We start from the raw sequence: 72,089 nt of genomic DNA on the forward strand, positions 1-72,089 counted from the left end.
GTTGGAAAGAAAGCAGTCAACCTCTCTGTGCGCTGTAAGCATTAGCTAACTTTATAGGCCATAATGCATATGTATTAACGCTGAATTTAGAAAATTACTGCATTAGTTTCCTGAAAATATGAATTATGCAGGTTTTCATCCAAAGCTTTAAGAGAAATGTTCTGTTTCTATAGAAGTAGTTGAAGTGTGAACTTCTTAAGCGATGGTAGACAAAACAGTTATTCCGAAGACGTGTAGAAGTTTTCAAAAAATATTTCAGCAGACTGGATTCTTTTCTAGAATTAACTGCTAACATAGATTCATTTCCTGTGAGGAATGCTCCTTCCTCAGTGGAAACAGTTTCTTATGCAGTAATTACTTAGATAGGATTATTTCATGCTTTATTCCTTACACTTCACGTCCATCACTTCTCAGCATCATTTTGTTAGGCATCTTCCCTTTAATAACTGGGAGTCCCTTCCCTTGAAGCCTGCTTAAGTTTTCAAGGAGAAAAATACTGTTCTTTAGTTGTTATCTGAGTTATGATTTAATAATTTTGCAAGTCCTGAGTTCTAAATATTGGGGAATACATTTTTATTTTTTTAAATTTATTTTTAAAAGCAGAATCTTTAGATGGTTAAGCCTAGAATTTATAAAAAATGTTACTTCCTGGAGCTCGATGAATTTCCCATAAACTACCTACCTCTAATACTGAGGAATTGTATTTTTACTACTCCACAGAGCAACCAAGAATGCTTCTGTACAGAGCTTTCAGTACAAAGTCTGATGTTCCCTGTGATCAGTACTCTTTGGCTGGACACTGAGACCAAACCAAGGTCCCCTCTGCTGTTATTAAAGATTTTTCTTTGCCTCCCACCCACTGCCATCTGTACAGCTGCCTGGAACAGAAACATGTTCTAAAACACAGATAAACTGACAATGGGACATAAAAGTGTAAAAAGACCTGAATAAGCAAAGGTTGAAAGTGAAGGGAGGAAAACTTGATTAGCTCATCAAAGGGGTTCGTGGGAAAAAAAAAAAAGAAGAAAAAAGAACCACAGCATCCAATGCTCCAGCCTAGCCTACTCTGGAGTGATGCAAAGTGTACCAAATCAATTTTATGGGGGATCATCAACAACATGTTCTGTTTTCCAATGATAAATGGAAAGAAATTTCAGTCTTAAGTGTGACTCTGCACAGTGAAAGTCTATTATCTCAATTAAACAATGGTGGTGACTGAAAATTATCAGTAGAAAGGATCACCTGGGCTCCTTAAATCACTCTGTGTAACGAAGTATCTCAAAACTTACTGGTTGATTTTGCAGGAATGGATTAGAACAAGCTTTGATAATTCTGTGCCAGAAAAAGAAGAGGTAACAAGTACTTGGGCATTACAGTTTTCAAACGCACAGCCAAGATCAGAAGATCATCCACAGTCCACGCATTCCACTTCACAGTCCAACAGTGTTAACAGATGTAAAGTCTGCACAACTACACCTAATGCTCCCAGAAGGCTCTTTTGCAGATTTCCTTGAAACCAAACAAATTTAGTTTAATCATCCAGAATCATCCATGTTTTCTCCCAAGACACACTTTTCTGTTTAAATCTATACTAAGTCATTTTTAACAACTAATTCTTCCTGGAAGGAAGGAAAACAGCGGGCAGCATATCCTCAGGTTCCCAAAACAGCCACTGATGGACTAACTTTTAAAGACATACTTTTCTTAAGACATACTTAAGACTTTGTCCCCTACATTAGAACTACAAATATTCCATGTCTAAAACAGTAAATGGAGTTTAATTTGGTCAGAAATTCATCCACCCTAGCACATGATGCTATGAAAAGTATCTACGGGATGTATTTGTCAGAAGACAAAGTCGTAACAGCTCCTTTTGGTCCTATGATGTATGAGTCTGCACTGTGCAAGAGATTTAAATCAATATTTACTGGCACTACTAAAACACAAAACATTCAAGTAGTATATAACTGTAATGCAAGCCCTTGCATGGCAATCCAAATTTATTGAACTACTGATGCTAAGTCATACAAAATTGCACCACTTTAATTAAGGCTTTTAGTTTACATTTGGCCACCTCAAAGCAGTTGTAACATTAGGTTGGTCAATTTAAATACTGTGGCTCCCTGTTGGATATACACACAATCTTTACACCCAAACGTTAATGCATACAAAGCAACAAGGCATTGTTAAATAAATCAGCAAAAGTTAATTACTGCAACTTAGGCCCTGTGACCAATTACACATGATTAAAATTACTTCCCACATTCACATCCACAGTACTCTTCCACCATTTAACATCTCAACCAAAACGTTACACATGTAAAACAATCACTAACAGGCAAAAGTACTAAACCTGTATATTTGGTATTGCAAATACACTTATGCATGAGCAAGCAAGGGAATTCACAGTGAGAATCTACAGCTGCAGAAGCCCGAAAATGATTTACAAAAAATTGTTAAATCATTAAAAAATCGTTTTAAAATATACACTTCTTGTTGTAGACCCCCACTGTACACACAACTATAAACATTGTTCCCTATGTAAACAAGGAAAAGGAAACATACAATAAAAGGTTGAAAAGTCTGGACATTTCCTTCCCAACAGATATTAAAGGCCATGTCTTTAGTCAGACGTTATACTGAAAGGACTCTTAAAGACTAGATCACTGTCTCCACAGGTTTTTCCTAAAATTAAAAAACTATATAGCTGTTGTGTTAATCAAAGCGCTTTTGTACAATACAATGATGATGATCCTGTATTTCTTTAAAAAAGTTACAATAAGCTACAAATACCGATGAAGCAAAGTTATCTGGAGTAGTCTATATAGGAGCTCTTTGGACTTTCTTTTATTATGCTAAAATAGTGGTGCTTTTAGGATTTACATTATTGTACTCTCCAATAGAAAGTGGGGATTGTTGAAGTATACAGTACACAGTTTTCATACATGTACAACATTGGTGGATGAACAATGTCTCTTATCAGTAATACTGGATGTAGGCTCTGGTTTTACCAGTTGCATACACTTAGAATATTTATAAGTAAAAATCTCTCGTGACACTGGAAAGTGATTAGAATGTGCAAACTGATGTAGTAGCTTTCATCCATTTCTCAAAGGGTACCACCACAGGAAAGTCCATTTAAGATGTTGGTAGGTTTAATAAAGTTGGAATGCTGGCACTGTTGAATTGGGCAACAGTTCTTCAGACCTGTAACAACACAACAAGAAGTTAGTTATAACAACAACTATTCCTCATTGTTCTTTAGTTAATACCACTAGAGCAGGAACTAACCACGTTCTTAGTTAACAGGCTTAGAAAATAACCTAATCACTTCTCCTCTATTACTACTATCTCTAGTGAACAAATACAATGACAGATTATCTGGGTAAGTAAAACTGAGCTGGGATACATATGGCAATCCAAGCTGAACTGTGGAAGCAATATTTGATGAGCGGTAGTAATTTTGTTTACAGTAAGACAGTTCCAGTGGCTTTAAGAAACACATTTGGAGGATCAAAGCTCTTATTTTGAAAGCCCTCTTAAGGAAAGGCAGCAATCATTTCTGCCACCCTCAACTAATGCTTTTGGAACCCTCTCAGCTCTACTTTGAATTGATCCCAACTGTTCAATTTATTTATTTATTTATTTATTAGATCAATACCAAAGAGTTAAACATAGTACTACCTGAATTTTAAAACAAGCCTGCAAGGACACAGGCAGTGAAATTTCCTACCAGGATCCTCCAGTGCAGGAAATATGTCTGTTGGATGATAAAATAATGGATCGTTGCACTGAAGCAACTGAAAAATTCTAAAATTGAAGGGAATTGAGATGAACAGGTAACTTGTCTTTCTTGATTGACATTGCATCTGCCTGTACTAAAGCTTGGAGGGAGAAAAGGGGAAACAACCTGCCAAAGAACAAGTTGCAGAAAATAGATTCATGCCTGGTGGCTTAGCTTCTGAAAAATCTTGCTGAAGAGGCAGGCCAGAGCTTGCTTGAGCCTTCAACAGCATTCTTAAAGCATGGCTTTAGTCAGGCAGATCATTAGCCAACTGCTACAGGACAAGAAATTGATCTATTAACCAACAGCTCCAGGTCAAATATTTGGAGTGTTACAATAATCACCTACTAATCATAATAGTCTATAAAATATCCATATGGTCCAAAGAAAGCAAGATAAATTCCTATGACATCATGCAACTATGAGGCTGAGTTTGAAGCACAAAGTGACGTTTCAGTATGCAAACCACAGTATTTTAGTGTGTACTCCTGCATTTAAGCTCTTGCAGTATTTCTATCAGCCTTCAAAAAATTAAAACCCCATGCTTCCAAAAGCTGCATTTTGGAGGCATCAGGACAAAGATGATTAATATGAGCTTTACTGACACCTTAAAGGTTGGAAAAAAAATAGATACCAGTATGAACAGTGTATCTTGCACATATTTTGCAGTTTGACATTGGCAAAATAAAGATAACTTCTATATTAACATAAATCGTGAATTTTTAACACAGTTCTGCACTAGAAATCACCACTTTTTTTTTTTTTTTTAAAAGCTAAAACACACATTTAAAAGGTTTACCTGGCTCAGAGCTACAGTACAGCTATGCATTAAAGTAGCTGACATGATGACTTTTTGCGTGCTTTTCCAGGCACTGGAGTTTTTCTGTTAATTTGTCGCACAAGGTCATAAAAGATCTGTGAATATAAAAGTCGATTACTTGTTAGAATTCAGAAGCTTCTCTCATAACCTTAACCCTTCAGTCTTCACACAGTGTTTTCAGATACTCAAGAACCTTTTTTCACTCCAGAGGGTGGTGAGGCCCTGGCACAGGCTGCCCAGAGCAGCTGTGGCTGCCCCATCCCTGGAGGTGCTCAAGGCCAGGCTGGATGGGGCCTTGGGCAACCTGGTCTGGTGGGAGGTGTCCCTGCCATGGCAGGGGGCTGGAGCTGGGTGGGCTTTAAGGTCCCTTCCAACCCGAGCATTTCTATGACTCTATGAACCTCTGGGAATATTTATTTAACACAAAGATGGTAAGTGAAACTGTATACTTAATTAACACCTGTTTATTTTCTGTTTCTTAAGATAATTGTCTGCCAAGGGTTTTCCAGTTTCAATAAAGCGAACTGGAATGACAGCTGTAATCTGAACACATTTCAACTCTGGGCCAAATTTATCTGAAAATGCATGATATATGCCACCACGATCAACTAGTACATGCTATTTGGATTGTCACACTGATGTCAAGGAACAGGACATGGCTTTCCTTTAACTCAAATCTCGCTGTAAGGACACTCTTTTGAAGAAAGTTCTGGTAAGTTTTAACTACTACTTCAGTTCTAGTGCAAATGTGTAAAGTGTATATTCAGTAATACTCTCTAGTCTTTGAATAAGATCATGCTTTTCTGGATACTTTAAAAAGTATTAAAGTCAGGCAGTAGCCTCTATAGGACTACAGCATGACACAAACAAAATTTTTCCTAGAAAAATAAAGCATAAGACTCTCACACTTTGAGTCTCTTAGAATTTTAATTAGACTCTAGTTTTGCGGAAAGGCTAATTTAAAACACTTATAAGCCGTACAATTAAACAGCATCTGTTTTGTTCATAATTGACATTGTTCCAATTATTTCTGTGTCTTTTAAATTAGGTCCTCATACTAAAGCCATCCGAGCAGATTCCTAGAGCACTGGTTGCAAAGCAGCACACTTTCCAACAGAGGCTTTTAGTGTTTGATGGAAATAAGCTCCAATTTATTAACCATATGACTTCTATACAGTTAAGCAAATTAATTTTTAAGAAAAGCTGAGTAGTTTCCAGAAAAATCCCAACTAATTAAACAAACATTACCCATTTTTAAAATCATCTGTGCTTAAAAACACCATACTCATTTGATTACAAACAAGTCTTGCACAGAGGTCTTTTTAACTTGAATTGATACTGCCAACAATGTCTTCCAGAGGACACAATGAACTGCAGGGTTTATCATAAAATTCAAGCTGCTTCAGAAATGTAAATATTAACACAGCCTCTTTTTCTAAGCATTTTTTGCATCTGTTTCTTTATGCTTGCACTCCCAATGGATAGGAAGACATGAACTATGACAAGCCCTAAAAGTGCATGCATTTGATTATGGCACCTAGATCCTGCTAAATAAGTAAGCAACTAGATACTATAGAGGCTTTGCTTTCCTTTTTTCTTGCAGAGCACCTATTTAGGTCTCTTCTCCAACCAGCTGATAATTTTTATAAAACCCATGAGGTTTTGTCCCTACCATCTCAAACAGTTCAATAACAAGTTGCTTAAATCCAATAGTTTTAAAGACTTAGATCTTACAAATCTTTCTGAGAAATGGATAGCCAAGTCAATGGATGGGGCTTGTATCAACTAGGGCAGGTAGCATGAAAAGCCTGAACCTAACAGAAATATTTATACCAAATTCATATAATTTAAAGACTAATTATACTAAAATTAAACACAATTTGAACAAGTCTCAAGGCAAAGCTAGATACATCCCTAATATAAATATTTCACAGATTCTCACATTAACAGTGTACAGTCGTCCATTATAAAAACAGAATTATGAATATTTTTTTTTTCTTGACAAACACTTATCAAAACACCGTGTCCTGTTCTCATTTCCTTGCCACCCTCCTGTCCCATAGGTGTTGTGCCTTACCTCATTAACATTTATCTTTGATTTTGCAGAAGACTCTAAGAACGCACAATTATTCCATTGCCTTGCTAGGTTCTGACCTTGTTCCTTTCCCACAACTCTTTCATCTTCCAAGTCACACTTATTGCCAACCAGAATCATAGGCACCTAAAAGCAATTTAATACCAGCAAAAAACAAAAACAACAACAACAAAAAAACAACATTAAAATTTTGGAAAGGTACAACATGAAACACCTGCAACCCAACCTGACTCCTTAGAGGATCCTGACTCCCAGAATAATCAAGTTCTCGTATAACTGAAACTTAAGTTTAGACCTCTGAGAGGCTTCAAATGAAAAGTGTCTGCATTTTTTTTTTGCCTGCCATTTTGCAGGATGGAGAGGGGTGGAAGGAATAGTTGGAGGATTCAGTATACTGCCAATTGATTAGGTTTCACATGCTCTAAATGACCTAGAGAGGTTTCATTTTTACATGCATGGCCACCACCTGTGAGTTGAAGACATCAAGTAGTCAACTCACAAATTTACTACAGGATTCCTACATGTTCAGAAATCCTAGAAAAAGTGCACTGTACTGAAGAGCATGATGAAGGGGGTGATGCTAAAGCTCCTTCCACTATTCCTCTACTTCTAGTGTATCTGTACTCCTTCCAAGAGCAGTTTGCTCGAGCAGTATTTATTGGTAAGCTGATGCACATAGAGGAAAGAAACACGATAGTTTATCAAAATCACCAACTACAGAAAATGTTAAATTGACTTTACAGCAAGAAAAAAAAAAAAGTTAAAAAAAATTGTAAAGACATATGCAAGTTTCTCCCAAATTCACGTGTTACAAAAAAAGATTACAGTATTTTGATCTTTAATTTTCCCCCACTATGACAGCAAAATTTATGTAAATTTTGGTGAAGAGAACTGAAGTGGCACCTTGAAGCTCACTATTTTTCTCTTGATACTATGGAATAGCTTTCAAAACTGAGGGGTGCTTGTTATGAAAAAATACAATTCCAACAGACACAACTAAAGAAAGCTTATGCAAATCAGAATAAATGAAGCACGTAAATTACTGCTTCAAACATGCTCACAATTATCTTGTTTTTAGTTCAACTCAGTACAACATTAATTTGATACTAAAAAAAGACTAACTTGGTAGCTTCTGGATGGGAAAGGTACACGCAATTTAAATACTACCCTTTCAAGATACATTTGTAATAATGGGTCATAAATCATGTCTAGAAGAAATACACTGAACACAGACCACACGTGTAGATACTTATGCTTAACACAGCACAAGGTCCTTTATAAGAGTCATAGTGAACTTCACTGAAATTGAAAGATTTAATACATTTTGTGTCTGTTAAGAGCTAAAGCATATAAAGATACGTGAAGTGAGGAAGGATCAAAGTTTCCACGAGCACAGTTATGAATGAGATATGCTACGAGCACAGTTATGGATCACAATACGACGAGCATACTTAAAGCATTCATTGCTTTTTCCCCAACCCCAAGGAATTTTTTCTGTCTGGTGGCTACAGCCTGCAAAATGTCTGTTAAAAACAATTTTACTGATGTGAAACATCTGAAATTCTTACTTTCATTAATGATAAAAAGTAAGATATTCACTTCCTATAACCATAATTTATTTTTTTAAAATCCGTTCTAAACAAGAATGTTTTAGCCTCACTTATAACCTTAATAATGTTAAGGGTTAAATACTGAAATTGTGTGGAAACGGTATGACTGAACTTACTGGCAAGAACACACAAAATATAAAGACTGCACAACATGCAAATTTAAAGATTACAGTACAGTCTTCTGTAAGGACTTTGTGCTTTCAAAATACCACAAGCAGTATGCATATTATAACGAAAAATTGAATGTAAGTTTGAGACTTCATTGTATAATGACGGAGGTAAAAAAAAAAAAAAAAAGATGCTTTAGAAACATTTTCTGCAGTAGTACAGGATAAGGTTATATACAGCTTCAAGCAGAACATTTTAAAGGAAGAGATTAAATACACAATTCTCTTCAGATACCATATGTCAAGTTACAATTTTCCTCCTTTGCCTTAAGAGTTGCATTTCTGTTCTATGCATCTGCTGGTTGATTTGTCTCTTAATTTAAGGCTTGGAACCTATCTGATCAAAGTGTATACATTACAACATCCGCAAGGAGAACTCTAAATACAAGTCTTTAGCATTTATAGCAATGCTTACATCATCAGTGTCTTTGACTCGAAGAATCTGTTCTCTTAGATCCTGCAAATCATTAAACGTGGACTGTGCTGTGATGGAATATACTAATGCAAAACCTTGTCCGTTTTTCATGTATAGGTCTCTCATTGCTGTAAACTGTTCCTGTAATTAAAAAAGATAGAGATCTTGCATTCAATTTGCACTTTCCTTACACAAACTGATGTATACTTCAGGTCAGAAAGTATGATGCATTTGTATTCTCCCCCCTTTTTTAAACTGACTAATATTTTCATGTTTTATGGTAAGCATTAACATAAATTAAGATACTTTTAACTAAATCTCAAGCTTGGAACATTTTCTAGGGTAGCTAAATAAGCATCTGGACATTGCCAAGGCCTACAACCCTGGAAAAAGTCATCACAGAAACTGCAGTAATCTCAAAAGAGAGAACAGGAACAGAGCGTAGAGGGTACAGCATAGTCTGTAGATTACAGATGTTACATTCCTCCTGAATCCCTCCTTATATACCAACTCCTTCCTGTCTCCCGTTTATTCTTTAAAACACACTGCAAAGTAATCGCATCTGTTTCAGTCTCCATTTTGTAGTCTAGGCACTTCCTATGTCAAATTCTACTTTCATTTTCAAGGAGATTGAACAGAGGATGGAGATCCTCAACAGACCTGTCACATTCCCTAGACTTTGGTGACAACTATGAAGATTCACTGGTGCACCACACAGCAGCAGCATTAGGACTTGTTGCTGTTTGCAGGCTCTCACTACTATGACTGTGCTAGCATTTGCCTTTCTGGCATTGCTGGCTTTGCTGTCTTGTGACTGATCACTCACTCACCTGGCCTCGTCACTATTATATTACAGGAACTAGTTCATCAACTGAAAGTGCGTGACCTCAGACTAAAATTTCATTCCTCTTCAACTGTTCCAGGTCATGTAGCCCTTTCTAGTGGAGCGAAACTCAAGTATGATACAGGATTTATGAGGCTAAGTAACAGAATTGTTTAAAAGTTCTATCTGCTTGTATATATGGCCTCAGCTGTAAAATCCAGTTACTTTCTTCTTTTTATTTGTTTTATATATGTTAATTTTAAACACAATTCCCCATAAACTTATGGTTTCTTTTGCGAGGCCATCTCCTCTGTGGTTGCGTGCATTGAGCATGTTAATTTGACCTCATTATACCTCAGCTTTTGTGATTAGAGGCAAACTAATACAATGCAGTGCAAACGTTTTCAGAATGACATGAGACATTTCAATTCTGCAGCTGGAGTGGAAATTTTAGGTCAAGATTTATTCTGTACACTAAATATCCACATACAGATTTTGCATGTTTGTACCCAAAAGGTCTCTCTTTTCATATACAAGGTTTCTTCTACAGCTGTACCAAATACTGTATGTCAGATGAGAAGAAGAGTATACTCCAAGGGAGCAGCCACTTGATCTTTCTGTAGCTTAACACAACCTTACTCTAATGTGGAGTTTAAATAAATGATTATGGGACCAGATTGCTATTATAGTTCAGAAAACACATGCTATACTCCAAGAGTCTTGATTCACTGGAATCAATGAGGGAAATGACTGGTTCCAGTATATTTTGGAACTAAACAGGAAGAAAACCTGACCAGTAAAGCATATGGTTTATGCTGACCCTTTGCATGAGTCCACATAAGCTGACTAAAGTGATACTATTTTTATCCCGTGTAAGAGTCCATCTCACAGACAACAGAAAAAGGAGAGAACAAGAAAGCACTTTTTCTTCAGCAACAGAAATCAAAACCAAGTAACCATTGGGTCTAAATTTGCCTCCGGGCAATGTAAACTTAAAACAGCAGCAGAATCACTTTTAAAATGCTCAGTCTGATGTTTCCTTTATTACAGAACATTGGATCACAGGAAACTTGCAATTCATTTTCTGTTGCAATACTCAATTTTTGTTGAAAAACAACTTTTATTCAATGCACTGACCACAGTTACTCTTTAGCAAGTGAGGAAGGAAACTTGTCATCATTCACATCCCTACATTTTTTTGATAGCTTTAACACAGTACATCAGTATTTGGGAAAATTAGTTTTACATACCGTTCCTGCAGTATCTAAGATTTCAAGCATACACTGTTGTGCATCTACTTCAACTTGCTGTTAAGAGAAAGAGACAGAGTTAGACCGTTTCCTCTTGCAACTGCACTCCAAAACCACCACGAGTTGTGATTTTTATAAGCAAATCCATAATGCATAAAGCAGCATAATGGCTTAAGAAGTTTATAAGGATATACACTTTGAAAACAGCAGGAGAAAGGTTTTCAAAGAGCCCCTGTGACATTTTCAAAAGCAGCTTCAGCAGCCAAGTACCACTTCACAAAGTGATTAGGAATTTTTGATTATGAAAAATGAAGGTTGCTAAATTTGTAGTAACAGTTACCAGCAACTAACACAAGTCATTTCTACTTGTTCCAGGGATCATTCACAGAAAAGTCCAGGTGAAACCTACAAAACTGAATTGTCACGCTAATGCTCATTTAATAGTCATTAAAATCAGTAAGTGGTACACAACATACAATACACCTAGCAAGCCATTGAGACTGATTTCCCAAAATTAAGCCTTTAGTGACACTAATTAGGATACTGATTCAGCTTAAAAATAGAAAGTTTAAGAAACCAGATCCATTTCTGCATCTATTTCTGAGTTCGCCTGTCTAGTTTCTACACCTCCCTGCATCCCCTAATGTCTTTGAGGGCAACAAAGGACATGGAAGTGCCTTTAAGCTGTTTCAAGCAGGCTGACCACCTGTTTTTTTCTCTTTCAACCTATCAGTACACTTTCCTTAGCTGTACTTCATGTAAAATTATTAGATGGTAGATGAACACTCAAAAAGAACTGTGTTCCCCATTCCTGATACGCCCCTTATCACTAGTTTAACTTCAAGTTTTTCTTCTGTAACTAGATTAGAGCTTTGGGAGAAAAGAGTTACGTCCACTCCTCTCATACCTCCCTCATCCTTCCCAGGAAAGGAAATTCCTTTAATAGTCACTATTTTAGCATGTATTGCTGACAAAAGCATTCAAGCTAATTAAGCAGCACCCATTCCCTTGGGTTTGATGAGTAAATCAAGGCTAAGTTTCAAGACGCCCAATTATTTCACTCTGTTTTAAAATTTAGCTCCAGACAAACAATGTTTTTCAAGCCACATTCTCTGAACTTCACATACTTTAAAATTAGATTTAAAGTCCAGAATACAGAATTGCAACTGACAAACAAATACATTTTAAGGCCACCTGAGTCAAGAAGCAAGTTAGAATATCGCCTAGAGTGAAGAAAACAACAGCATAAAGCGTCATCCAGACATAAGCAAAAGATGTAGCCCAGCTGATTTGAAAAGAAGCATACAAAGAGATATTCCTAGCTGTTTTGCAACCAAAACTGAAACAAACATTTTAAGATCTCTGGTAAAAAAAAAAAAAAAAATCACTAGCAAAAGGCAAATTTATTGAGATGGCTTCACTTTTTCAGGCTCCATAGAACCATTCATTGGAAAAAATCATCCAACAAACATCAGAAATCTAATGTGACCTGAAGAATGCAAATATATAACAAGGGAAACATTTTACTTCAGAACAGGTTGTGAGTATTTCTGGAGTCATTTATTGCAGGGCTTTTGCTGTGTCAGACCCACTGACTATAACAGTTTAAAAATTCCTGCACCTCTAATATAACAAAAAAAGAAGTTGCTACATATTTTTTTCCTGCCATTGTGTCAGGAATAAGAGTTCTGGTCCTGTTTGAAAGCCCATATGGTCAAGTAAGACCAGGGTTTTTCCAGCATACAGATTTCTATGAGGTCAAAGAAAACAAATGTGAAATTGTTTTGCTTTAATTCCTCTTCTGTTCAGAAGAGCTCCTGGTAACTATAGCTGCAATGGCTGTTAATGAGCCTTTTCATTCCAGCAGGAATACCTTCCCACTGGTGAAAGAGGAGGTCCTGCAGTCTCAGCCCCATCCCTAGCTAGGTTTGTTCACCTTGCCTCCTCCATATAGAAAGTAATATTTCTGTGGTCCCCTGGTGACTTACATTGGAGTATCAGTGAGACTGGACAGTAATTCAGGTAACAAAATGAATAAGTTTGAGAAACTGACACTGATTTGCTTCACCAAATGGTTAACTCTTTTGGTAGTAGTCCAGATGTAAGCCTGGAATATTAATCATGGTCTCAGCTGAAACTGAAAAGTGAGCAATATGGAGATTTCAAGATAATGCAAGCAGAGTCAGGCCTTGCAGCCTGTCATGCTGAAGATGAGAAGAGAGGAACTAACAGGCCAGAGTGTTTGTTCATTTATGATAGGTTTGTGTCAACATATTAATAAAACAGCAGTCCATCTAATGGAAGCGTATCGAGCTATCAGTGAAATTGTTAGGAGTCCTGTATGTTTCCTCTTGTATTCCGAAGGTGAGCCTGAATTTGGTTTTAGTACATTCTCATAGGAGCAAAGACGCTTAGAGCCTCTGGAAATCTGCCTGCAGATACTAACTCAATATACAGCTGTATGTACCTACACGCATTTGTATACAAAACCATAAATACATTACTATATTTGTGTATATATATATATATATATATATATATACACATATACGTACAAAATAATATATATGCGTATATACTTATATAATAAAACTATTTGTGTTCATTTCTGACAAGTTTTTTTTTTTTTTTTTTAAACTGACAGGCCAGTAAAGTACTATGCCTAACTATTAAAATGCTAATCTTGCATTACTCCTTTCAGACAGACTTTTCAAGAACAACTTTACAGTTCAAACTTCAGTTACTAGATATGACACGACATTACCAGGCATACCCTTTTTGAAGCAAAAACCTCAAATATTTGACAACATCTACTGCACCTTGAAGCAAGTATTTAAGTTCCTGTGACACAAGGACATCTTTGCACCTACCTTTCTGTAGGAATCTTCTATCGTAGGATCGTATTTTTCAACGAATATTCCTTGAACAAACTGTACAGTCTGCAAGACAAGAGTTCTTGTAAGATCCTTCTTGAACACCGTACAAAATGTCACAAATTACTGTTCTAGGTGTATATTCACTTATCCTTCACAGTTTTGAAGGCAAACTAAGCGAGTGATGATTATAAATGAAGTGAAATTACAAGAAGTTAGAGGCATATGCCTATTTGACTATATATTGTTAGATAGAGTAATACTACACTTTCTTTTAGGCACTCTCACTTGGAACGTAAGAACTAAAGCATGCATTGATTTAAGGTTTGTCTAACTGTTGGAATCATTATTAGTTTTCAGTTGAATAGGATACAGTACAGCTGCATGGCTTTCACATTTGTATTTAGAAGCACTGCATCTTTTACTACTTACCTGCCAGCACAGGAATTAGTCACAAAATAACTGCCAGCACTTACTGCTCCTAACTAAACTCAGTAAAATATTCCTGTATACCTAGTGTGTAGGAGATTTTTAGCACAAGTGGAACTTTACTACTCAATGGCCAAGCCAGAGCAGACAGGTTCAAATCCAGACATGCTGCAGTAAGGTAAGAATGGAGGTGAAGGAGAAAGTTCTTTTATAACCTAAGATGATTTGTCACATGTCTTCCTTTAGGAATTGCTTTGTAAAAGAATAGCTTCTACCTGATAAAATGCGCCTCTAGATCTTAATTTGTGATAAGGTGCACAATTAAACTGAAAGATGTAAAGTTCTCAGTTGAGCTGAAAACTTCATATTCTGTGAACTTTTTTAGTGCTAGTCTGTCAGTCTGACTCTAACTTTTCTGGACCCATTTAGCTGAAACTCACAAGCTCTTTGGTGTACAGTCATCTACCTGCTGCAGTTATTCACCTACTTGCAGGCAAAGACATAGAAAACATGACAAACTTCACACAAATATGTAGAAGAAGTATTTGCATTTAAACAATTAGTGTTTTGGACACTAACAAACATTACGCAAACAGCACACTAGAGAACTTTCTAGAGACAGAAGTTACCATGGCCAGGCACATGCCTGGCACAGTTCATCATATTGGTTTCCCAAAGCAGCTTGACTTCCCACAAACCTACGCATGCCTGGGTTATCCAGTGAAGCCAGAGACCTTCACAATGCTTTTATGCATTTCACTGTGTGGGACTGGCAGAGATCTGACCAAGCTCCAGCAACCGACCGCATCCAAAAATACCAGCACACGAGAGTGCACCATTGGATGCGGAAAGTGCTGACAGATACACAGCAAAGGGTGTAGCTATTGTAGCCAGGAACCCTCAGCTGTCATTGCTTACATGTAATGTGCAAAAATAATGGGTTAGCAGAGGGTATTAGAGAAAAAGCAAGACACCAGGAATCTAAGAACAACTTCAGCTGCTTCACAGTACTTACCAGAGCAGACTTTCCAACACCTCCAGAACCAAGAACCACTAGCTTGTATTCACGCATGATGCAAGAGATAAGTCGCCCTCAATACCTAAAACACACAATAAATTTACCAGTTTTGTTCAACAGGATTACTATTTTAGCGTTACTACATTATTACTGTTAGCTTGCGTGTATAACAAGACAAAAACAGTTAAATACTGATATAAAATGATAAAGGCAGGACAGACACCATTATAAGCAGGCGTAACCTAAGCAGGATGTCACTTCAATTATTACACACCATGGCCACTTATTCAAGACAGTAATGGTGATCAATAATACTTTTCCACCTAGTGCAAGTAAAGTACCGACAAGTGCTTCGTTTGAACAGGATTTGAAGGCTTCAAGAAGAACTGTTATTCATGTGCTATTGTGTATAGTTTCATGCTCAAAATATTACAGACTTGGAAATGGTTTTCAAATGGAGATTTTTATATCCTAAGAAACAGTAATTTGGAGAAAAGGCAAAAACAGATTAAGACTCTTTGTAATGAAGAGCTCAGTATCATGATCTTGCCAAAATATCCCAGGTGTTTTGAAGGAAGAGTCAAAGTACCTGGCAGAGCTGCTCGTACCTACATGAATACAGCACTCCCTCAGAGGCCTCTGGATATAGAGGTATCCTTCACTTATAGCAAGGAGGAATTAGGCACAGAAATTAAATTTACTCCTATTCATAGGGAAATTACTTGTATCACAGCACACTGCTTATTGATCTGTGTTCACCACAAGAACTTATACAAGCTTTTCTAGACAGGAAAACAAGTCTTTAGCACCCCGCTGTGCCTATTTCAGGGAGCATTAAGGTGTTTCACAGGTTTCTCAATAACTTTTTCCCTCACAAGAAGTTCCTTGCACTGTGTGTCTTGCAACAGGAGACCAAAATCATTATCCCCAGGAGTCACTCAGATGCCTAAAGAGCTTGCAGTTTTACAGCAGCATTCCCAGTATTGAGTATACGTTTATCAGGTAAACAGCTGCTAATGCTCATCACCCATGGTACTGAGGTAGCAATTCTAAAAAGACTTAAGTTTCACAGCTACTACATCCTCTCCGCAGCCATCCCCCAAACTCGTTTCGTATCACACAAGTTTTTGCGATTTCATATATACATGCACATGTGTAAGGGATTTTGCTCATACAAGCTGGCTTGCATGAAGCGTCTCCAGTTTCCTCTGAAAACCTGCACCATGCCACTAAGAACATCAGCACTGACTAAAAAAAAAACACAAAACAACAGATAGGAAGCTTCTTTAGTGAACAGCATCTCTTCATTTGTGGCGTCGTTTATGTGGACTATCAGCCAGAGCTTCTATCTATTGGCTCCAAGTTTGATCTACACCCAGAAAGCACAACCTTGACACCGCAACCCAATTCTCTAAGCAGAGTTTGATAAAAAGGCTTCAGGATTTTTATGTTTTTAAATGCAGAATGGCCATTTTTCAAACCACCAACTCTTAATGAAGCTACAACAGCAAGCTACGAACAATCAGATAAATAGTATTTTCTCTCTCACACCACTGTTCTGCCATAAAAGAAATATTGAATAAACCCTACTGTAGTAAAGCTAACAGTTACTGTTAACAAGAAACAATTATCCGAGTGGAGATGGCATATATTTGCTCATTCTGAAGCACTTAAATGCCAAACGAGGAATCATTCACAGAGAGACTTGTATAAGAAAATTAAACCAGCCTCTTCCCACCGAACAACCATTTTTCAAAAAGAACAGCAGGATCACAGAAGTTAGTATTAAAAAAATAATAAAAAACCTGCTTAAATCTGAGGACTGATTAATGTTCTGCTAGATACCTAAATGTTGTTATAACGATTGTGGTTTTACAACTAACTTGAAGCAACCAAAATACTATTTTGAGACCCTTCTTCTCCGAGAAGCTGGGAGCTGTGTGCTAGCTGGTGTGCCTCCCCACAGCTGCCTGCTGGATCTGCCTGCGCCTCTTCACTGGAAGCCAACCTGGCAAAAACAAAAGCAGGGCTGCAGATGTTGGGGCAGGTCTTTGGGTTATACACACCAGAAAATGTACCTCTTACAGTCCTGCTAGCAACCAAGAACTGCTGCAGCTGTGACTCTACAGGAGGAAGGTCTCAGCTCCTCCCCTGCACTGATTCCAGCAGGTACCAGATGGAGTTATTTGTTTTTGTACGCCCTCCCCGCCTTCAAAAGACAAAATCATCCTCCCCCAGAAGAACTTCTCTGCAAAGAAGGGAAGCAGAAGCAAGGTAGGACATAGCCCTCTCATCAGCAGTAACCTCACAGCATCTCTGGGAGTCACGCCATCTGTTTAGCACGCACCACGAAGACGATTTACATAGAAATTAGAGCACCTCCATGTCAGTGCTCATCTACGCCATCAACAGTTAACCCCACATTATCTCAAGACTGAGAAATCAAGCAGCCAGGCCCTATTTTGTTTTCTTCTTGCAAACACGTTATGAGCAGTATTATTTACCTGAACTATTTCTTGCGCCTTAAGCAAGCAATGGGTGTGCAAGGAGAAAGCAGCGAGGAACTAACACTGACCTGATGCCCAGCAATGCAGGTCTCTCCACAGGCTTCAACAAACATCAGGACTCTCCAATTTCACACCTAACAGAACAACTTTTCATTCCTCCCTTTAAATAGTTTTCTTCCACCAGAGCCATGCACACCGCTTTACCTGCTTTGCACCCTCATAAATGTTCAGTTAGACCCACAAAGCCCTAAGTTGTCCAACCTTTCTGCCAACAAAAAGGCTCGTCTAACTGTTCTGAAATACACCTTTCAAGCTCATGACGAGTTAAGCCTGTAATTACCTCACCTGTCATTTCTTTAAAACAAACATTCAGTTATGTCTTTATTTTTGGAAAGGTGTCACTAGAATGACAAACTTAGTCAGAAGAGGGGAAATCCCAGTGCAGTCATCTGGGTGAACTGCAGCAATTTCACTGTCTTGTAAAGGATGGTTTCAGCAGAATTTTTCAGTATTTGGTCTGAAGTTAGCAACTAAATATGCAGATGTCAGTAATGAAGGCTGACAGTAATTTAGAAGTAATAGGACTTAGAATAGATATTCAATAGCTGCTGCTTACCCAGTGGTTTGAGTCATTTGTGACTTTCAGGAGAGTTTAACACAAGCCAAAGCTGCTTTTAGCATCCAGGTTTGGAAGGAAAGCCCTAAATATCCAGTGCTCTGGAGCTGGTTTCACTGCTTTTGGTCACAGTACGTAACTGAAGCACGTATACACTCTTACAGCTCGGTCAGCCAGCCTTCTTAATCTGTGAAATGCCTAAGCAAAAAGCTTTGCAATGAAACACAAAACCACCTGTTTTCCAAAACGCTTTTTTTCAAGCTAACTCTGGAATAGCACCTGCAGAAGTACCAGCTGCCATCTGCTCCCACCCCACAGGCTCCGGGTAGCAGCCCTGAAGTCACTTCACCTTCCTTGCACTGCTTTCTAACAGGAAAGAAACTCACTTCGTGGCTAGGAGAACTTTTCCTAAGGAAAGCAAAATGTCCTGGTTAGAGGTCTCTGTCTCTTTCTCAGCCAAGAAACCACCAGTCTGCAAAGCTAGGAGCATGGCAGAGCAGCAGCTATGTGGAGAAAAGCAAAGCTAGCACTTTTTCCACTGACCAGTATGTGCCTGTTGGCTATAAGCGTGCCCAGCCTGGGTTAGGACTCTGATCCTGCCTGAACTTGACTTTCCCGTGGTTCCTGACCAGCCTGACCTGGCCCTGCTCTAGCTCTGACCCATTCTTCTGCATCGTGTGGCGTACGGACTGCTTGCATCCCAAGCCTTGATCTTACTCTTCCTTTGCTTTTCGGGTTGACATAATGCTGGGTTCTGGAATTAATATTGCATTCAGCTCCATCCAGCGCCGACAATTTCTTGTTGACTCATTTATGACAAATGGTGGAAGCAGAGGAGAAGGATGGAAGACAAAGGATAAAAGGGGAGGTTTAAGCCATAAAGCACACAATATTTCAGTTACCGAATGGCATTTTAAACAACAGAAGCCATTAAGCTTCAAAGCAGGACACTGATGTAAAAAGTTCAAGTGTTGAAAGCTACGCGTGCTGTAAAACCTAAGATGGATGCACGCGTTTCTGGTGGATGGCCTTCTCTGCCTGAAAAATAAAACAACACACAAAAACAAACAAACAAAAAACTTCTCTAGCTATTCTAGAGCAGATACTGACCGTGTGCAATCTCTCCTTATAAAATCTGCCCCTTGCATTTCACACGTTCTCCTGCCCTTTTCTCTCCCACCGCCCCAATAGGAGGAAAAAAGTGACTGGAAGAACTTTGTAAGAGTGCACGGTTATGAAGCCACTTGTACGATCCAAACAAGAGCTCAAAGTGGCACCTTCAGAATAGCTTTCAGCAGTTGGCACTAACCAGACATTTCAATGATAGCCTTTAATTCAAAGCAATCAGAAAGCAATTGTATTACTTAACTGGAAAAATACAGGATCGTTAGATCCACTGCTCTAATGACAAGATCTCACTTATTCAGATCAGGAGACAGTCAGGATTGAGTGTTTCCTACCTAAAATTTAATGTGTTAAAGCCACAGCCATATCACAGCGTGGTCAGAGCATCCAGAGCAAGACAGGGTCAAGTCCAACAATGTTTGTCTGTACTCCCCAGATCACCCAGTCTCAGGAGGAATGAGAAATGGATATACTCAGAAGGGAGTAAGCAAAAGGAAAATAGCACAGTATCTGACTAATAGATAAGCAAAATCATTTATTGGACAGTAGTTTGTAAGAAGTATCCACAGAATTGCCCAGCAATTAGACACAAATAATTTCAAACTTATTCTGACCCAATAAACCAAGCAATTTGTTTGAATCCCTACCTTCCCTCTTCTTTTAGTGGAGTATTTTAACAGAGATTTATGCTAGTTGGAAGAGTGGCTGTCTTTAAGGTGACAGGCGTTCAAGGAATGAGAGCAATAATTCCTTTGCTTTTTCATTTTTCTGCTCCTCTAACTCAGAGAAAAACTCTGTCCACTGTGGTCTCTATGCAGGCACTAAAGAAGAGGAAGATAGGAAGCATGCAAAAACAGTGGCCTTCACCCCCCTTCACTGGAGCAGGGACTGTCTTTCACAACCGAGACAAGTGTTTATATGCACGGATATCAGCACAGCCAAATTCTGGAGGCATCCAAAGCAAGATTTAGCTAGAAAATAAGGGAACTTACTCTTCTCCAAAAATACAATTTTCACACAAACTGGACTCCAGCGCTGTCTGAAGTACACAATCTCCCAGAAGTAGTGAGCTCCCTTTGGCACTCACAGCTGATGGAGTTGAGGTGACTTCAGTAGCTGCCTTGCGTGCTTCCTGAGATGTAACAGCCCATAAAGCCTCCAAGACTGTGCAGCCTCTTATTCGTCAATATTACTTTTACTAATTAACGCATATATTAATGCATTAGTGCTACTACACCGCATTAATATACAGCATGTTAATGTAACTAATGTACCACATTAATACATACATTAATACATTAAAAAGAACAACGTTAATTTTTCTTACTCTTCTCTGCCATCTCTTACGTTGTCAGGGGAAGGGGATTACTCCTAGTCTCAGCCACTTATATTCATATATAGATATAATCCTTTTATTTTTATATTTATACATCCTTATATTCAAAAGGTTTATCACCTCTTGAATATAGCGCAGAGCAGAGATGACATTCTTGTTTTTTGGTCATCCCAGTTTTGAACAGAGTACTAAAAGGTGATAACTAACTCAGAGATGATAACGAACAAAGTACATGGTCGAGAGTAAACAAGGGACTTCTTTAGAGGAGAATTCTTCCCGAAGCAGGACAGCCTGCTTAATTCCACTTCTGACTGGCACGCTTCTTCAAAATCAAAGTAGTTGATACAGCTCTTGCTCCTCTAGTTTATGCAAATGACTGCAACTTCCATCCAGTGAACCACTGCTCGTTCTTCAAAGGGCATCTTTGAACGAACACCATTTGAACAGAAAGAGGAAAGCTTAAGCAAGACAAACCATTGGAAAGAAAGCACGTTAAAAGGTTCACAGCTTTCAAGACCCCTCTACACAGAGCTTGCTTTCCGCTTCTGCCCTGATCAGATAAAGTGTGAAGAAGTGCCTCTTGGACATTTTCTGGAAAGCTTTCTTGAAGCATGTCTCCAGACAAAGGTGAACCAAAGTGATGACCCTAAGGAAGTCAAGGAATAAAAAATGCTCTTCTAGTGATGACTGAAGATGCTGCATGCTTACTGCCTGTACAGCCTTCCTAAAAAGCAACCACACAATGAAAAACTCAGAATTCAGGCAAGTTCAAGTACCATTTCAGGCATCTGAAAGGATTTGGACTCAATATGACAGTTAGGAAGACAAGTTTTTTTTGGGGGGGGTTAGAATTTAGGTTTTTCTTTTTTTTTTTCTTCCAGCTCTTTCAGCCTCAAATTTTGGTTTCTGATTCAACTTTGGTACCTGTCTGAGGAATGGGAAAGCCAATCAATCAATCTTTCCAAGGGATATTAAACCAAATGAAGCTGGAACTAGAACTCACTTCCAGGCCAAAACAGGAACTAAACACATTCAGTCCTTGAAGATATCCCTGAGACTTGCTTATGCAAACTAGTTGTTAGTTGTTCAGGTATGGATTTAAGCAAATAGTCCTTCCCAGAAGCATTATTGTTCTCAGAACTCTGCAGACACCACTCTCATGTTCAGGTCTTGATGTACTGGTTGTATTGTTCAGTGCATTCACTGAAATTTTCATAACTCTTCTGCCTCTGCATATTTACCTCTTCAGAAGAGGTGTTTTATTAGAACCACCTTGGGAACAGTGCTCTCAAGCTCCTCTCAACTCTTTCCATAAGTAAAAAGTTTCCAACATCTGAATGACAGATCAAGCAAATCAACTGACTGGTTTACCTGCTTACCAGTTGAGAAATTCACCATGGAAGAGAAATCCTACTTCTCAGAGAGGGGATGTTAGCCCTGAGATGGAATGACAGGACAGCGGTCAGACATTTCGAAGAACAGCTCTAGCTCATTCACAGGACTAAGTCACTCTGACCAAGGCCAGGGGATTGTTTCATCCAAGGAAAGCTGCTTCCCAGCTCTGGTACTGGCCAAATCTAAATCTTGCTAATTGCCTGGGCTGTTCAGATTCCTCTAAGTTTTGAGTCTCTTGGTTTAGAGCCCCTTCTTTATTGGAACAAGTGGTTAGGGAGAACATGGGCTGTTCCTACCATTCCTCAAATATTTACACGAGGAGAAGTCCTAAATTCTTAGCTCTAAACACCAAAACAAGGAGGGTTTTCTCAGTCCATTCACTTCCACAAGCTTTTAGATGTTTTAGGAATTAAAGCAACTCACATAAACCTTGCTCAGTAGGGTGATCTCTCTTACAAGAGTCGAGTTAAAATACTCCAGAGTTGACTTTATCACACTTATCTACAGAAAACATTATTCCGAAATCAATTCGAGACAAGATGCAATGAAAAGATGATAGGGTCTAATTGAAGATGTTTATACTCAAGCCTCTGGGAAGAATAGCTAATCCATTACTAATGCAGACTTTCTGGAAGCAAATCAGCTGTTCAGTAAACAACGCCAGAACTTCTTGTTTCTACTTTTTACCTGATTTTGACACCTTTTTGTCAAGACAAGAAGCTATTTCTGAAAGAAAGTGATTTGTCAGTTAGCTAGCGAGTTCTTCTGGGCCCTAATGCAGCAGTTTTTCTTGGACAAAAAGATTTCTTCCATTATCTTCAAATATTTTAACTGATGCCAGAGTATCTTTGAAAACTTGCCTGGATGATTAAACTTATCCAGTGACAGGATACGTCATACTAACCACCTGAGAAAGAGGCAGAAGCACAAAAACAAGTTACTGCAGCACAAGCAGGGCACGAAGGTTTAAGTAACTACTCGAACATCCCATGGGGATGCTCATCCTACAGAGATAACCAAGTTTTCTTCCCACCATTGCAGAGAACTCCATGGAAGTCATAGCAAGGTAGAAGTTCTGCGAAGGATCTAGCACACTAAACGTCACATGCAAGCTTACCTCTGGGTAGTTCCGGGGTCTATAATTAGTGTAACTGAGTAATTTCTCCTCCTCCCAAAGTCAAAGTTACCTCCCAGCTAGATCTTAAATCTGAACACACACCTGATGCATGTTCTAAGGCTGAAAACCGCATACTTGAAGCCACAGACATCTCAGGATGAGGTTCCAAGCATGAGACTAATGCGCATGCACAATGTGCAGCAGCTTCATACCAAGAGTAAAAAGCCAGCTTGTTTCAAAACAAGTGATGCCGTGAACACTCTTAAGCTACTAAAAATAATGCAATGCTCCAATACTGAGCTGAAGTTTCAGTTTTACGCAAAAACTCTACTATGCCAGTTCAGGTTTTATAAGAGACGCTAAATTAAGTTGTATTAAGCCTATTTAAGCCTCAGTTGGACTTTGTAACTTCTATCAGTTCTGTTTTGGTAACTGTTTGCCATGGCACCCTTTTTTTCCAGTCTGAGTAAAGCAGCCACCATCCCCCAGAGAAGTTGTTTGTGCGTGCTCTACCAGCCTGACTTCCAGCTAAAACGATGATCTCAGAATTTCTGAAGAAACCGACTTGCAAATGGTTTTGATGCTTGCAAAGAAAAATCCAGGCAGACAGTGAGCAGAAAGACCACTCAGATTTTTAAAAATACTACAAACATATTAAATTCAGAGAAAGCATAATTATCACATTACAATATCTTGCCAGCCTAAGTATTCAACTATGCAGCAAATTTTGAGAACTGACGGCAATTTACAGCTGTAAGCTTGTCTCTGCTGTCATTAGAGTAGGACCAGTATTTAGCTCTAGAACTTATTAATTAATAGACTGCCTGAACTTATTAATTAATGGACACGGAGAACCTGCCAGGTTTGACCTGATGCACCTCCCAGTGTCTCCTCCTGATTAACAGCGGATTTGATCATTTGCTTCTCCTCATAACCATTCTAGTAAATTTTACCTTTCAAGTTACAGATAGAGATAAAAATAGCAGGACTACAAGCAAGGCGCCCAAGTTTTCAGAGTCAAGATACTCCCCTTGTAAAAACACACTTCTGCAGTTTGAAAGTTACGTCAAAAATTAAGCTTTCTGGTCGGTTTAAGGCACTCCTCTTAGGAAAAGAGGCAGCTTTACTCCTGCCACAGAAACAAGACCTACCCTCGAACTCCAGGCGCTATCTGCGTAACATCTGCCAACCTTAGCTCTCCTCTGCTTGTGCCGCTGGCTGCTGAACCCATCCAGCCTCGTGTCAGCTTTCCACCTTCAAATGTACGTCGATGCCGAGTCCAGCTGCAATTCCAGGATGTCCTGAATCTTTGTCCCTCCTGCCAGTTTGTCTCTATAATCCACGCATCGTGTACAGGCCTGGCAACACCAGAGCTTGCGTTCTTCCATGCCTACTTGCACCGTCTTCAATATTAAAAGTTAGATTTCAGTCCTATGCGTTGACATTACTTACACCTCCTCAAGGCACAGACATTTCCCTCATCACTACATCCCTTTTTGTTACTGGCCACTGAAGACTGGCTGGTGGAGCTCCTTGGCATGCAGCTCTTCAACCACCACCTGAAAATTTCCTATTTCCAGTTAGAAGCTAACAACATCATGAGATACAGAAAAAAAATCATCTTCCGAAGTGCAACTTATGCCAAAGTATCCTTCTGTAGTATGATTTACAGTCCCTCCGTTACAACTCAGGCTAGTAGCCCGAGATCTGTCTTAGCAATTCTCATGTGCCATTCTAATTAAGATTAGAAGTTTTATCTGTTGGAAGGACACTGATCCTATGCAAATTGAGAACAGTAGGTACTAGCAATCATTACGGCAACAAAATTAGCTCTTCTATGATAAATGAACCAGAACAGAAAAGTCACATAATTGTAACTCGGGTCTGTTTTGAGCTCTCAATCAACGCTTCCTTAATAGAAGCAGTTATTTGAATGTGAGCAAACATGACTTGAGTTATACATAATTCCATAAACAGTTCCTTTTTCAAACCTTAAGATTTCTGTCATGAGGTTAAGTTAGGCAGAAAAAAAAAAAGCACACACAAACCACCAGCAACAACTACCATCTCCTGCCACACGATTATTCTACTTCTGCAATAATGGAGGCGTGACTTAATCGCTTCTTTTTGTGTTTATTAGCTGAATCCACTGATGAAGGTGAGTTTTGTGTGAGATATGAAACACTTCATGGAAAATTTCTTTCCTGTGAGGGTGGCCAAACCCTGGAACAGGCTTCCTAGCGGGGTGGTTGATGCCCCGTGCCTGCCAGTGTTCGAGGGGCATTTGGACAGTGCCCCCAGTAATGTGCTTTGACTTACAGCTAGCCCTGAGGAGGTCAGGCAGTTGGGCTGGATGATCTCTGGTGGTTCCTTCCAACTCAGCTCTTCTGTCCTAGAGCATCCTGCTCTGCTTCTGGCAGCAAGGCAGAACACCATGAACCAGGGATGGCAGCTCCTCAGGCAGCGTGCGACTCCCAGACACACCTCAACTAGAAGACGACAGCTGCAGAAGTTAACCCCAAGCCCAAAGCCCTGCACAGAGGCACAGACAACCTGTTTGTCGTAGAGGCAACTGCTAAGTTGTTGCAGCTTCACAGCAGAGTGCTTAAAAAACACTAAAATAAATGCTAGCTTATCTTCGCATGCCAAGCTGCGATCTGCAGTAGTTCCTCTGCTTTGTGAGCCGCTGATGCATCTCAGACAGCTTCCCCCCCCCAAAAAAAATCTTATTAAATGGGTCAGAAATTTCCGAGAAGGAAAAATCTGACAGTTGCAAGCAGGAGCCCAAAGAGAAGCAATTCACGTTTGTAAGCCTAAGCTCACACACACCACGACACCCACACACAGAGCTAAGTAATTTTAACCAAATGAATTTGAATCACACTCAGCCCCACGCCGCTATTACACGGACTGGATCTTAAGTTACCAAATTAGTATGGGTTAAACTTGATTAAACAAGTCTCCACAAGAGTCTATTTCAATCTTCTTAAGACCAGCCTCGTTCTTGTTCAGACCACGCTTTTTGGTTCCTCTACATCTTCAAAGCTTGTCACTTACTGGAGAAACCTGTACTTCCTTCAGATTTGCTTTGCTGTTAACTTAAATCAAACGTGTACTTTCACAGGGCAGCAGAGGCTGTCCAAACCAAAATTTAAAGTCAGCTCCAGAGGTTTGGACAGGAAGACCTTTCTATGTACAGAGCAGCATGCCTGGTCATCTAAGAGTCATCTATTATTCAGACAATCACTGCACTATTTCAACAGGTATTACCACCACATCCTAAACGTTTTCCTGGACGAGTTTTACCTCCAGGAAACCAACGATGTGCATCTCTAAACAATCTGTATTTTGGGCAAAGCCTCGGTGGAAGAGCAACTTTTCAGTCCACCCCTCGTTCCAGTGAAACAAGTTTATCCTTCACAAAACCGCTCTTATTTCCACATCACTCAGGGAGTTCCCGGTACAGCCAGTGCATCCTCTTTTTGGGTTTTTGGCGTGTGGCTTCAACCGCCTGTAGATAAGGCTGTGAATGGTTCCTTACCTTCACGTCTACTGCCACAGCAGGTTCAGCATTCAACTTCCAAAAGAAGGTTTTGTCTTTCCTTTATGAAACGTCCAGCACAGAATTTCATTTTTAAAAAGCGCTCTGCATGCAGTTAACTAAGGAAGAATTACAGGATTTGAGACTACAAAGATTTTCAACTCGAGAAATTTGAAAGAAAATAGATATTCACAAACTGCATCTTAAGATCTTGCCTCTAGTTAGGAGCAGGATGTACTTCCAGTGAGCAAAGCTACATTTTTTGGCTGCTGTAGTTAAGTGAGTCCAAACTAACGTGCATGTAATGTTGCTTCTTCGTTAACATGCTGGCTGGGCAGGACCCAGATTCCTAGCAGAAAAGGAAAAGGCAGCTTCAGGACTTCTTGTATCTTTGTTTGTCAAGAAACAAACTGTACAACCTACTTGTTCTTTTCATTGATGGCTTCACACGTAGAACTCCATTTCCTCCCTCTAATTCCTGCTCACACAGACACAGCGTTTCTCTTCTGAGATTCTTTTAGGAATTTGATGAAAAGCAACACAGATCAGAAAGATGCCAAACACTCGCACATACAGTGGCCTAAAGCACTTTATTATAAAACTGCGCTTTCAGCTACTCTGTTTTTGCAAAACTTCAGCCACCACACTTTGGTTTTCTATGCAAGATCTCTGGCTGAACCTCAATATAGCTCAGGGCGTTTCCTGAAATAAAAGGTTGAGGGAGATGAGAAAAGGAAAGAGCATCATAAAAAAAAATAAAAAAAAGAAAGCAATGGGCACACTCAAACATAAAGTAAGGTGAAAAGGTAACAAACTAAAAGAGCACACAAGGAGCAAATGATTGTTATTCAGAAATGCTTGTTTCTCTCCAGTGTTCAGATATAAAAAGCAAGCATAAAAGTCTGCACCAGAAGTAAGAGCATGTGAAAATCAAGCATCCAGTTAGAAGGAAAGTTATGAGCACCTGGATTTATTGTGGGATCGCAAGCTTCCCCCTGCTGGTCTCCAAACTTATTCAAAGCCCAGAATGATGTATAATCAAGTAACAGGATGCCTCTTGTCTCTTCAGCGAGATATCTCCTAATCTGCTGCATAAATCAGATGAGATTTATGAGAAAGACGGAAGAGCGATTCTCTAGCATGACAGTCAGCTATTTTTGCCTTTCCAGTGTTCCTGCTCGATGCCACAGGACTACTACACAGCCTCCTATGCTCCACCAAGAGCTAAGATGACAATTTGGCACCAATTTCTAGAAGCACGGCATATTCTCAATTAACTAGTGTCAGCAAGACATTGGGTTTTAGCAAAGCATTTCACAGCACGTTAAGAACACAAGTCCAGGGCAACTCGACTTGTGTGCTTCTATTCAGGGAGTACTGATGATGTTAAATGACTTCAGAAATTCATCTGTGGACTGGTAATGGCATGGGCAGTAACTCTGAGGATGAATTTGTACTCGCAAAGAACTCACGTTTCTGATGCTGCTCATGGTGGAATCCGTGAAAACACCCAGCACTTCCCATACGCTTGGGCAACGTAACAGCATGCATAAATAACAGCACAACGTGGTCAAGAACACCACGATCACCGTCAATTCTCCATTTAAAACAAGTCAGGAGGGTGACAGAAAGCCAGCCTGATATACCCTTACACATACACACTAACTGTGTAACTGCAGGAGCACAAGGATCGAGGTTTTGCAGCCTGTAAATCCTCCAACAATGCTGTCTGCAACAACCACTGAGAAACTAGGCAGGGTATGTTTTATGGGTCATCTTTTTTAAGGACATCCAGCTTTTGGAACATTATCTTGTAAGCAGTTTCATAATGAAAGATGAGAGGAGGGTTACCGACTGTGTCTTACAATGTCTTAGCGATTCACCTTACCTACTTAAGGCCTGCAAGATTAATAAGCAAGAAGTTCCTGCCCTTGCACTTGACCACACAAGCTGGACACACAAGCACACAGCTCAGTCCCAAGTGTAAACATCACCTTATAAACAAATAAATCCAGTCCTAAATACTATGTCGTGGAGAAAGGTTCTTAAACAACTTCCATTTAACAGATTACTTCTCTGCTACAGTCCAGTTTGCTCCCCTCCACATTTAGAAAAAACAAACAAGATGTGCTTCAGCTTTCCACTCCTCTTCCAGAGAATCACTTTTGGGGAAGTATCAGACCAGGTGTTACAGAAGTTTAACTGCAAACAAGAACTGTGCAACTTGGCTATCAGTTTCATCCAGTCCAAAGGGTTTTCAGCATATTAACTTCATCTTAAATAAAAATCTGACTGCATGTGAAGCTAAGTTTTTAAAAAAGGAAGTAGCTGCTGTGGCCTGGCCCTACATCCCTTGAACACACTTTGATTTCGGTAATGCTGACGGAAGTCCCACAGCTAGCATCGTTCAGGTCCTCCTCCTGCTTCCTCTTCCTCCCCTCTCAAGCTCCACACAGGTAACTCACAGGTGTCTGCAGCTCGTCTTTAAGATGCGGTGGTTCCCTTTTTGCTTCTTCTCGATACATGAAGAATGCCTTAAAGAGTTTCCCTTCACTGAAGACATGAAAAAAAAGAAATCAAGATGCAACTGACTAGGTTGCAGAAGCAGACTGCGTGGGGAAAAAATATGAGAAGACTCCAAAAGCTACGATAATTAACACAGAGCGACAAAAAGGAACACTTGCAGGGACTGTTTGTATTTGGGAGTTATTTTGGATTAACTGAAGAGGAGGCTGGCCAACACGTGTGATTTGGGCAGCAGACAGCAAATTCATTTCAGAAACAGCTTTGACCAACTCATTTCATGAAGTTATGAAGTAGGCCGTGGTAAAGAAAATAACGTTGCTGAATTGAATCTTTACCTTTTACTTAACAAAACCAAGACTAATAAAACCTCATAGTTAAAGCAAGTAAGGTTAACAGTTAACATTTGCACCAACATCAATACATTTTGATGCAAAGAACACATTTTCTTCAGAGCTTCTCTGAGGAAAGCCAGGAATTACAGTTACAGATGCTTGCTTTAAGGCTTGTCTTCAGTTAAGGAAAATAAACTGTTCTCCTGTTCCACTTCTTCAACCCTGTCCAGAAATTTAATGATACAAAATTTCTCATGGCCCTAAGATTGGGGTTACATGGAGAATTATTTCGTGAATTAGGAACACCGCCACCCGGTATCCTTTTTGCAGAAGAACTGGTCAAATAATTAGGATTTCGACCACCTTCCTGTGCTGTAACAGCTGCAGGAACGATAGGTTGATCCGAGCAGCCAGGGGTTCCCTGAAGAGGAGCTCAGGCTGGGGGGAAACACGAGATGCTGCGGCTGTGCCGCAGGACGCACGCACTCGGCCACGGGAAGGGCCAGGCAGGCTCCCCCACTTCTGCACTCTGGTCTGGCCTTCCTCCCTTGGCCGAGGCCGAGCTAACCACGCTGACTGTAATTGGCAGTCTCCTCTCAGAGTTGCAGAGCAGGGATTTACTTCAAACAGCAGCAGCTCCTCAGATTAATAACTAGAAAGCTGAGCGGGACAATGCGCTCGGTGCTGCCAAACGCCTCCTCGCCTGCCTGCTTCAGCTCTGAGCAGCCCCTTCAGCTTTGCTTCCCTGTGGGGTCGTGCAGAGCCTTCACCCCTCTGCCCCACTGATGGACTGTGCTGGGAAAAACCCTGCCTGTGAGCAGAGAGCATCCTGAAGAGCTAGAGGGCCCGCGACTCATTGTGTATTTATTTCGAAAGTCACTCAGGAGGCAGATTGCCAAGCCCGTGCGTCCAGCCTTCCTCCCTCCCCTTGTCGCTAAAAGCCCACGGAGATAGTTGGGAGTTTGCTGCACAGAGATGTGCAGACAGTTTAAAAAAAATAAAAATAAATAGGAGGCCTTTTTAGCTGCCCAGTGTTTTGTTGGGCATCCTAAAGCACGGGAGACAAGGGCTGCAAGCCAGAACTCACCGCCACTTCCGAAGGTAGCCTGGCTGAGTTGCGCTATCAAGAAACGATCTGCACCACCAGACGAGGTCTCCGGCTGTCTCCAAACACTGCTTGCCTACTACAAGCAAAGCGTCACCGCCTCGTAATCAACTCACTTCCACTCTGCCTATCCCACTCAGCTCTCTCATGCTTGACAGGCCCCGAGACGGAAGCGATACACGAGATGTTTCCAGTGAGATGCTCCAGCTCTCCTGCAGTCGGCTGCTGAACAACTTTGAGAAGTGTCAAGCAATAAGCAGGTCCCCTGTTAAATGCCTTCAGACAACCAAAAAAACACCTTCCTCTTCCCTGCTTTGTGCGAGAAGAATACAACCTGACTATCTCAACCATATGTGTGCAGGAAAACAAAGTCTGCCTTCAAAAAGGAAGGTGTAGTTACTGCAGTCACTCCCTCCGTCTCTCCAAAGGAGGAGGCTGTCTAAAATATCCCTCTACCTGACCTAGATGCGACAGAACTCAGCAGAAGCCTGCCCCAGCTCAGCAGGGACTCAATAGGCTGACATTACACAGAGTACTTCAGTCTGCTCCTGTGTTTGTTCTGAGACAGAAGAGTGGCACTGCTTGCAACCACAAGCTAAATATAAGCTTCTGTTGCATAGGGCATACTTAGCCATCTATTTACTAAGAGTAATTCTGATTAAAACTCACAATAGCTTGGGAGAAATTGCAGAGCGTGCCCCGGAGAATTACAGAGCGCTCTCAGAAGTCAGCCAGGTATCTGAAAGTCATCTCAGCGTTGCCGGCCAAGGACCCAGCTATTGTCTCACCACCCACCCAAGGATAACAGCGCGCCCATTTTTAATCCCTACCCCTCGGAGCACCTCTCCAGCTCGGAGCAGGCAGCATGACACTACGGATGCCAGGACCGGCACTACAGCAGCACACACCGAGTACTCGAGTCCTTCTGTGACTCCTGCACTTCTCATATTCCAGACGATAGGTGGACACCTATTTATTTCAGTTCCCGTGCTTACTAAGTGCTAGATCACAAGCTAAGTCATCTTCAGCACGCTTCCTTCCTCAGCCATACAGTAATTTCTTTCTGCTTTTGTAGGCTCTCACCTAGATTCCCATCTGTTTGCTTCTGCTCCAGAAAGGCTCTCAAATTAAAGACAGTCAGCTTTGCCCTGCAAAACTGGCACAGCACAAAGAAAACTGTCATGGCTCGCTTCAGATTTATTTTTGATGACCTGTCCTGCAGCAGAGCTGGAGAACAGAACAGCAAAATTTTAATTGCACTCAGAAAACTTATCTGGTGCATGCATACAGTAATCGAAGCAGGACCTCCAGTTACAAACAGTACAAAAGGCTATTTTTTTTTTTTTTTCATATGACTTCTGTTTTTATGCTTATAGTCTCTCAGCTCTGTTTTGCGCTTTAATTCACCCCCAGGCAGCCAGGTGCCAAGTATGATCAGCTTTGCTAAAAAAATAAGGAAAAAAAAGAAAAGGATGCATGACATTTATAGCATATGGAGCAACTCAAACCTCAGCTATTTAGCTGCATAAAGCCTTACCCTCCAGTTGCAAGCTAAACTTCAAGTAGTCCATACAAGTGCATGAAACGACCCTGAAAACAGGCAGGCACCGAGGATCAGAACAGTGCACATGGTTATTCGGAAAGTTTATCTGCAAAGCCTTTGGTGCAAACGACCAAGGCAACCTTCACTATTCCCTCGGCTCATTTTTCGCTAGAATGAAGTCTCCGGGATGGACTTGGAACAAGAGTTTTTTAAAAAAGGAATGGATGAAGAAAGTGAAAACGCTTGGCTGTGCTAAACATTAAGCTCTGTTTTCCCAAAGCTGGAGATTTTAGCACTGAATTAAGCCACCCCAAAACAGAGAGTTGGGTTCGTTTTTCCAAGTTTTTTCCAACCTCTTTCCGAAGGGGAATGCGTTTATCCGAGTGGCGACTATATAAGACAACGTGATTGCTTCTTTATCTCTTAATTACAATCTATGGGAACAAGAAGAGCGTTTTACGGCTTCTTTTTCTGCAACACGCAGTTTACCATGAAAGAGTCCCTAGAAAACTCTTTGTCATTCCCTGTCTGCGCACCTCAATTTGGGATAAAACATGACTGTTAGATGGTGGAAACAGCAACTTATACCGCTCAAAGCACCCAAAGGCAGGAGGGCACACACAAACCACGCGATTTTCGAGCAGAAACACCTCAGGAACACCCCCTGTGCCGGCCCGTCCCCACCTCACGCCGTGGGGGGACTTCTCCTTCCCCCCCCCCTTTTTGTCACCCTCGCTCTGCCCCTTCAGCAACTTCGCCCAGCTGCTCCCACCTCCGCGCTGGGCCGGGAGGGGCCGGCATTGTGTCGCTGTGAGGGGAGGGGTGTGTGTGGGGGGGTATTTTCTTTTGTATTTTTTTAAATTTGGGGGTAAAAACAACAAAACCGGAGGGGAACAGCCCCTTCCACTCGCTGCCACAGCGCAGCCGGGCCCGGCCGCGTCCCTTCCGGCCTCGGCCCCGCCGCCACCGCCGGGGGCTGAGCAGCGGCGAGCGGGGCCCGGCCCCGGTTCCCCCCCCCCCCCTTCTTCCTCCTCCTCCTCCTCCTCCCGGAGCCCCGGGCGGGCGGAAGCGGCGCCGGACGAGGTGGGGCCGGGCTCGGACTTCCCGCAGCCGGCACCGCCACCACCGGGGCTGCGGCTGCGGCTGGGGCTGGGGCCCGGCCCTCCCCTCCCTCCCCTCGCCGCAACTTTCCGCCCCCGCTGCAACTTCGGCCGCGGGCAGCAGCAGCAGCAGCGGCGGCTGCGGGGCGAGGGCTGGGCACGGCCCCATCACCCTCCGCCCCCCCCCATTCCCCTGCTCCCCCCCAACTCAGCGCCCCGCAGCCTCGAGGCATCGGCGGCGGCTCCGCCATGTTCCTGCCGCTGCCCCCATCTCCCCTCCCCTCCCGTCTCTCCCCGCCGCCGCCGTCCTTACCCCGCCGGCCGAGCTCCCGCTGAGCTCCCGAGCTCCGCTCCGCCGCCGCCTCTGGGCTGCCTGTGCCGGGGCGCGGCTTGGGGCCGTCGCCGTGACGCCGCACGGCCAGCCTCGCTCTGGCGGCGGGGCGGGGACGGGAAGGGAAGGGAAGGGAAGGGACGGGAAGGGAAGGAGGGAGGGGAGGGGAAGGGAAGGGAAGGGCTGACCCTGCCTCCGCGCAGGCGCCCGGCCCCCTTCCCTTCACCCCCGGCCCCTTCCCTTCGCCCCCTTCCCCTTCCCTTCACCGCCTTCCCCTCAGCGCTGCCCGCCCTGAGGGGACGCAGCCCCCCCGGGTCTGTCCCGGCTTCACGGGGTCGTGGGCTCGTCCCCCCCCTCTCTCCGTGTAATGGTGGCCGCGGGTCAGCGCTGAGGAGAAATGGCAGGAATTGGGGCTCTTCCACCCTTCGGAGGATCTGTGGATGGAGGGTGTATCAAAACCGTGGTGTGTCACTGCCTTTACGCAGCTCCTTTCGCCTCTGGATGCCAGCTGGCGGCTGTTAGCCCTGCGCTACAAAGCAGGGTGCCCCTGACCTGCAATTAAATTCCTCATCCCTTCATCTCCCCATTAAACATCATTGCCTCCCCGCCACGCTTCTCCCTCATTTCCACACCAACATCACCCCCCCCCCCATCCCCATCCCCTCCCACCCATCGCTAATATTTTCCAGTCACAAATACTTCCGCTGATAAACGTTAAAAATAATCATTTATGATTCTGGGAGGGAAGAAAAAAAAAAAAAGGTAAGCAAATAGTTAACATGGTGTGCTGAGATAAAACTTTTGCTCAGAGGAAGTCCACGGCATGGTGTGTGAAACTGACAGGAAGTTGCAAGGAGGCTTCTGGCAAGGAGAGTGGGTGTGGAGGAAGCGCAGGCTCTCTGCTTGTAGCACAGAGATAGAAAAAGGAAAAAAAAATATTAAAAGATGATGTTTCCCCCCGTTGCACATTGCAAACATCCTCGCTATGGGTGTTTGGGGGCTGTACAGCTTGGAGTGGGTGCGTGGGAGATGCTGGAGGCCAGAGCAAACGCGGTCAAAGAGCGACCAGTGAATTATCTGCCCTTGGCTGGAGGAGCTTCATCGAGGCTCACGATGAAAGTGACACATTTAGAAAACATTTTTGAGTGTTGCTTCCAAATCCCAGACGTCACAAAATCTCCAAAGTCCAGGCAAATCTCTCGGTGTTTTACAGCTTAAAGCCTCGTGTAGTACTTTGATAATGAATCCCTGTAAATGACGGATAATGCCGGAGAGCTCGGGCGGTGAGAAACCGAGTAGGCAGAAACCAGTCCTTTCTCGGCAGGGCATCCTATGTGGGGCAGAAGTCATAAATCAGATGTCAAAACTGATAGCGTCTCCGGAGTAAAAAACATAAGAGCATCTCTTGCAACAATTAGCTTAATAGTATATTTACTCACCAAACAGAAAAAAAAGTTTTTTTTAGACTTTTTTTTTTTTTTTTTTTTGTAAGTAGATATTATTATCAGCTCCCAGAGACAATCATTATACAGGTTAAAAGAACAAACAGAAAGATGCACCCTCTGCCATCACAACTTTCATCGGTGACCTAGATTAAACCCAAATAGCAGGCAGTGTTCAGAGAACAGATGCGTGTCATTGCCATAATAATGTTTTACAGTGTGCCGTTAATTACCCCGTGTTTTATAGATGGTGGGGGCAAGTGTCGCTCTTTGCTACACAACAAGAAAACAGGAAGGGGCCTTTGGGAGTTTGAACGAGTCTCTGGCGAGCAGATCTTGGCGTTTGAGTTTCACACGGGGGAATCTGAAACCCGATATTTTAAAAGAAGTGTACACACACATATATACACATATGGTTTGCTTAATATAGACAGGCTTGAAAATTGATCACAATAACTAGAAGAAATAGGCAATTAGGATCCATTCTACCCAAGAGACTGAGTGTTCCCTTTTCCCAACCCTCTGGACTACATATTTTGAATGTAAATCGGGCCCCTAAGTTTGGATTTGCCTATGAATCACTTGGTTAATCCTCTGCACAATTCTTAAACCAGCTTTACTCATATCAGTGTGACTGGTGAGTGGAAATTGGGTACGCTTAGCAGGCTGGTACTCTGCACGGCTCGTTCTGCTCAGCTCGTGTGTGCCTAAGATGTGCTTGAGCTGCTCACTGCTGGTTACTCCAGCAGCTGTGCCAGAGACGAGGTGCCTGCATGGCGCAGCAGCTCCCCGAGGAGCCAGAAACGTAGAAGAAATGAGGGAGATGGGGCTGAAGTGCTGTTGTATTGAATAGTGACAGCACAGCCACGTTGGCTTTCCTTCTCAGTGCTCTGACGTATGTTCTCTGATTCTCCAGATGCCTGCCTGTACTTCAAAAACCTCTCGTGTCCATGACCTGTGTGTAGCTGAAGCTCATGGGACGCTCAGCCTGCTCATCACTAACACAGTGAACTGTCTGGTAATGTCGTGGCTGTTGGGAGGAACAGCTAAAAGAGAACACAGAAGATCCTTTCTGCTGGAAGAAGAGGATGAAAATATTGACAGATCTTGTTAAAAATGCTGAGGAATGACTAGGGGACAGATGGACGGACGGGGGACAGTTGATAGTTTATTTGGGAAAAATGAAGGACTTATAAAAATGATGCTTTAATCAAAGTTTGACAGGATGGCCTTTGGTCACTTCCACGTCATTTTTTTCTAACTTTGCCTGCATTGTTTTCACTGGGGCTGCATGGGTGTTGGAGGGAGGAATGTGGCGTTCTGTGCACTGCAGTTTCATTACAGCTGAAATGCAGCCATCCTGGGGACAGAATGCAGAGCGTGCGCTGCCAGCAAACTCTGGAGTTTAATGGGCACGCGGTGCCAGAGAATGTTATCCGGGCCCTGTGCCAATTAGTTGTGAACTTTTCTAGAAATTTGTCCTAGAGGCATAGAAATGTCATCTGATTAATAGAGGAGGATGCTTTGCTTTCCGAGAGGAAGCAAAGTTCTTGTCTTTTCTGGTGAATGGACCGAAAGGGTTTGATTCTTAGCTCGAAGGCTGTGTTGTTCCAGCAAGAGGGTGTTTAACAGGTCAAAATGTGCTTTGGATTGCGAGAGTAATAAGGAGACAACATCTCCTACACTAAAGAAAACTGTCTGCTATCTGTGAGGCATAGTTGTGTGAGATATCTTTATCATTCTTTATCCTTTGACAGGATTTTCATTTAGTGTTTCTCCACACTCAGAAGATGTAGTAACGTACGTGGGGAATCCCTGCCTGCCTGAATAGCTCCTCCAGACATTTCAGAGACATGTCTTCCCCTGTAAACTCTGAGCAATTTCTCTGTGTCTTCTCATCTGTTCAGACAACTCAGACTGAGAATTTTACACTGATGATTATCATTTCTACCAGTTCATCATCTTAACTTCCAACATAGCTTTCATTTGTGCAGTTCTCCATCCTAACCTCTCTTAGTTGCATCTTCTTGGTGTATTGCCAATAATTAATCAGTTGCTTAAATTGGGGCTTCATCACAAACTTGACAGAAATTCAACTCCATTTTTTTTTATTCCTGAATCTTTTTCACTTTCCACATTTTCTTCATTGTTGAGGAAAACTCTAAATCACTCCAAACCTCTTCTTCCTCCAACTTGTGTTGAACGAATGTTTCCTATCTCGTAGGGATGTTTGACTCTCTTCATATTTGCCTGCCAGTATCTCTTACTTGTCTGACTCTCTTCCATGTTGTTGGCCCAAGTCCTTCCATTCCTTCCATTTGTTTATAAAATGTAGCCCTCCCTTTATTTATTTTTTTTTCCACTGTGATAACTCTTTTGAGGGCCAAACTCCGCCTTTGTTTTTCTAAGCTGCAGACACTACAGCAATCTAAAGCAATGGACACTACTGCAATCTAAATTGTAAGTGTCAACATTTGCTTACTGGGGTGTCATTTTTTTAAAAATCTGTTTTCCCCTATCTTTGTGAGACTACTTTTTATATCACTGTAGTTACTTCAGATAAAGCATGGAATAGCTGTTTCACAACATGGCTGTTGTGAAAGCACAGCACTCTTGCAGGGAGACTGTAGAAAATCTCTGGAATTTAAACTCTTAAAAATAAGGATTAATTTGGTAGAAGGAAAAGCCTACTTTGTTTTATTGTGTTGAAAAGATCTTTCAAACTGTATCGGACAACAAGCTGATCGGATGAGGAACAAGACTGTCACAGCAACAGAAGTGTTTTAAAAAGGAAATGAAGAATAACGTGGAAGTAGAGAGGAAATGCAATTACCTGGAGCAGAAAGAGTCCAGGCTATGGATTAACACTTTTCTTTAAAAAAAAGAAGTCACACATATTTTAACAATTTCAAAGCTTCAGACGCCTTACTTCCCTCCTTTTCCGAGAGGACACTTTGAGCAGCACATGATGCAGACAGAAGGTTACCGCCTTCTGAATCACCGCCTCCTGTGATACTAGGAGAGTTCTTCAAAGTCTTCCATAAAAGGGCTGGGCGCAACGACAATTATCTGATGATGACTGATTGAATCACACCTTAGATAACATGGCAGCATGAAGTTGTGAGCTCACACTTAGTTTCCTCCACTTATAAGTCCGCATTCTTGCTGAGAATGACCTTCTTCAGCCTGTTGCCAGAGTTTTTTAAATGATGCACTGAGAAGAAAATCTGACTAGTCTGAGCAAGGACAGCACTGGGACCGTAGTGGTGGTCGTATTTGGTCCTATTTGATCCTATTTTACCAGAACATGAAAGTACAGAATTTTAACTTAGGAAAGCAGTGTTCATAAGTATAAAGGAATGTCAGCACCAACATTTTGACTATCTTTGAATTTTCTTTCTCACAATTACTTTTTTTTTTTTTTTTTTTAAATATCTCTTTGTGTCCAGATTCAGATTCTACTGAAAATAGAGGAAAAGTTACTGTTGATTTTAATGAGCTTTATATCAGGACTCAACTTCAGCCCTTGAGGGATGTGCAACATTTAGCAATACTTGCATTTAAAACATATACTCACATCTGGTTTACCTCAATATTAAGACAGGAGCAAGTACATTTAATGATGACAGGTCTAAAAATACTCAGTATTTTTTGTCCTGCTTCCCCCAGCAGCAGAATTATGTCCCAATTAACACAACAATTTACACTGAAATATAGATAGGATTTTTCTTTGCTTCCTTTCATTTCTGTCCACTTCAGAATCAAGCCTTAATTAACACAGTGGGCCAGAAGCATTCACAGGAATCTCTTGCGATCATTAGTTATGTTAGCGATTCATTAGTTTTGGTACTCAGGTTGGTTAGAAGAACAAAATGTACGGCACAGAGAGCAGAATGTATTTCATAACTCCATTACATCATTTTCTCCTCAGCTCGCTCTGCCGATGCGGCCTCGTTCTGCCGTATCTTTCCTCTGGCCATGGAAGCTGCTGCTGAAGCTACAAACCAGGAGGGAGGGCTGAATAGCGATTGTTAGAGTCGGCACCAAGGAATACACATAATAAAAACCAAGAAAATGTTGACAAGCTTGCTGTTTTTGGATGAGTGTTATGGATGAATGATTTTGGGTGTGTTATACACAGCATAGCCAGCAGGTCAGAAGAGGTGACTCTCCTGGCGTGTTTGGTGTTGATGCGGCCTCACCTTGAATACTGTGTGCTGTCTGGGCTCTACAATACAAAAAGGGTGTTGGGGTGATGAGGATTACAAAGCTGGTATTGGGGCTGGCAGCCTGTCCCGTGAGGGCAGTCTGAGGTCTTTGGGCTGCCTGGGCTGGAGAAGAGGAGGCTGAGAGGTGACCTCCTGGCTCTTGGCAGCTTCCCAAGAAGGGAGGTACCCAGGGACTCTGCTCCCCGGGACATGTGGGGACGGCCATGCCAGGGGGCTTCAGGCTGGGCACAAGGAAAAATCTCTTTGTGAGGGTGGCCAAACCCTGGAACAGGCTTCCTAGCGAGGTGGTTAATGCCCCGTGCCTGCCAGTGTTCAAGGGGCATTTGGACAGTGCCCTCAGTAATGTGCCTTAACTTCTGGGTAGCACTGAAGTGGTCAGGCAGCTGGGCTGCATGATCTCGGGTGGTCCCTTCCAACTCAACTATCCTATCCTATCCTATCCTATCCTATCCTATCCTATCCTATCCTATCCTATCCTATCCTATCCTATCCTATCCTATCCTATCCTATCCTATCCTATCCTAAAATGAAGCCATCTCCAAAAGACTTGCTACGTTTGCCATAGACCACGGCTCACAGCCTGGCCAGGAAAAGTTTTGACATTTTTTCATGTTGTGTGGGAGCTGCTCAGGGACATGCTGGTGCCCCTCTCTGTCTCCACCTGCTCCCTCTCTCCTTGCTCTTTGCCACTTTCTCAGTTCATTTCCCCCTGTTTTTCAGGGTGGTTTATCAATTCATAGGCCTACAACCTATTTGACACTTTCTGATGCTCAAAAGGACACAAGGTCAAATTCCTTCTTGCTCCTTACCCTGCCTGAGGTTCTGAATAGGCAGTATGTGTAATAGGTTTATTTTACGGGTCCTTTCATTTTACTACTGCTATACTATGCAGTTCTGTTGAACTTTGGTTTGTTCATATCCCATTCCCATGAGATGTCTATTTTGTTTTATTCCTTCAATTTTTATCAATAGAAATACGCATTTGAAATGTAAATGCTGTCTTCTCCAAACCTTCCTAACAGATTCAGAATTGCTTCAAGGTCCCAAGCCTTTTAACTGCCTCTGCGCTACACAGAATCTTCTATTACAACCTCGAGCAGCATAAAATTCATTCTGATTTGAGCTGTAGACAGTATCTTAGCATTCAGGGATGGCTGGGTGGCGAGGAGCCCTGTGAATCGCATCTGGAGATGGGGACGGAGTTGAGGCTGCTGCCTTGTGTGAAGGTGATGCTGCAGTTGCTCTGGTGCTGGGTTTCATACGTGAAGGCGATACTCCACGGGCTGTGCTAGCTCTGCAGCTGGTTTGTATGCACGGTGTGGCATTTCAGATTCAATTCAAGTGAAAGAAGACACAGGGCCATGATTTTAGTGACCTAAAATAAATTCAAATTTTTATTTTTAAAAAGGTATTGCCACCTGAGTTGTTACTGTTGCTCCTAACTCGTTTTCTTCTGCGTTCTTCCTTTTCCTTAAAATATGAGCAAATTATGGGAGCTTCAGACTCCAGTGAGGACACAATGAATTGCAGTGATGGATTTCATGCAGTCTTTCTCCAACTCATATAATTTAGTTTAAGCTTTATTATATATCACTCCATTACTTTATAAAACAGCAACATTCTCCCTCCCCCCTTTCTTCTCTATCTTTTATCTTGCCTCCCCTTTTACTTTAATGCAGCAGTTTAAAGATTTCATGTTAGTTTTGGGGTTGGGTTGTGTGATATAATCAAGATAGCCTTTACATTTCCTTTCTGACACTACAATGCTGAAACTTATGCTCAGAGATCAGCATTTACTCTATTTCTCTATGCTCCTCCAATGACATAAAAGGAGAGGACAATAGTTTTTTTTCCTAAAAACACTTTTCGATTAGCACCATGTTATTTAACAATTTTGGTACATAACAGTGGATTCAGAGAAAGAGTAGTGCCTTGGAGATAAGAGTTGTTTTATAGCCAGTTCTTGGGAATAGCTTTTTAATGTTTAGCAGAATTTTTTGTCTGTCTATGGGCATCCAGTAATGGAGGAAAAGCCCTCAGGATGGAATCCTGCCTTTTACAAAATAAGTTCTGAGGCGCTTCAGGCTCTCCCAGGTTGGCCCACATCCTGGTCACGCTGTGTCTGCCCTATTCCAGGCACAGACCCATCTTCCAGCTCCTGGGAACATGCTGTCCGTGGCTTTGGCTGCTCATGGAGGCTGTGTGTGTGGGGACAGCAGTATACAGGTACATGTGCTCTAGAAAGTGAGCACAGCTCACTTGAGCTGATGCCCATCAGCTTGCTACACCTCATTTTGGATTTGTTACTCTACATGTATTTCCTAGTACAATGGGGCTTGGCCCATAATTAGGAACCCTGAACACTTCTAATAAATCCCAATCCCATTTTCTTTCAGTGAATATTGGTGGCAAAGATCTGTCATTCCTCCAAAGCAATGTTGAAAATGTGTTCTGCACCCAGTGTCCTGTGATTTGGCACCATTATCACATAAAATAGATTCCATGTAGGTACACGGAAATATTTACCATTCCATTTTAAGGTGGACACATCAACAGTAATTCCTTCCCTGTATATGCAATCACATAACATAGAAATGAAATACAAAGTTCATCAAAGAATATCTATAAATACATGTCAAAAATGAAATTGAACTAATTGGCTGTCTGCTTACCCACACACTTCATGAACACATATATGGAGGCAAATAAACAAATAAGCAATTTTTGAGACATCAATTACCTAATGATTTCTCCATGTTTCTAGGAGATTTGAGTGACAACAGTCATAGTATTTGGGAAAATCCAGCATACCTGTATACATGTAATATATATATGTATACAGCTAGAATTGCTCTGGGAATCCTATTGTTGAATTTCCACACTTCTTTGCAATGAAATGTTTGACCTTCATGATGTATTAACATAGAGTTTTTTTTTTTTTTTTTAATTTAAAATACCGATGAAATTGGGGCACAGAACACAGATGACTGCCTCTCAGCCCTCAGGCTCCTGATTATCTCAGGATAACTGTGTCTTCCTGGAGTTGCTCAACTGCTGCATTAACAGTCTTTACTGCGAAGAAAGCAGCATTAGATAAACATCATTCAGGAGGATATCTCTAATTGTTTGAGCCTACAGAAATAATTTGCCTCAAGCATCAGCAGCGGATAGGTGCGGTTTTCAGATCATCCAGAAATATCTTTGGCTAGCATAAACTCGGTGCTGTGTCATCCTCTTGTTTCAATTGACACTGAGTGTAGCGCTTACTCATCCTAACGTATTTACAAATCTTGATTAAGTCACAATAGTTAAATGCCAATATATTCTTTGAGGTTTTATAGGCTGGAGGGTTCTCTACCTTTTTGCTCTTGCAAGCCTCACCTGGGGACAATAAAGGACATTTACTGACATCCAGGTATCGGCCAGCAATTGCTGCCAGCAGCTGGGGGTGGCACTTGGAAGATGCAGTGCTCGGCAGAGGCATCCTGGCAGGGATCTTCACTCTCTGATCAAGCAACCTTCCAAAACACACCACCACCCTCCTGCTTACAGCCCTGATGGAGACCACAGCCAGGGAGTGAAGAGCGTCCAGGCCACTGTTTATTTATTTATTTTATTTCTCTATTTTGTATTCACATATGACTCAAAATATAGTACCCTATGTCCAATTATCCATTTTTCCTTTCTGCATCTATGCATAAAAACACATGTATGTATGTATAATGTAAATGTATACACATTTACACATATACACATTATACACATAATGTATAACATTTATTTATAAAATATACATCATTCTAATAGCATAACACATACACATGCCAATAGTATGGATAGTCATTATATAGGGGTATGTAAGAATAATAATTGCTATTATATACATAAATGCAACATGCATGATGAGAAAGATTGTAACAGTATGCCAGCAAAGGCTAGCTGTAACTGGTAGTACTTATTTTTAGAGAGAAAAATCAACCAAAATAAATGTTGTGGATTATGTGCACCCGAAAAAGTAGTTGTTCTAGAACTGGTATTCCAATTAAAAAAAAAAATAAATAATAAAATATATATTTTTGATACAGAAACCCTGTTGTTACTAGGCATAGATTCTCCACAAGTTCAGAGGGGCATGTTATAAACAGTTATTTGTAGTCAGAAGTTACTGTACTTTTACAAGAGCAATGTGTGACCACAGAAAGGCGTCAACAATTCTGCTTTAACACTGTGGTGCATGAGCATCGACAGCTTCTGAAGTCTCTCCTCTTTCCAGAGCAAATACCATAAATCTACTGCAGGAAGAGGTAAGCAGCTGGACTTCAGTCCCAGCCTGCTGCCATTTGCCTGAGCAGCCCATTCAGAAGCACTTGGCTTGGCTGACATTTTATCCTGAGGCTTTTATCAGTAAAAGGAAGTGGGGACATGACTGTCCTGCTCCCACAGCCACCTCCCCAGGTTGTAAACAGGTCCTGCAGCTACAACTGGCTGAGTTGTGTTTCGGAAGCAAACAAGAAAGAGGAAAATCATGACCTCCGCTGCTCTTAAGCTGAGATCCATGAAGTGCCAGTGGTTGTGAGATGATGGTATGTGAACTTGTTTAAATGATACGAAGCAATCCATTATAATTATGCTAATTAAAATGAGAAGGATGGCAGACCAAGCACTTTTGCATCATAGATACTGTCTGTGAAGTTTTAAAGTCTGAAAATGAGTTCAGTCTTTAAGAAAAATGCTTATATCAGTACCCAGTTTATCAGTTTAATGACACCTGCATTCAGTGCAGCACATATTCCTACATACAGACAAGTGGAGGGTCTGATCTTGGATTTATGACCAAGCTAAAACTTTCAGAGTTCTGAGTGCACAAGGAATGCATAATCAGATTTTAAGAGATTCAGATCTTCAGTTCAGGCTGCCTTGAGTAACCCTTAACAACATCTTTTCCTAGGGCTTTCTTTCAGCTCTGAGGGAGAGGAAAAGATATTAATTAAGGGTGCTACACCAGTTCATTCCAGCCAGAGATCCAACCTAATAGTTATAGTCCACAATAGAAAGAGGAATCTTGATGGAGATCTCCAAGAGACATATGCTAATTATCACAAAGATAATTACTGGGTGCAATGATAGGAGCTGATGACTCCTTACACTGGATCTTGTGGGCCAAGTGTAAAATGGTGTTGTTGCTTTCATACAAGCAGATAAAGTATTAACACAAGAATCAAAGATACTCAGCAATTCTAGGGAAAACTGCATATATATTAACCAGCAACTCTTTTGAGCAGATCAGGGATTCTCAGATTTATATTGCCACAAGGGATGCAAGAACCTGGCTGTTGGATTTCAAGTAATGAAAACTTTTTATTGCTTTATTTTGTTCTGTCACAGTAATCTAATATTTCTTCTGGGTTCCTCCAGTCCACATCTCTTCTCTTGTGCCCACAGGATTTCTCTACAACCTGTCTGAGATGTTGACCTGTTGAAAAGGTTCCTCTGCACCAGAAGACCACTTGACAATGTGGCCCATTGGGGCCATCCTGGAAATCTTTGTCTGTAGTGTGATAGAAGCTGTCACAGATGCCCTCAGAATGTTTAGAACATCGGACACTACAACTGAGACAGGTGGGTGGTGAACTATGAGCTAATAGAGCATTTCTGAAAGGGTTTAAGAGCACGAGCATATAAGAAATGCTGCCATACAGAGCCAGACCCACAGCCCTTTGTGTGGCCCGTTCCTTGCACACACTCCCAGCATCCAGAGCTGTTGTACTGGGGTTGTTGGAGGGTACCTGGTTCTCTGATGTTCATTTACGGACCTGTTGACTGTGGGTATATTGGAAGTTTCTCAGCTGTTGTTCAGCTCACTATCTGTCTGAGAATACCTGAAAGCTCAGAGTAACAACAGCCTCTAAGGCTATGCACTAAATAGTTGCAGTTTTATTACCATGAAGGCAAATCAATTTCTCTCTCCTGCTTCTTGGACTATAGCTTTCCTGTTTACATTCCTTGGTTCTACCTCTGATTTGTAGCATTTTGTCATCTCACTTTTGCTGTTTAGTTCCTGCAAGACTTCCAGTCTACCTCTTTGTATCCATTTCCTGCTTTCCAGTTCCTGAATGTTTTTTGCATATTGCATTTTCAGTACTTCCTTTCTGTTCTTTTCTAGTTCTTGTACATGTCTTTGTGTTTCCTTTCACAACACACATCCATCATGTAGAGCTGACAGCTTAATGTCATCTGCCTCATTACATTATACTGCATTTATTTCACAAAGGTTATTCAAAGCAGTTCTCAGAAGAAAACTCTGTGACCCCTGATGTTTAAGCTGGATGTCGCGTGTGGCTTTTCGTGTGGTTTTCTCAACTTGAAAGGGGCAGGAAAGAGTTTATGAGCACTGGCTTCTAACACGTGGGAGAGTTGAGATAGGTGTGTACCTGCCTACATTTCTGTTGCAGTTGTCAGTAGAAACATCACATAAAATACAGAGATATGGGGAATAGCTAGGCCAAAAGTCAGAGGCAATCTATTGATTCCCATCTGACACCGTAATCTCTTTCTTAGCTTTAAACATTATTAGGACTCAGTGGCCAAGTCAAGAGACACCAGACCAGGCCCAAGACTGACCTGGTGCTTGAAGCAGTCCCAAGGCTTAGTGCCACATGTCCATCCCTTGCTTTTGGGCAAATAGTGCTTAGCATGAGAACAGGCTGGTCAGAGCCTTGCTCCTGCTGTATTGCTAGAAGTCCTGTCAGGACATCCCCAGGGAGGACCAAGGCAATGCAGTGTGCTAGGTGCAGACATTGGTGTGGGGGCCACGAGGCCACACAAGTCCATCTGTCCTGGTTGCCTTCCTCAGTGCCCAGGAAAGGGGAAGGACCTCCAGAGGGTCTCCCAGGGCATGAGCCAGTAGGGGCAGTTGAACTGGAGCAGAGCCATCAGCAACGCCGTGTGCTATTCAACATTATTTCCTCCTGCCTGGCCTCACACTCTACTGTCGAGACACTGTATGCCAGTTTAAAGCTACTTTAAAGCTGGCTCTTAGTGATCCTGAGGAGAGAGACTCTTTGGTCCCCTTCAGGTTTTCCATTAAATGGAGTGTGTCCATATCTAGAGGTTATCAGTCTTTTCTAGTGAATGACTACATAATCAGAACCTTAATTTATTAACCAACTTGCAGACAACACAACTCCTTTCCTACCATGAACATTTGAAGAGTTCTGCCAGTAAATTAAAAATGATCTCCAAAGTACTTTTCATTACCCCAGGATCACGGAGTATCTCCAAAGTCTGTCTTAGTATCATTCTCCCAACCTGTTTTGCTTTGCTGTTGAACAGAGCTCCCACCTAGCTGCAGTGCTTCCAGAGTGCTACATGTGAACTAGAGATCCTTCTAGGCCTGGTGCCTGTTATTCTGTTTGTACTGAAATTAATTCTCCAGGGACCTAAACAGATTTGTCATTGAGAAGTAGATTGTCTATAAGGCCGTATCAATACAACTGCAGGAGATCTGAAAACCGAATACATCTGCACAGAAGAGAAACGAAGCTCTTAATTTTTCAGAATTCATCACCTGCTTGGGACAATATAACTTAGTGGTTGATAAAGAGAGTCATTTTATTTTATTTTTTTATTTTTATTTTTTTTTCCTCCAACTTTGTACAGTTGTACAACCTTCCTGATATGCCTTTCAAACATGGTCCCTAAGCAGCTCTGCCCCGCAGACACAGTTTTAGAAAAAGCCACAATTCTTTTGTAGATATTATTGAAAGGTAAGGTTATATTTTGGTTGCTATTCTATGCTAACTTGCTATGGTGGGGAAATGTGCCGATTGTCTCAACATTTCAGTATCTCCCCCCGGTGCAGGGGCAAGTTAGACCTGAGTCCTCATTTCCTTCGCAGTGAGGGAGCAGACCTGGTGTTTCATGCAGTAAAAAGAAATGTGTCTCTAGTCCCTGCACAAGACCTCCCTTTAATTTTTTACCCGGGTATCACTGGAAAGTCAGATGAAATCTGGCCTGAGAGCATTTCATCTGACTCATTTTTTGTACAGTGTCTTTAATGTAAACAGAACAGTAAAGCACTTTACAGAACAAAGGAGTATTTGAGAAGCCTGCTGAAGACGTTGGGTTCATTAGACTCACATAAGACCAAATTCTGTCCTTCAGGACACACCTTTCATTAGGAGTTAGATGGTGTATCTGGGGAATGGAAATTATCCTTTAATACCATTGTATCAAAGAGATTCTACTTGAGAGTTTTCTCTCTCTCTCTCTCTCTCTTTTTTTTTTTTTTTTTTATTTCCACAATTAAAAACGCTAGCAAAAGCCCCGGAACAATAGTTAGTTTCTCCTTTGATTTATTCCATGTCTTGGGCTTGTTTTTTGAATTTTTTAAACCTTTATGACCATAGGAAGTTCCATTTCTCTTGGTAACTTACAGATGGCCAGATTCCTCTCCTGCCTTTTCTTTCACACAGAAACCAGCTCTTCAGTTTCAAACTATTTCTTGGCCTTGGCAGAATGAGGAGGAAGATAAAGTTCCAGGAAAGGACCTTCCTTCCAGGAAAGTTCCAGGAAAAAAGTTCCAGGAAGACAGAGTATGTGATGAGATGGATTATTATTCTGATTTAGAAAGACATTGCTGCTGCTCTTAATTAGGACCTGATATTTGAAATTACTATTGTTTTTCAGCAGAATTTTCATAGCTCATGGATTGTAACAGCAATCATGAATCAAATTAAATAAGCCAAAGTCATGTTTGGCCTAGTTTTTGTTGCCACAGGACACTTTTCTATCTCATGTATATTCTTCCTTACTGCCCACATGAAGCAGGTCATGCAACTATTGCTGTCTCACTCTGTATTTCTAAGGGGATATGTCTAAAAGCCTGAAGGGAGTGAGGAAGGGAGAGTGAGAGAGCTGGAAATGGATAATGTACCAGATATGGGCTCATTCTTTTTAAATCCAAAATTTATGTTCTAATTAAAAAAAACAAAACAAAAACAAAAAAAACAACCCCCCCCCCAAACTCTATTTTTTACTCCAAGTAGAAGGATGAACAAGTCTGACATGGCAAATTTTGTCAGACTCGTATTCTTTTATCAATCTGATTTACCTCACTTAATCCCTCTGGAAATTGTATCTGACCTAATTTTTTTTTCAGCAGTGACTCTTACGGCACGAGCAAATAATAGGGGTGACCCTGTGCATTCCTGCCGTATCTCTTTCTCTGCAATATGGATTATTCTAGTTTCAGTCCACTTTTGCTTGTGAAGAGACAAAGTCAAAGATCAGTTCAAAACAGCCAACACATCCTTGCAAATTCACATTTGGCAGTACTGTAAGTGGGTAAATATTGCCAACATATATTGATTGCTTTCTCTGCTCCAGACTACAGACTTAAAATTATCTGCCAGATATTTGTTGTTTGTCAATGGCACCTCATGTTGTCTGATTCTGTGTGAGCTGTACCAATTCACCGCAAACCCCAGCATTACTGGCTTTATAGGGGATTCTGCTCAGTTTCACAAGAGATTTTATGATTTCCCCCCTTAATCCAAATTTAGCAGAGAAACAGACTTCTAATAGCGAGACTTCCAGTTATGGCCATTTGCCATGTTTTAGGGAGTTGCCCGTCCCTCAACTTGCTGTGGCACGAAGAGGTGGAAACCTTACAAATTGCTTTTCTCTCTCTCTGGCCACTACTATTTCAGTGGGTGCGTGTGTGCATACTTGCGTGTGAGGGTCTGTGTAACCTGATAAGATGCCTTACGGTCTATTCTGTTAATAAGCCTTCTGTGTTGCTGCTTCTGCAGACAGCAGCTGAGCTGTCTGCGCCGCGTGTGGTGGGTGATGGAGAATGTTCAGAATTCAACAAGTGTCCGCTGGCTCAGCTCCTTTTTCTCCCTCACAAAGGCAGGCTGCAGTGCGGAGGAAAGAGCTCTCTCCTCCCAGCAGCCATGCCCTGGGTTGCTGGGGGTCCGGAGGGAGACATGGTTCTGGATTCAAGGATGGGCAGAAGAAATTTTTTTTCCCAAAAGAAGTTGCCAGAACCAGGCCTGTTTTATGGAAAGAACTGTGGAGCAGTAGCGTTGTCTAAATATAGAAGCTGAGAAAAGGAGATCTTTTATTAAACCATATTGTTCTTAGAAGGATTACACCATAATTATTCCTCCTACTATGACAAGGTCTAATAGGTCCAATATCGATGTCCTAGGCTGTACAGAAACATGGCAAAGAGACATACCCCGTGTTAAGACATAGGATATTTCAAGAAGATGTGGAAGACCATTACTGCTGCTTTTGACACGACATGGGTGGTTTCAGTGTATGAATACACAAAATCAATAACATGACAGGAACGCCTCTCTGTAACAGCAACCACTACATGTAGTAGTTTGCTTCGGAATCCATTCCCAGTCTGGAAGGTATACAGAGGCTTATAAATGCTTTCACTATTTATTCTTCCTCTGCCATGGTCATTAATCAACTCATACCTTCCTTTAGCTTACTGTAACAAAGAAAATCATGTCTTTTGTATTGCACAGCTGCCGGATGATGGGAAAACTTCAGACCCTGCCTCCTCTTACCTAACTCTTCCTCAGTGCAACTCCGTAGTGGCAGGCAGCATAGGAAATGTACTTAATTGCTTTTGGCCTTGCTAGCACTGCCTACATTAGCTGTTGGTACTGAGGATTGCCCATTTAGGAGAGCAGCTGAAAGAGGCTTGAACAACAGCCTGTCACCACACCTCGCTGTGTTTCTGTTCCCCAAACCCCCAAAAAGGGCTTGAACTAGGAGTGATTTAACTCCATAATGAGATTCCTATTCTTTGGCTCAGTCCCTCAAATAGAAGAGGTAGCATCTTTAGTTTCAAAGTATCTGTGATACTAAAAGCCTCTTTAAAAAAAAACTTCCTACTCTTCCTCCCTTCTCTTCCTTCCTTTCTTTTCTTCCTTTCTTCCATGAAGCAAATAGGAGGCAGAAAGGAGCAGTAGGATGAGAGGCAGAACTTCAGGGCTTCAGCAGAGTGTGCTTCCTTCCCTTTTATGCAAAGGGATATGCAGGTCCTCATGTGGGGTCCTTGTGATAGGATGGATGGTGCGAGCTCCTGATGAACTGTTTGGAACAAGCTTACAGTTCTGCAGTTGGAGGGCTAATGGGTAAGGAATTAATATTACCTGCTCTTGGATCTCAATTATGCAATCTTTGTCTCTGGTCTTCTACGAAGCAAGAAAATTGAAGCAGAAATGAAATTTATTAGCAGGACCAGTTGCATTATGAATGTGGTAAATGCTGATTTCTTATTGCAAATGAGGTATTTGCTAAATAGAAATGCTTTTAAAACAGTATAATCCTTCACTGTCCCTCCAGGACAAACAACTGGAGAGCAGTGATTGCAGAAATCATTTAGGTCATGCAAATCAAACTCCAACAGCAGTGTTTCATGCAGTCAGGAGGGAAGGCTAGACTGTCCTATTAAGAAGCCTCGCAATGATAAAACATGATTAAAATGACTTAGAAGAAATTACCAGTTGGGGGTCAAGAAGGGTTAAGAAGGGCAGGCTGATCACGGAACTGTGCTTTTAAATGGACTAATTCCAAGGGAGTATGTTTATCATAGTCACACATAAATGGATGAACAATAATCACACCAAAATTACGTGACAATTATAGCCCTTACAGGGGTCGAGAGTAGTTTAGTAGATTTTTGTGCACAGAGCTGATTTATATCAAGAGACACAGGTCTAAAATTCTCACATAATGTTTTTGAAAAAAAAAAAAAAAAAGACGATCAGCTTTCTTCTTGGCTTAAATTTGAATGTCACTCAGAGAAATATCAAGTTACACGATATTGTACAGTGTAAGCAGAATGCAGCGAAGGTACTGCGGCTAATGCTGCTGCAGTGAGCTTTTGTGTACTGAGAGGCCAGCTCTGCCATTTGCAGATCCTGGAGATGAATTTCCTGTACAGTGACACTGGCCTGCCAGTCCAGCTGAATGAAGACAGCGTGATTGCTTTCTTTAATGGAGCTAAAGAGCCTGGGATGCTTTTTTATGCGTGGCTATTTTAACAGGCTGCATTCAGGCCCTCCGCGATGTGCAGGGCAGTGACTCCTCGGTGTCATTGCACAGCAGAGCTGAGAAGTACCTCTTTATAAGCTAATGGTTATAAACCAGATTGAACAGCAAGCTGTCTCTTGGCAAACACTGAGGAGCATGTCTGTTCCTCCTCCCCCCCCTTTCCCAGCCACCTCTTGCTTTAATTCTCAGAATTATTTCTATTTCCATCCTTCAGAGGTTTCGGTGCTGCGGGGCTGAGGGTCGTTCTGGTGCATGTGGCTCCCCAGAGTCACTAACACCAGCCTGAAATCCTGTGTTCACATGACTGCTGAAGCTTGCCTTCGGACCTGCTGGCTCCAAATTGGGTTTGAAGAATGCAGGTTTGTGATGAGCTACCCAAGTGGGGAGCTGGCTGGCTCTGGGGCTACGTTGTCTGTTTCTCAGCCTTCCTCACAAAAGGCAAATGGTTGACCAGGGCGAGGAAGGGTTCAGGAGGACACAGATGATGGCTGTCTTGAAGCAGAAAGGACAAAAAAGGTTGTACTTGTCCTGCCCTGGGGAAAATCAGAGGCCAATTAGATCTCTACCTGACAGTAAGCTGAGGAAGACACGAGCTAATTATGTACGAGGTGTTACTGTGACAACTTGAGAGGCAGTGGCACACTGAAAACAAAATACGGAAATGTAAAGCTGAAACTAGAGGAGGAGAAAAGAGAAGATAAAAAAACATGAAAGAGAGAGGAAAAGAAGCACAGCAGAAGCAAGAGCAAAGGAAGAGGTCAAAATACAAATCGAAAGGACAGGAAGAAAAAAAAGAGTAGGTAGTGAGGGGGCATCAAGACTGCTTCATGATCAGAAACAGCGTTGGACAGCCTGAAAAATGATTAGCAAACAAGATATCAGGATGTGGTGCTTTCACACAACATACCCAGAGATGTCTTGGGTGGGGTCTTTAATTCTGACTTTATCTGAAAAATTAGTGTTCAGTCTAAGGAGGTCTTCAAGGCTCTGTGGTTAGCAGAGACAGATGTGTACCACCAGACTGTTGCTCTGCAGTCAGTGGGGAAGGTGGTGGCACCACAGATGTTTCCTTTGCTGCCAGTGGCTTATTTAATTCAATTTCACCTCTGTTTGCCTCCTTGCCTCATTGTTCCTCTGTACTGTCCTTGGAATGGTGCGGGTGAAGCTGCTGAGGTGGTGGAGTGTGTGGTACCAGGAAATCCAGGAGAGCTCCTGTTAGGCCACATCCATCACTTGACTGGGGTCACAGAGTAGCCATGCGGGGTTTTGCTGACCTGCTTGAAGAAGTCTTGTGGGACCAAAAATGAATGGCTAAAAGAATGGCAAGACCTGGCTAAGCTGTCTCTGAGAGGGGAAAAACTGTTTGCTGTGCTGTAGGACAGGAGAGTGACTTGTCCATGGGAGGTTCTCAGAGCTCCCATGGCTGGCCTTTTGTCTTCATGGCAAAGATTAGGTGAGATGGGCCTCACTCTTTGCATCGAGCATTTCATGCGAGCTACTCATCGCAAGCTATGGCATATCCAGGCTGCTAAACACAAGGCAGCAGAGTTAATTTGGTGACACAGCAGCCCAGCAGAGCACGAGGCCTCTTCAAGAGGAGTGCTGCTCGTGCTGGGCTGCGGCTTGTGCAGCTGTGTGGGGTGTTGCAGGCCGCGCGATCCCGAACGGCTCCGAGACGTTTCGCTGTGTGAAATGACATCCCATATGGCAGCAACTCACTTCTGTAATGTTTCCCATATTGTCCCTGCTATACTCATTTTCCCGCTGGGCTAATTGCTTTGGCAGTGTAAACAGCACCAGTGTCACTTACCTCCTGCATTTAAAAACTGTTCATATATAAAAAAATTGCAACGCGTAATTACAGAAAGGAAAGTCTGATACAGCAGCTGTCAGAGGGCAGTGCAAATTAATAGAAGCCAGTTTAATGAAAAGTCTTCATTTGAAATAGCTAAAATGCATGGTTGATTTAAGTGTCTGGCCGGCCTGGATTAAGAAGTAATCTACGCTGGGCACAGACCTCCAACAGTAGCTGCACCACTAATGAGTGAACAATTCTCTTATTATAAAATCATTATCAGCCAATAAAATGAGCTCAAATCACAAAATGGGAGCAAAGTTCGGGGATCTGAGAATTTATAGTTTAGATCCCTCACTGAAAATGTCAGGAAATTAAAAGAAGCTCTATATAAGTCACTGCACAGTGGAACCCAACACACAAAAACAATCCCCAAGTGCCATGGCAACATTCTTGGGCTCTTTTGAAACAAAATGCTGTTTCTAAGGTGAAAGAATGGGACCTTAGTATTTGCTCTCTGCTCTCCATGCCCACCTTCATCCCATAAGTATAGTTCACACAGCTTCTAATTATCTAGGAAAACGCAGGCAGGGGAGACAGGGGTGAATGCTTGGTTTAAAGAAAAAAAGTGAGTAATACAAAACATATCTAAATTAGACTATAAAGGCACACAAAGAGGAAAAAGCAGTGAGCTAGCATTATACCTACCCAGGCAGGCACAGTTCTGCAGAAGGGCCCACAGTGCTTCTAGACCTGACCTGGCCTTGTGCAGATCTGTCTTGGGAGCTACCAGAGCAGGGTGGGCAAACAGAGGTGGCTAGTGGCCAGCTGGCCTGCCAAACTTGACAGTGAAACCAACTGGGGGCTTTTCTCAACAAAGCTTGTATCAGTGGGAGAGTTTAAGACATTTCACCTCTCATTTAGCTGGGCTCTGCTCTGCAAGTCTTGGCTCGGCTGCTGTTTGTTCAGCACCTTTTTTCTCCTCCATTTATTCAGAGGAAAGCTCTCAGACAGCTCTGGCAGCTCCGCTCTGGGACTCCTTGGGCCCCCGCTTCCCAGCTTTGGGCTGCCCGGTTCTGCCTCCTGCCTTCACAGCTTTCTGCCTGAAGAGCTGCAGGCTGGATCCGTAACACCCTGCTACGCTTTGTAATGGGTGAAGGGGGAGTCGCTAAATCTAATCCAATTAATGTGCTCCTAGAGGGCTGAGTAAAGGCAGATTCAGAGAGGTCATGGTAGTGCCAGAAATAAAGAGGAAACAAAAGTGTTGGGGAGAAGAGATTGTAGCAAGGTCAAATGTTTTACATACTTGCAAGTTTCAGAGCATGAAATCAGAAAATATTAAAAAAAAAAAAAAAAAAAAAAAAAAGATTTATTGAAAGGTATCTTTATAAAATACTATGGAAAAGATGGCAAATCAATGACTCACAGAATACAGGCTTACCAGTTTAATATTATGGTGGCACTAGTATACAATTCTTTAATTTGTAGATCTTAAAATTCTATATGGAAATGAAGGAAATATCCCTTTGTTTCCCATATTACAGATACCATGTAGATTGAATCATGAAGAAGCCTAATGACTAATCCATGCAGAAACACTGGGTCATTGTCAGTCTGGGTCTTGCCTGGACCTTTTTGTATGCCAAAGATGATTTTAATCTGTAGGTTTTGCCAGAAACTGATACATATCAGTCTTCTGCAAGAAATCTTTGGGTCTCTGGTACATTGCCAAGGCTATACTTTCAGGCCTAACACATTTAGGATAACTCAAAAATGGGCTAACCTTGTAGTGTGTGCTTACAAACTGTGTAACTAGGCAACTAAAAAAAGAAAAAAACCTCCATGGTGGTTATCAAATTTGTCTTAGGAAATCCTTGTCCTGCTGTGCAACTTAAACCAAGAGATGGTGTTGCAAGAGATTAATATTCTCTCTTAAATTCTGTTGTCTCATTTTGTAGTATAAAGAGGATTTTTTTATAATTCATGCAACTGCATTATCCTAGTTTTATTCTGAATCACTAGTCTGCAACATATCTTCCACATCAGAGAGGCAAAATGTTAATTTTTATGGGATTTTGCCTGTTTTTATTAAATAATTCTGTTAACTAAACTATAAAGCATTCTTGCCTAAGTACACACATTTTATTTCACTGCATCTGGCTTCTTTATTGTGAATCAACAAAAAGTAAAGGAGGAAGAATTTCTCCGAGCTTTTTTTGTTCCTTTTTATCTATTCCAGTTTGTGGATCCTGTACTACAGAGCTACTTGGGAGTTGGGGTGTTGAATATCCATGGAAATACATAGATCACTTGTAGTGACTGTGGCATTTGATGCACGATGCAACCTTCACTTACATCCACCAGCCATCTAGCCCCTAGTAGTTACTTGTTATGCTGTGTCCTGGTGAACTTCGAGGAGATGACATGAAGCAGATGATGTAGTGCAATGCACTGGCTGAGCTTTCTCAGAAGAGTAAAGAAATCCGAAGCCAAGTTTCTTACAGAACTTTGTAAATATGCCACAGTAAGACACAAAGTACTAACGCATCCTAATTAACATTACGTTTCCCAATGTTAAGAAATAATAACTTCTTCAAGGGGGTGACTGTCTGTTGCTGTTGGGGCGATGACTTAGAAGAGTGCACAGGAAAGTGTGTTATGGCTGAAGTGTAGTTTAATACAACAAACTGAGCCAAAGGTGATAAAGACTATAAATACCATGATTATCTGACATAATAGATTATCTGTTTTGATGATAACTAAAACCTATCATTAAAAATAAGCCAAAATTGGGTGAAAACACCCTTCCCAAATATTACCAGGAAACGCGTCAGCTTTTACTTTGACTCATTTGTTTCTGTAGAGGATTTAAATGCCTCCTTGGGGAGCAGTGGTTCCTAGGCAGGAGTGCCAGTGTGAAATGTTCTCTGTGACTGGAGCTGGGAAGAAAAATCAGGCCTTTCTCTCCGGATGTAGCTGAAGTCATCTGTGAACAGTTCAGGAATCTATATGTCTTTCCAGAAAAAGATTAATGATTGCCTACTTTCCAATCATCAGCTTGCAGCAGCCAGGCTGTGTGGAGATCCTCTTGTGCACCACATCCTGAAAGGTTTGCTATTTGCAAAACATTTTACCATTTTCCACTTTAGAAGCTTCTAAATTTAGTAATGGTACATAGCTCTGCCTCCCCGGGGACCTCTGGTTCAAAAGTCTGGCTCTGTTTTGAACACAAGTTTACAGCAAACAGCAGCATGCAACACTGAAGTGGCTGAACAACAACCTACGGCTCTTCTTCAGGGCCAAACCTTTAGCCAGGCAATCTGAAGGTGCAGGAGCCCAGTGGGATGCCTATGGGCAGTTCTCCCTGTTGTCCTCATCTCCCTGCTCACCTTGTGCCCAACCTCATCTCACCCACATCCACAGAATCAGGTGATGTTCCAATGTGGCCTACCTCGTCTTCCCCCTCTACACCAGAGCTTTCTGACCAAATCTCAGCACCTCCCTCTGTGGCAATTCCCACCTGATGTCAGGTCAAACCAGCAGTGTGCAGCAGCTACTGCTGGCCAGCCTGACCGAAGTCATCTCCCTGCTTTAGTATTTCCCCTCTTTCTGTCTGTATTAATACGATTAGGAATCCTAAATGCTTCGCTAATGCTTTTTTTGTTTTTCTTTCTCTTCTCTCAGTAGCACTAGTAACAACAATAAAACAATTTCCATAGGAACAAATTCTTAGGTTATGAACTCTAGATTAAAACAAGGAGCATTTATACTGCCTGGGAAATAGAAGGCCTTTGTTTGAACACAACAACCAGGCATGAAGAAAATACAGAAGTGCACTTGGCCAGTTTTTTTCAGTTTCAGTTTCTGTCAATAAGCTGGTGGTTACAGAATAGAGCACGTCTTCCTGAGCTTAATGCTCAAAAGTATTATTTTAGATACGCTCCATTACCTTATGGCACAAAGGATCTTTTTTTTTTTTTTTTTTTTTTTTTTTTTTCTCAGTATACAATAGACTTCACACTTCTGTTGTAAATTCCTTTGGATGCTACTAGGAGTTGCTACAGGGAACTCTCTCCTGCACATGTTAAGTAAAAAGGAATGGTGGGAAACAGAAGACACTGATGATGAAACTACACAGCATTGAGTCTGTCTAGCCACACTGCAGCATAAAATCAACTCAATGCTTACAAAAACAAACAAGCAAACAAAGAAACCCCCCTAACATATGCACTGTGCCACTATGCAGCCAACTTTAGATTACTTCTTGAGAACTTTTCTAATAAATTCAGCTGTGCATGACAAAAGGCTTGCAGCTGAAACCAGACTCAAATACTTTCACTGTGTAAAGACATATATTACTGTTGTGCTCTTGTTTTATTTATTTTTTTCATTTTTTTTTTCACCTTTTTCTCCCCATTTAAAGCTTGAGGTACATTTATCTGATGTTCTGAAGAAGAATCACATCTCTGTTCATCTCAGGGTCAAAGATCAACTCTAGTTCATCAGCTCTTGAAATATCTCTTGAAATATCTCCTTAAAATACCAATACCAAGAATCTTAATCAATAACATAGAAGACAGAATGCTGAAAGTATGAACCCCTCACCACAAAATGCTGTAGATGATTAAAATTAGCATGGATTCCGAAGTGACTAGACAACTTAATGAAAGATGAATCCATTGGGGACTATTAATGCAAAATCACCATGTCTGGTTCAGGAATCCTCCGAACCACAAATTGTTGTGTACTAGATAGATATTCTGGGAATAACATCATGCACTTGCTCTCCTCCTAAATTCTTCTCCAGGCATTTACTGCTGCCCACGGTTAGAGACAGGGTACAGGACTATGCTGACACTGTCTGACTTGGTGTCCCTGTTTCCATGTTTTTAAATTTTTCTGCAGGATATTTCACATTTCGTCATGGGAATAGTCGGAGGAAAGGAGGAATCAAATGACAGCTTATAGAAGAACATGAATAGAGGTCACTGAGAAGAAAATTAGAGGAAAGCTCTAAATATTGGCATTTCTCATGTATTTGCTGACTTTCCTTCCATAATATATTTATGATCTGAGGAGAGGCTAAGTCCCTTTTTGGATGTGTTGTATGTAACCTGATGAATCTTCAAAGACTGAAAAGCTTGTTGCAAGTTCTTATCCACTTCCAGTCCAAACAGTCTGCCTCTTAGTCAAAAGAAAACAATGCGGTCAGTCCCCCCTGCTCTCTTCACATCCCTTGTGGTGCCAAATGTGTAATTTAAAAAGTCATATGCAATTCTAGTTAGCCATGCCTTAGCTAATCCACTTGGGTATAGTGTACCTGTTTCCTGATTTCCAACTTCCAAGTATTTTTTTTTGTGACTGTTTTTGTGGTATCCCTCTGTGGTCATGAAAGCTGGACCTTTCAGTCCCCCTTAACTCAGTCCTGTTATTTCCATTCTCAATTTGCTGTACGATAGGTTTTGTAGCTACCATTTCACAAGGTAGGAATTCCTCACACTGCCATTCCCTGCAGGTGGGGAAGGTAAGGACATGGACCCCAGCCCTGTTTTTGCAAAGTAATCTGGGCTAAGACCTAAAGTTTGGGAAGTGGTTCGGACAGTAAGCAGCTGCGAACTTCTTACTGACATGAGACTTGAGTAAATGTTTTATTGTGTGTCTCAAATGGTCTGTCCTTAAAGCCATCCATTTTTAGTGTTGTGTGTTTTCAGGCTTAACTGTATTATGGAAACAGACTTAGTTTGGATCTGGCCAGTAATTCTGATGGTGTTGCATAGCTATATCTAGAGTAGGTTTGTCTTCAAGGCAGCTAGGCCACTTCTGTATGCCAAAGACCGAACTATCTAATCATACAAGACTGATGCTGGCCCTGCTCAAAGGGACCTTGGGTGTCCAGGCACCCTGTGGTTCAAGGTGGCTTTGCCTGAAGCCATCCTCAGTTTAGCAGGTCTGGCACTAAGCTTGAGGTATTGAGTCCAGCTGGACCTCAGCTAACTTCTGCAGAGCCCTTTCTACATCTGCACTGTGCTCCTCAGCCAGCTCTGAGTATCCCTGCAACGTGCAATGTGGACGAAAGGCCGTGCTTGTGAGATCCTGAAGGAATCAATGTGCTCCAGAAGGGCTTATTAGCACTAATGTGGCACCAGCCATTCTGGCTGACTTCACAGCAAACCATTCAGATGCCTTGGCACTGAGTTGCTCCGTGCCATATTGCCTGCAATTTTCCATTAGCTGGGTTATTTCAGGCCTTTATTCCTCTCCTCCTCTCCCATAGCTCTGGATAATGGCAAGTTGGCTGCATCATGAAAGCAATGATTTTTGCCATAGCTGTGTGTATTATCAGACCCTGTAACTTTTATGGTTATTTAATGCAGTCTCTCTCTCTCTCTTTCTTTTTTTTTTTTTTTTAATATTTTTTCTTGTCCACCATTTTTTGGATAGGCAGCCTGCACTTCAGGATCCTAGCCACGAAGCACAATGGAATTACCAGTTAACTTGTCCCTGTAATAAGCTGCACTGAAGAGTCGTGTCTGTGGGATATGTGGAAGGGATGGGCCAGAGAGCTGGAAATAGGACATCGTTTCATCCAAAGAACCACAATAACAAGTACCATGTTGCTGCTTAGACAGTTAAAATCAGTAGCATGCACACAAAAGAAAAAACAGAAGTCACCAGTCTTGATAGAACTGGTTTCTACCAAAAACATGCAGTAAATTATCTGTTTTTTTTTTTTCCCCAAAAGTGAATACCAAGGCAAAGCATGAAAGTGTTTTCAAATAACAGATATAATTGCAAAGTATTACATTAAAAGTAAAATCAGTGAAATAAGCAAAGAAGGCTTTGGAAATTTATCTTCCTCTGTCTATTCTCAATCAGATTTGAAAAGTTTCCAGCACTGTGTTCTTCCTTTTAGATGGTGCAGTACCTTGGCAGCTTTTCCTGAAGGCTTTTCATGACCTACCATAATTGCTTTGAAATCTACAGCGATATCTGTGGAATATTCTTAAAAGAATATCACAAAAGTCAGTAATGCAACTATTTTCCCACAGACATGAAAACAAGGACCACATTTTCCGGTGTTTTTGACTGTCAGAGATCTGCCTTTTAGATCTATCATTTTCTTCTTTGCATTTTTTTTTCTAAAAAAATACATTCCTGCTTAAAAATATAATAGGTCCACCAACTTTCACAACTATATCAATATTTTAAAAGCTACCAAATCTTACACATGCGGAAAAAAAGCAAGTTTAACAATCTTTGCTAATCTCTACTGCAAGATGTATCTATTATTTATGAAGGCAGCAGACAAAGTGAGAGCTGCTTCTGAATGGAATCCTAAATACAACACAGGAGGAGCCCTGGGCAGCTATGCGGCACGGGTTTCTTGTTATTAAAACTACAGATCAGTCTTACAGGAGATTAACTCCAAAAGCTAGTCTCCAGAAAACTTGATACTTATTGAGTATGAACTGGATTGAGTTTTGAAAGAGAAGGAAAGAATGAAGATATGATCCTGCTATGCAAGCATCATCTTGCAGTAGCACTGATCGAGTTACAGCAGGTCAGCACTTTCTCCCTCTCATCTCAGTTTTTCTACCTCTTTTCTTCATGTGTGTGGGAGGCAAATGACCTTTAGAAGGGTGCTGTGGTGGAGGTCTTTACATGGCAGAAAGGAAACTCCAGGTCTACATGCAACAGCACCTCTAACTTTCCTTCCCTCTGGGTGTGTATCCACTTATTCTGCTGCATGTGGCTGTAGCCTTAATGCCTGTTAATGCTTGCAAATGACACAACGAGGCCAAACTGCAATTTCCTGAAAGCTGAGTGTAATAGATCTTTAAATACTATTTGTTTCTACTATATCCGATGAAGCTTTCCCATACTGATATTACATATATCAGCAGAAGCAGGGGCTGAGAAGGGTGGGCTTTTCTTCTCATCCATACAGAATCCATTTTTGGATAGCCCACTTCAGAAGACAGGGAGAGCAATGGCAAAATTTCATGAGGAAAGCAACGAGAATGATCAAAGCTCAAAAAATAATCACGAGAACACAGACTCTGAGGAAAGGCAGGAGGAACTGAGGTTATTTTGTGTGCAGAAACAGAGAAAGAGGAGTGACAAGATGCCAGCCTTCAAACGTGTTTTTTTCAGAGACATCAAGGCCTGGCAGAGACAGGACAGGAAACAGTCTGACCTCCATGTTCACATTGGATAAGACCAGTAAAAATGTGTTAAGGGGGATAATAAAAAAACAACACACATTTTGGGTGTCAGTGAAGATGTTTAATAGTAAGGATAGTGAAACACTAGAGTAGTCCTAGGAAGCAGATCTCTAAGTTCTGGAGATCTTTAAGAGGAAACTTGAGAAGTGCCCGTGAGAAATGGCATAGGTATGGTCCATCCTACTGTGGGAAGTGGGGTGGACTAGAGGACCTCCTTGAGGTCCCTTCCTGGCTGCTGTTTGTAAGTCCAATGGTATATATAAAGATTTCCAGGGTATTTCATACGGAAATATATTTAAAAAATCTGGGACATAACTCAAACTACTCTTTTTTTTTTTTTTTTTTTTTTTTGTACTGAATTTTCCTTCTTAGTCCCATCAGACACAAAACACTTACAAAACCCTGAAAGCTGAATGAGGGGCCAATGTAGAGACAGCAAGAAGTACCTTGCCACCCCATTGAAAATGGTGGGAGACCTTTCAAAAGGTTGTATGAAAGAAGAGATTGGTGTCAGCCAAAGGAAGAGCAGTTTTATCAATCTGAATGGTATACTACTTTCTTTCTGTGCTATATTATGTAAAAATAATAATAAAAAAAAAAAAGGAGAAGCACAAATGTAATGGAAAATGCTTTCATCTCCCTAAGGTTTAAATATGTTCAAACTTTTTTTCAGAACTGGGGAATAGTTTTCCCCAGGGAAACTGTTTTCACCATTTCCTCACCATTTCCCCCTTGTCTCATTTGCTAAAAAAACCCAGTGCTTTGAACTTAAAAGGAATCACACAGAAACGATGATTTTATGAACATAACAAAGAGAATTGTGTCTGTTTTTTTTTTCCTTTAGAAGTATGTTCACATTTTCCCTTTTTGAATTTAAGTATGCTATATTCTCCATTTTCCTTTTTAACCACATACAGAAAACACCACCTTTATATATTACATCTACATAAAATATAAGCCTTTTCCATGTAATACAAGCAGAATGTTTCTGTATGTTAGAGCTTTACGGGAATTTAACTTCAGGAGAGTGAGATCTCAAAGGTGAACTGAAAACACAGAGACATTATGCTTTTGTGCCCGTAGTGAGCTAAATGGGGAAAGGTGGGTTGCACAAAATATTCTGGAGGGAATGAAAAAAGACACAGGGAAATTCTGTAAGTCTTTGTTTCTTCCTCTTTGCTTTATCTCTTTCTCCTCTTTTTCCCCTATGCTTTCTCCCTGCTCTGTAGCCCTCATGAAGGGTGGAACATGAACATCCGAACATTTGAGACAATGAAAACAGTGACAGGAGATGAGCAAAGGGAACAGTTTTGGCTCAGGCTGGGTTTTGCTGTGTGCAATATCTGCATGGTTTTGCTGTGTATTTTTTTTTTTTTTCACCCCCCTAGAGCAGTTCACCTTCAAACAATTCTTGAAAGTGAGTTTCAAATGGCCTTGGGCATTTGGGCTTGAAATTTAGAATGCATTTTGAAAAAGTGAGTATTTTAGCTTCATTGCTAAACACAATTATGCTCTCAAATACACTGGACTTTCCTTCAGAGTTATTTTCATTGTTGTTTGTAATTTACATATCTTTGTCCTTACCTTTTAGATTTGAAGACCAAAAATGTAATGAAGATTTGGAATCATAAAGAAACTGAAGATGATATCTGGTACACCACTCACTTTTTTTTTTCTTTCCTTTTTTTTTTTTTTTTTTTTTTTTGTCACCGTAGGTTGATAGCACTACATGAACTTAGTGTCTTACTTATTATTGCATGAAAAATTCAAATTAAAGAAATCAGACAGTTGTAAATTGCTGGCATATGTAGTAATAAATTAAAGGGAAGACATCAACAGAAATAAAAGCCTGAAATGAATTGGAGTTCTGAAGATGCACTGCGAAACTGAAGAAAGACATCAAAGCCAACAGAAAAAAAAAATAAAAATTAACAACTTAGCAAGGAAAACTGGCTTTTAAGAAAAGACATTGGATTCAGCAATGTGATTCATGGCCCATAGAGGATAAAAATAATGAAGAAGAACAGCAGGGACTGCAATAGAAATGGTTTGAAATGAATATACCATGAAAAGAAGTAGGTACATTCTTTGCCAACAAAACTGATAGCAATTAAGCAATAATACATTCTCAGGAATTGTCTGAAGATGAGATGATTTGCTATTTTATGTTGTTATAGTGGTGCTTACATGTCTGGGAACAAGTGGGCTTTTAAGCTAGTCAGATCACAAGATTTGTGAACCAGTTTTTAGAGCTAAATCACAAAGAATTCCCCAGTAGTTTTTAATACATAGTGTATAGAATCATAGAACCACAGAATGGTTTGGGTCGGAAGGGACCTTAAAGTCCACCCAGCTCCACCCCCCTGCCATGGGCAGGGACACCTCCCACCAGACCAGGTTGCCCAAAGCCCCATCCAGCCTGGCCTTGAGCACCTGCAGGGATGGGGCATCCACAGCTGCTCTGGGCAGCCTGTGCCAGGGCCTCACCACCCTCTGAGTAAAGAATTTCTTCCTTATATCTAATCTAAATCTACTCTTTTTTACTTTAAAACAATTACCCCTTGTCCTATCACTACACTTCCTGACAAAAAGTCCCTCTCCAGCTTTCCTGCAGGCCTCCTTTAGGCACTGGAAGGCCACTGTTAGGTCTCCATAGAGCCTTCTCTTCTCCAGGCTGAACAACCCCAACCCTCTCAGTCTGTCTTTGTAGGAGAGGTGCTCCAGCCCTCTGAGCATTTTCTAACCCTCCTTTGAACTCATACTAACAGATCCATGTCTTTCTTGTGCTCGGGGCCCCAGAGCTGAACACAGCACTCCAAGTGGGGTCCCACAAGGAGCAGAGTAGAGGAGGAGAATCACCTCCCTCACCCTGCTGTCCATGCTTCCTTTGATGCAGCCCAGGATATGGTTGGCTTTCCGGGCTGCAAGCACACATTGCTGGCTCATCAACCAGAACCCCCAGGTCCTTCTCTGTAGGGCTGCTCTCAATTCATTCCCCACCCAGCCTGTATTTGTGTTTGGAGTTGCCCCAACCCAGCAGCAGGACCTTGCACTTGGCCTTATTGAACTTCAGGAGGTTCACACAGGCCCACCCCTGAAGCCTTGCTGAGGGTGCACTCGATCCTATTGTCCATGTCACCTACAGACGTTAAACAGTGTTGGACCCAGTACTAGCCCCTGAGGAACACCACTCGTTACTGATCTCCACCTGGACTTCGTACCATTGACTGCAACTCTTTGAGTGCGACCATTCAGCCAATTCCTTACCCACTGTCCATCTGTCAAATCCTGTCTCTGCAATTTAGAGGCGAGGATATCATGCAAAACAGTGTCAAATGCTTTGCACTAGTCCAGGTAGTCCAGTTACACAAGTTTCACAAAAAATTGCACACCAATTGCACAAGTCCACAGGTCTAGTTATATGACAGCCAGGTGAATCAGAAAAAAACGAGTGTAAGGCATTAGTAGGATGATGTCAGGGATTATCTTGTAACCCTTACTTATGCTTTTAGTCCCATTAACATTATGGAGTGCAAGTATCGATAGTGTGTTTGAATGACTCTCATACATCATACATTAAACCAAAAGCTCTTTCTCAGGTCGTACTGCAGTGTGCTCTCCTGTGTGGATTTGGACTCTTGTCCAATTCCAACAACTGTGATTGTCACTGTAGTGATGTATAAGGTGAGGGCTAACTTCAAAATACATGTATCATCAGCAGGAAACCCTGCACAAGCTTGTGAGGCTGATTCTGATCCCACTTAGCCTAGTTTTATTTAATGTATTTCTGCGGAGTTACTCCTGGTTTGCTGCCTTATAAGGGAGATCAAACCCAATATGACTCAGCCCCTAGCATGCCAATCTATTCTAAGACTATAATAACAACTTCCACGAAGAAAGCCTATTTTCCTAATATGCAAAAAGACAAAAAAAAAGATTAGGAGAAGTGCTTCTTTAGAGACACTTGTTCCACTTTTTCTGGCTTTTGAACTGGATATGTCTACATAGAATATAAACATTTACTCAAGATAGATTTGACTATGAGATACCTGTGTTAATTTTAATAAGATATGACAGCACAGGCTAGCAACTAGAGTACAAGCAGCCTGAGTACACATAGTAGTCATCTGCAAATGCCACTACTTCTCGTTACACTTGCTAACTAGCTTAATGTTAGTCTGGATGTGTTTACCCATTCCAAAATTATTTTTCCTGAAGAGTAGCATGGCACACAGAAGCGCACATGAAGAGAATGTTCAAGTACAAGGGCTGCAATTGTCTGTTTCTTGGAGTCAATGGAAAACAGCTCTTTCTGAATGGTCCCCCGATAAGGAGAGAGAATGACTTCTTGCTTGAGGAAAGCATTCCCAGTACACCATTATCCTCACAATATGTCCCAGAGAAGCATTAGTTTATTACCCCAAGTTTGATGGCAAATACACATTGTTTGAAGTATTTTATTCTTGTAAAAGATAATCAGAAATACAAGCTATAAAACGACTTCCACAGTGGCTCCTGCTGTGGGACTACACCCAGAAAATGTCTTAGGTATAAAACTTTACCTATATGGGACAGGTTTTGCTCAATTGACCGTTCATACCACATGCATTTCACAGCAGTATGTCCTGTAACTGCAGCGTGCTCTACAAGGTCATGCTATTTGCATTGCACGCTGCTTTTAGCAGTAAAAGACACTTTGAACATTAGAAGATGCTCATCTATTCACGTAAGAAGTCATTCTAAAAGTAATACTTTATCCTGTAGAATATTAATCAAGTTAAGTGTATGTATATTTTCTCTTCTGAAAGGATTATTGCAGCTATTGCCTTAAGGAGTCACTAAGGCCACTGCTCCTTTCACTCAAATTCCTTACTGAAATGTACATCTTTTGGAAGGCCTGAAAGAAGCAAGACTATGCATAATAGGCAAGTAAAGGAGATTTGGGGAATACATAGAGGACCAGCCATCATAAATTTATACTTTGCTTTTCCTCTATTGCTTCCCTTTTTGAGCTGAGGGATGATGAGTAAAACCTCAGCTTCACTGAAAAAAGAATTTTAAACATTTTTAAAAATATGTGGGTAGTTTCAATCGGATCTTTTTGGTCAGACATAGGAAAAAATGGCAAGTGCACCATGATGATTACTTAAAACTTGGATAAGAACACCATCCACTTCTAGCCCCAGGCTGCCTAAACTGTGAGCTGCAGGTCAAACAAAGGGTACAGTTTTATAGTGTTGCTTTTAGAGGCCTTATTTCTGCTGTGTGTCTGTGGCTTTTTAATGAGCTTTGTGGACAAGCAAAAATTTCAAAATTATTTCCTCCTCATTCGGCATTTTCAGTCTCTGGTCTGTTTTTGCTTAAGTTCTTCTTTTCTGCATTTCACCACAGGGTCTCGGAGTAAGATCCCTAGGTTGAAATCATAAAAGCTAGTAGCATTGTTGAACTCTTCTCCAGGACTTCTAGGTTTTTTCCTAGACAAAATGTAGGAGTAAGAACTTGCCTGGAGTCACCTGCCCAGTGCCATAGGGTCTTTTCTGTGTAGCTCCACTGGTAGCTGCTCCTCAGAGTGGCACTGGCACTATCCTGCTGCTGTTGTGGTGCCTCCAACAGGGATGTGATGAATGGGAGGAAGTGTAGAAAGCAGCAAAAACATGAGGAGTAAGGGTGGAAGATCCTGAAGGTTGGAGGTGTGTCCTTATGATTTCTTGGATCACCTCCCCTGATCACTGGTGAAGTTACTGAGGCTCCTGAGTGTGATACAAGGCGTGATTAGCCAAGTTCATTGCATAACTGTGTCTGGAAAGTGGTAACTAATAGTTCACCAAAACTGTACAGAGGTATGCAGTAGGGTAGGACAAAGGCTTCTCTCGGTCTGGTACTATTTAATGTTCCCATTAACATCTCAAATGATGAAACGGGTTATTAAATTTGCAGACAGCGCCATTTGTGGGGTGACCATGAGTTCACTGGAAGAGAGGATGAGACTTTAAACACAATATTGAGATTCTGGAGATACAGGAGAAAAAAGAATAAAGAAGCTAAATGTCAAGTGCTCCAGTCAGACAAGAAGAAATGGGTTTCAACTGAAGCACGAAGGAATTTTTTCTCAATCAGATATTCAAAAACACTTCTAATGATGACATCTTTTCACACATGGTGCAAAAGGGTTCTGCTGGCCAAAGGCTTAAAATGACAGAGAAGATATCAGGAGAACTATTCAAGTATCTGGCTTAGACCTTCCATTTCTTCGTCTTCCTCTTTCCTCCATACTCCTTTTGAGGATGCAGCCAGGCAGTGTCACAGCCAGTGTTAGTCTCCCCAGAGAGCCTTGTCCCAACCTGGCTCAGATGTACTGCACTGAAACAGGGAGACAGACTCTTCTCTGTAATTCCTTGTGTAAGTTTTCCACATACAGAGGTTTTGACATCTGAGCAAAATTTAAGAACTATGCCTTAGGATTTTGCCCCTTTTTTTTCTGTCCTTTAGTTTAGAAGCTTTGACAGTGACTGAGCTACTGCTGGTCACATTCAGCTGAGACATTCCCAGTCTACCAGCTATCATGGGACTGCTGGAGGCTGGGCACAGACCTACAGGTCATGGGAAGTGGTTCAGGTAACAGTTTCTCTTCCCTCCAGGTTTCCCATTAAAAGCTTGATTGTTGTGTGTTATACCATGTCTGTTGAGTAGTCTAAGTAACATTTTGATTTGAGGGCTTGCCTGAATAGTTGTGTCTTCCGTGATGAGGCTCAGTAGTTCTAGGGTCTAATGTTCTTGGCATGGTAGATGAAAAAATATTATTTAGAGGTCCAAGCCTGAAGAGAGAAAAATAGGAACAATAACGTTTTTGGACTCTTCATGGCTATAGCATGTGAGTTATTTGGTGACATGGTCTCCTGGCTTACTCCCAGATTCCTCTGGGAATTGCCACATGCCTACACACACAGGCAAGAGCAGGACAGGTCCCTCATCCTGTCTGGCTTTTGCCATGTCCTTGTGTGCCCTGACCTCATAATTCTTGGTTTATCCCTGAGCACACATGGAATAGGAAGACAGGAGGGGAGCCCACAGGCCTTGCTAGGGCTAGACCCTAGACCTTGAAGAGGAGAACCTTTATCCCTAGACCTTGGTGAGGAGCAGCGTTGCCTCCCAGGTACTGCAAGGACAGCCCTGCACTGGAGGAGGGAGTGGAAGAGGACAAGGACATTGCTTGCAGATGCTTAACCCCACCAGGCTTCAGCCAGCAAGCTGAAGGGTCACTGGGAGAGGTGAAGGTCCTGAGGTTGCTCTGTATGGCCCCGGCCTACCTCGGAGTGTAGGGCCTACAGGGTGGATGTGGGGCTGGAGATGGCTGCAGCAGCCTGCCAGAGCACTGCCCTGTGTGCCCTGTGCATTTATCTGCAGCTATTCCTGAGCTAAATAAAAATAGCATGTGTGTCGTCTAACATCCTGGTATTTATATTGCACAAGGCAGAGCTTAACATCTTCATTAACCTGAGTAAATAATTAAAATTGTCCCCAGCACTTCAAAGGAAAAAGCATTAAACAATTACCTTGGTGCATGGGAACAAGATTAAGATAAAAAATATGAATCTACTTATGTGCATCAGTGTTTGTTGCTATTGCTATCTTGTCTGTCCCTTGCTAACTGAAGGGAACATTTTTTCCTTCTTCTAAGTCTATATAGTTTTATGTTTATTACATCTTGTCACCTTGTGGCACATACAGCTAGATTTGCTAGAATTAGATGTTGATATTAATAATTACTTGTCTGAACTAAATGAAGGTGCTAATGAAGTCAAGGACCCTCTGGGGGTAGGGTCTGGGATTACATTCCAATGCAGGCATATCTGAATTTTTGGGAAGAAAGCTAACACTATCTCCACAAAAACACTTCTATTGAGTGATAATACACCATATCATCTCCTCTAGCAAATAGTAACAAGTGCTACAAAGTAGCAAGCAATTTGTGAAACACTGAGGAAGAAAAATAAAATTGCTGCGAACTACCCAAAGGCTATGGAGCTTAACTCAGCGTGTGGCTGAACTGAAGGCAGAGCTGTTTTAAATAATTGATAGTGCTGTAAATGTACATGATGCGGTACAGGAAGAGGTCAGCGCCTAACACACAATAAGCCCTCGCCCTGAAGGTTTGATGGTCTGATAGAGCAAATGGAGGAAAGCCTCAGAACCTCTTCGGAGGAAAGGGATGCAGACAGCAGCATGGCCTGTGGAGCATAGATGCCTCAGGGAGCGTGGGGGTGCACATTCAGAGAAGAGGCCTGCAGCTAGAAACAAGTGAGCGGGATTGGCAGAAGGTCAGATGCAATTTGGAGGAGGCAACCAGACAATTCAGAGCTGTGCCATTTTAAGCACGCTGACTAAGACGCTTCGGTGATTCAGCGGCGATGCTGGCACGCCAGCAGAGTGATGGGAACTCGTGTGAAACAAGATGGGTTACTCTGAACCTAAGGTCTGGCGTGAGCTGTGCTGACAGAGAACCTTGCCGCTGAGACTTCCTCTGCTCAGATGTAGGGAGGTTACGAAAGTGGGTGGATGGCTCTGAGGATGACACTGATAATCTGAAGTATTAGGATGTAGGGAATAGTATGATGTGGGAGCAAGTGGGTAGGATATTTCCCACCACATTACCTCCAGATGATGTTCAGTACAACCTGTGCGACCTAGTCCAGACGGAAATGGCAAGACTCAGAAAGCTCCCGTAAAACTGACATATTCTTCTGGAGCAATGTAGATGTGGCTCCTGTCGTTGCCATCACCCAACATGTGTATTGCCCTTGGGCAGCGCCACATTTCTGCAGAGCCTTCTTCTCTACCCTTGAGGGCAAGAATTTGGTCCAGAGTGTGCTGAATCCGAACTAGAGAGATATTTTTATTTTTGTTTTTGTTTTTAACTCCCGATTTTCCCTCCTCCCTCTGATCTCTCTTCTGCTGGCTTTCACAGCATGAGACACCTCCTGACTGTATCGAAGCCTCAGGGGGCAGGGAGACTGGTGCCAGTGAGACAGCTGGTTGCTATTACATTATTTACTCCTTACCCTGAAACACAAAAATAATAATGAAATGAATGTTACTTGAAAGATGGAGAAAACTGCAAGCAAAGATTTTTTTTTTTTAGACTTGACAGGTTCATCTCTAATGTATTTGCATCTTAAACATCTGTCTATGTGTAAAGAATTTTCATGCATTTAGTTGCACAGAATCAAATCCTCAATATAACACTCAACAACTGCCACAAACATTTTCTGATTCAGCGAGCTTATACTGTGTTAAGTAATTTATCAATATTTTAAGATTTTTATTTCTCATAAAAAACTTATCCTTTCCCCCATTTAGCAGAGATTTTTTGAGGATAGGTCCTAACACCAATTTTTAAACAGAATTCCCCATTGCTCTTCCATAGCATCCCAGTTCTGAAAAGTGGCATGATACCGCCATATGTTGGCTTCTTAAAAATGTTGTATTTAACCAAGCAACAAGAAGTCAATTTTATGATACAGAACAAATGTAAAGACATATGGTGAGTAGACCTGCCTGGGGAACACCAAACTTTCTGGTTTTCAGAACAAAAATGCCTCAGTATTTTCACTGCCTACTCCAGGCTCTGCTTCCAAGAGAGCCTGTAAAATCAAGAAGACATATGGGCCAGGATTCATCTCACCTAGCTTGAGTCATCGGCAATTCAAACATCTACATTTGAGCTAGACACCTGGTCCTCTGATGGCGTATAGTCCTCTGCAGGTTCATCTAATAATCTGTATCTTGCAATTGCAGGCCTCCCTGTTTTGGAAACATTCATATTACTTCTTGAACTTTGCAAAATGAAATATTCGTAGCATGAGCTGACTTTGGAAAAGCCTGGAAAATGTATTTACAAAGTATGTTATATCTTTGCCAGTATAACATTTTATGACATAAATGCAGTTGCTAAATTAGAAACACTCTTTATTCTGTTCAAATGTCACAACAGTTTCTATACTTGATCATCATTCTTTTGAGCGCACGCAGACATGCACATTGTTTTGCTGCTGTTGTTCTTCTTCTGATGGTGACGGAAGTCTAGCATTCTTGGTAAAGAGGAATGAAGGACTTGTCTGTAGCCAAAAATAACTAATGAGGAAGCAAGGAGGAGGTTGATAATACTTTCCCCCTGCAGGGAACCATCACAGGCACAACAGTGTCTTAAGCTGATGTCCCTTGCTATATAGAACTGCTTAGCTCTCCCAATTCCCCTTGGCTTCTCTTCTTTAAGGTCCACCTACCTAGTTTTTAGTTTCTCAGACAATGAGGAAATGCTAGGTGCTGTGCCTTTCCCCCCCAAGAGCCTTCAGTGTGTTCTGTGTTCTGAAATTGTATTTCAGCAGATCAGGGAGGAAGAAGCCACAATATTGATTTGGAAAACTGCATTACATTAATCGCAGCTCCTCTCTTTGGGGTT

At 41.6% G+C, this 72,089-nt stretch overlaps 1 protein-coding gene across 1 annotated transcript; it reads right to left on the reverse strand.

Moving 5' to 3' along the window:
* Positions 1-2,340: 2,340 nt before the first annotated feature.
* RAP1B (RAP1B, member of RAS oncogene family) lies at positions 2,341-33,978 on the reverse strand. Its single transcript, XM_084306253.1, has 8 exons — positions 33,841-33,978; positions 15,282-15,366; positions 13,835-13,903; positions 10,965-11,021; positions 8,892-9,032; positions 6,682-6,825; positions 4,584-4,699; positions 2,341-3,207 (listed from the first exon to the last, which is right to left on the reverse strand). The coding sequence occupies exons 2-7, from the start codon at positions 15,336-15,338 to the stop codon at positions 4,613-4,615; spliced, it is 555 nt and encodes a 184-aa protein (XP_084162379.1). The 5' UTR covers positions 15,339-15,366; positions 33,841-33,978; the 3' UTR covers positions 2,341-3,207; positions 4,584-4,612.
* Between the last annotated feature and the right edge of the window lie 38,111 nt (positions 33,979-72,089).

This window comes from Netta rufina (genome assembly GCF_964035555.1).
Source record: "Netta rufina genome assembly, chromosome: 1".
NCBI lineage: Eukaryota > Metazoa > Chordata > Aves > Anseriformes > Anatidae > Netta > Netta rufina.

What these genes read in the sequence shown, in the direction of transcription:
- RAP1B (XM_084306253.1), bottom strand. Translation starts at nt 15,338, where the DNA reads ATGCGTGAATACAAGCTAGTGGTTCTTGGTTCTGGAGGTGTTGGAAAG. An exon ending in TAGAAGATTCCTACAGAAAG is followed by an intron (nt 11,022 to 13,834) that starts GTAGGTGCAAAG and finishes TTCTCTTAACAG; the next exon opens with CAAGTTGAAGTAGATGCACA. An exon ending in TCTTAGATACTGCAGGAACG is followed by an intron (nt 9,033 to 10,964) that starts GTATGTAAAACT and finishes TTTTAATTACAG; the next exon opens with GAACAGTTTACAGCAATGAG.